General features: G+C 42.8%; 1 protein-coding gene across 1 annotated transcript; it reads left to right on the top strand.

Moving 5' to 3' along the window:
- The first annotated feature begins 32761 nt into the window (after positions 1-32761).
- SLITRK5 (SLIT and NTRK like family member 5) lies at positions 32762-35659 on the top strand. Its single transcript, XM_054974331.1, has one exon. The coding sequence runs from the start codon at positions 32762-32764 to the stop codon at positions 35657-35659; it is 2898 nt and encodes a 965-aa protein (XP_054830306.1).
- Positions 35660-72089: the final 36430 nt, after the last annotated feature.

The raw sequence follows: 72089 nt of genomic DNA, 5'->3' as shown, positions 1-72089 counted from the left end.
TTCCCCCCACCCCTGCTGCCACCGCTATGTTCTTGCTCCTTACCCAAATTGTTTTCCTTCTCTCTCCATCATGACTAATTTTTCATTTATTTTGCTTATGATATTTATAATCTCACTTTTTTTTCAGCATGAGCAACTAGAGTTACAATCAATAGGAAACAATAAAGCTACCTTCCACCACTCCAAACCAGAAGAGAGACAAAAATAAAAATACTGGGAGATCTGACCACAGACTTCTAGTTGTTCTGCATTTGGCTAATGGCAGAGGGGGGAACTAGATATGAGGATGTACATTTTTGGAAAAGTCTACACTCAGAATGACCATCTCCTGGCCAAAGAACACAAAGCAAACTGTGACAAATTAGTCCTTGAGCATTACTTTGGATTGGATTTTCATAGTAGCCAATGCCAATGAGACTATGAGGTTGACGTGTGGGTCTACATCAGCTAGAACGAAAATACATTTATCTGCCACAGAACCCAAGTCAAGGTTGGCTAAGAGTGCCCCAAGAAATGTATATCTTAGTTATGACAGACTAGAAACAAAGCCTGTTGTGGGAAAAAAATACAACGGGCTCTAGAAAGGGGAGGGTGGGCAGGCAGGCATTTGCTCCTCCTCCATCACTGATTCCATCTGGTGAAGGAGGGGGGTGGGCATTTCATCTGCTCCATGCCTGATCTGCCTGATCTCTGCCATGTGAAGGGGTGGTGGGCTTTGCTACCTGCTCCATGCCTGATACTTGCTGGGTAAAGGAGGGGCATTGTCTCCTGTTCTGCGCCTGACTACGTCTGGATGAAGGAGGGCAGGCATTGACTGTATGTTGTTGAGAAATTTATGTTATTGACGAATATTGTAGTGAACCATCTTCATGCCCCTGAGGAAGTCCGCAAGATGAAATCTGCATGCGTGGGCACAGTATCCAGATTTATATCTCTTCACCAAGTCAACTGGAGAAAGAAAAGAATGAAGGACAAACATTATTTAAGGAACTGATTATACTTACCTTGACTTGGTCCCGGAGTTCTCTCTGTGCGTTCATAGTCAGTATAAACCATTGTATATGAATTGTATGAAAATTATTCCTGTTGAATTTTTGATGTGAACACTGGACACTTTATGCACAAGTTATAATAGAAAGTTTTGTGTAGGATATATTGAGTCATAGTTTCCCAGGTGGGCTGATCCCACTTTTGTACTCTTTGAATTTACCAGGTTTAGCCTTGTTTGTTAGTTTTGACTGAGCCTGATCATAGCTGGGTGAAGAGGGGTGGGCATTGCCACCTGCTCCCCACTAGGTGAAGGGAAGAACAGGCATTGTCTCCTGCTCCGTACCTGATCCTGACAGGTGAAGATGGGTGGCAGGCTTTACTACCTGCTCTGCTCCTGATTCCGGCTGGCTGAAGAGAAGAAGTGCATTGCCTCCTGCCAGGGGTCATTTCGTAGAAAAAGAGCTTGAGGAACTCATTAGCATAACTCATTAGCATGTGCCATGCCTCATGCCATCACTGGACATGTGCCATTAGTATAACTGATTTGCATATGCCACACTTCCTGACATCACCTATTCTGGCTGTTTTGGACCCAATCCTGGCCATTCAGTGCCGAAATTGGGCCCAAAATGGCAAAAGGGGGCTGAAAATGGCTGAAAAGGGGCCCAAAATGGTCAGGATCGGGCCGCTGATGAGCGGGAGAGTGATCCACCACCCGTCAGAGGCCCAATCCTGGCCGTTTTGGCCCCAATCCAGGATGAAACAAGCCCAAAATGGCCGAGAGTCAGGTGGGCAGGGCCACCTGACATGTGACCTCTTTGAGGAACTGCATTCCTCTGCGTTCCCCCTCAAAATGAGCCCTGCCTCCTGCTCTGCACCTGATCCCAGCCAGGTGAAGATGCGAAGTGGGCATTGCCACCTGCTCCACTCCTGATCCCAAATGAGTGATGGTGGGGGTGGGCATTGCCATCTGCTTTGCTCCTAATACCAGGTGGGTTAAGGTGGGGGGGGGCATTGTCACCTGCTCCACTCCTGATCCCAGTCAAGTGAAGGAGGGCGGGCATCACCATCTGATGTGTTCCTGATCCCAGCTGGGTGAAGGGAGGTGATTATAGTCACCTGCTCTGCCCCTGATCCCAGCTAGGTTAAGGTGTGGGTGGGCATTGTCACCTGCTCCACTCCTAATACCTGCTGGGTTAAGGCAGTGGGTGGCAAAGCCACCTTCTCTGCTTCTGATTCCAGCAGGATGAAGGGGGATTGGCATTGCCACCTGCTCTGCTCCTAATACCAGCTGGGTTAAGGTGGGAGGGGAGTCTCCAAGCAGTGCATCACACACCCACCTGAGGATAACATCATCTTTTCTCACCACCGACATCTCCTTTCCATTCCTCCCCTGAGGGATTTTGCATCGGACTGCACAACATCAGCGGGTGTTCTCAGCATTGAGATTTGAAATACACTTACAAAGAACAATTGCAGAACTGGTATTCTGCTTGAGGACACGCACGCTTATCAGTCAAGGTTTACTCTGCTGTTGATATGAATTCTGTATGTAGCAGTTAGTTATGGTTTATGGCAGTAGTTATGAACTTACATGCACCCTTTGTAGTAAATAAATGTGTATATGATGTTGAATTTTTTTTTATAAACACTTGTATTATACAGTATATTGGTATTGCTCCTGATCTCAGCTGGGTTAAGTTAGGCAGTGGGTTTTGCCACCTGCTCTGCTCCTAATACCTGCTGTGTTAAGACAGTGGGTGGGCAAAGCCACCTGGTCTGCTTCTGATCCCAGCTGGGTGAAGGGGGGGTGGGCATTGCCAAGTGATCCGTTCCTAATACCAGCTGGGTTAAGGTTGGAGTGCCATGGCCACCTGGTCTGCCCTAATAAAAGCTGTGTTAAGGTGCGAGGGGAAATTCCACCAGCTCTGTTCCTAATTCCAGCTGGGTTAGGGTGGGCGATGGGCATTGTCACCTGCTCCACTCTTAATACCAGCTGGGTTAAGGTGGGGGTTGGCATTGCCATCTGTTCTGCTCCTAATACCTGCTGGATTAAGGCAGGGGGAGGGCATTGCCACCTGCTCTGCCACTAATACCAGCTGGGTTAAGGTGGGGGATCGGTATTGCCGTCTGCTCCGCTCCTAATTCCAGCTGGATTAAGGCAGGGGGCAGGCATTGCCTCCTGCTCTGCTCCTGATCCCAGCCAGCTGAAGGGGGTGGGCACTGCCACCTGCTCCGCTCCTAATACCAGCTGGGTTAAGATGAGGGAGTAGGCATTGCCATCCGCTCTGCTCCTATTACCAGCTGGGTTAAGGCGGGGGTGAGCATTGCCACCTGCTCCGCTCCCAATACCAGCTGGGTTAAGGCAGGGGGGAGTGTTGACAACTGCTTCACTCCTGATCTCAACTGGTTCAAAGGGAGGCAGGCATTGCCACCTGCTCTGCTGCTGATACCAGCTGCATTAAGTCGGGAAGAGGGCATTGCCTCCTGCTGCACTCCTAATACCAGCTGGGTTAAGGCGCGGTGGGGGGTGCATTCCACCTGCTCCACTTTTGATCCCAGCCAGGTGAAGGGAGGCCGGCATTGCCATCTGATCTGCTCCTCATCCCAGCTGGGTGAAGGGGGGTAGGTATTGTCACCTGCTTTGCTCCTGCTCTCTGCAAAATGAAAATATGGAAATATGAATTGTGAATTTTGATTGCTCTTGTCCTTTCACCAGTTGGCATTTGTATATTGTTATTTATCTCTATGTATGATTTGGTTCTTGATTGATGGTTGTTCTAACTGTATCGTATTACTTGGGTATTGAGAATTGCGTGACTTATATTTTGCACTTTGCACTTTAAAAAAATTGTTAAAGATTTTGGATATATACCTAAATTGTGTATATATTTTTGGTTCTACCTCCTTGATTTTGTAGTTGCCTTAGCTTGCTGTTTAAGGAGGTGCCCCGGTGTATCAGGTCTTGCTCCTGATCCTAGCTGGGTTAAGTTAGGCGGTGGGTTTTGCCACCTGCTCTGCTCCTAAAACCTGCTGTGTTAAGACAGTGGGTGGGCAAAGCCACCTGCTCTGCTTCTGATCCCAGCTAGGTGAAGGGCGGGGGGGGGCATTGCTAAGTCATCCGCTCATAATACCAGCTGGGTTAAGGCGGGGTGGGCATTGCCACCTGCTCCAATCTTAATATTAGCTGGGTGAAGGCAGGAGGTGGGCATTACCACCTGCTCCCATCCTGCTCCCGATCTGGGCTTCCCACCATGGTACTTTTTATGGAGGGACATGGTGCCTTGCCTAGGCGTCCCTGCATGGCAGCGTCCTCTGGTGGTGCACCAGTGTATAAAGTGAGTCATCTGAAATACACTTACTCAATTATATAGTAAGATAGGAGAGGAAAAAAATAGGGAGGAAGGTCCTCCACTTCTGGGTCCCCACAAGGATAAAGGTGCTCAGCAACAGGATTTTGGTTGTATCTACCCATTATTCTAAGCGGACAAAAGGTAATATTGGAAAGGAAAGAGGCTCTGTTATGATCGCTTTGATCAATCCGACCTATGGAGAATGTGGATGGATCAGACACCTGCCAAAAGCAGCAAGAGTGAAAGCTCAGTCACAACACTGGGAACTGTATGGGGAGGCAATTTTTGGCAGAGTCATATGCGTTTTAAAATGTCTAGTGCTGGTATGTATATGACAGGGAGAAAGTAAATTGCTCATCATAGGAAGAAGTATCAATATTGATATGATTTTGAGATCATGATGTTCTCTGACCTAGTAGGTATAAAAGGATTCTAAACCCCATGGCAGACTGCTAAATATGCTCTTTCTGATGGAAGAGTGTGCATTAACTAAACATACATCATATTTGGTGAGCTACAAATATTACCCAGGAAGTCCAAGTAAATTGCAGCTCTAGGTAATAAATCATAGGTCCTACAGAAGTTGTCGATATTCTAGAAGAACTGCAGCTGTACTTTTGAATCCCACCAACAGTTAACTTCTGACAGCTGTGAATGGCTCTTTGTGAGTTTCACTCTGATTCAAAGCTGAGCTGCTGGAAAAATTCCAAAAAGAAGCATCTCATCCTCTGACTGCAACATTCTCCAAGTATATGTTAAGACAGACTAGGGCATTTCTAAAAACAAATTCCTACAAAGGCATGTTTGGCTTCTCCCCATATTGATGGAAGCCTTCTAATTGGCATTCCTGTGAATACGAAAGTATGCATTCACACGTATACAGTTGTGTGCACATATGCACAAGATGAATACTTGCCCAGTTCTTAATCTGTCCCCCTTTAAGATACCTGACAGATTTTTAGATTGGCTTTAGTTTTATTTAATGGATCATTAGTAAGTTGCATATATTTATGTTATGCTATGTTTACTGATTTATTTACAAATGGGGGAGGGTCCTTATTTATTGACCACATTATTATACCAAAGCAAATACTGAAAAGAATGACATTAAGCATGTCAATCTCTGTCTTATTCTGGCACCTGCCTGTCTGACTTAGAGTTCAAAAGCATCAGAGGGGAAAGGAGGTAAGTGCAAGAGATACGTAATGTAACTGAGCTTGGAAGATTTCTAAATAATAAAGTAACACGTATCTTTCCACACATGATAATTTTGCTAATACATCTTTATTTCTACAACTTTTCTTCTTAGGGATGTATGAATTGATTATGGATTTTATTTTTGTCTTGCCTATTTTTGACACATTTTCAGTTTTTGTTTGTTTTATTACCTTTCACATCACTTATACGTTATAAACCATTTTATGGCATTTATAATGCATTGATATGCAACTGATGAAATAACAGGCATTCATTTTAGTAGAAATATTTCTATTAGATTTTATTAGATGTCAGTTCTGTCCCAAATGAGAAGTAACTATGCAATATATGTGAACTTTTGGATTAAATCATGAAATAGTTACAACCCTAGTAAGAATGCAGAAGAATTTCATTGGTTGGGTTTGTACATTAGTGCTTCTTTTGAGTTCTTTTAACTTATGGGTTAAAATACAGGTGCCAAACATTTATATCTACTTGCTTGCTTGTTTTAAAATACTTTTACTTCACCTTTTCCAAAAAATGGGAATCAAAGTAGCTCACAATAAAAATCACTATAAACATATATAACACCACAGTAGAACACCACTAAAAAATTTCACAGGATGCGACTCAAATGGAACATTTTCCCCAAGGCAGAAGTTCTTTCAGGACATTCCTCAAAATGGGACAGGGATTAAAAGCTGGCCGCATTCAACCCTGACTGGAGATCTCTGTCCTCTAGAACATGTCTGACTGACTGACTGAAATACTACAGAAAAATTAGACATCTTCATTAATGCCCACCTTTCAAAGTTTGGAGACTGACCTAGCCCGCCCCCCCCCCCCGGCGCCACTACCACCTGTGGCAATGCTGGCTGTACAATCCTTTGTTATGTCAGTGACACAGTATGTCAGCTAATGTTTCCTCAATGGTTTTAAGTCTTCTGGACATAATAGTTTGGTAAAATGAGTTTATTTGTTTAAAATGTTTAAGATGCCTTTCCATCCAAATAAGGTCCCCAACGCAGCGGACATCAGACATAAAAACATTTAATATATTAAAATAACATTTAAGATGTATATATAAATACAATAAGAACATACAAACAAAAGCATGCATATTACCAGGGAGGAGGGTCAATAAGAGTTTACTGAGGGTACACCAAATGTTAAAAAAGTCTTCATTCACTGGCAGAAGACAACATCAGCGGGAGACAGGCAAATCTCCCTGGGGAGGGAGTTGACACAAATTGCACACTAAGACATGATAGAAATCAGCTGAAAAAGCACTAAATGCTAAAAATGACAAGCTTGAAATGTTCAATTAAAGTTCAGCAAAATAGCCATATCTGAAAGAAGAATAAAATCCAGGTACATGCTATGAACACAGGTATAACTTAAGAGAACTGAAATTGTACAGGTGTAAACATCTCTGATCCCTAAATTCAATTGTTCACATCATTGGATCAGTGACATGGGGAACTTTTTTTCCTGGATTGTAACGAATCAAGTTTCTTTTTAGTTTGTGCTAGTATTGTTCTTGTAGCAACTAGCTATGGATAGCTTCTGTTTGGTGTGTCGTTACAGGTACTGATTATTTTTGTGTGAGGAAGTGGTTTGCTGTAGTGGGTGATTGTCTGCCCTGCCTTCTGAGTTGTACAGATGTTGTCTCTGTTTATTGAGTTTCCCATGGGCTACCTCTACACATTCTGTTACAGGACTGCTGCATATATGGGGCACCCACATGTTACTTCTTCCTGCTCTGTGACACTGTCCACTTTGTCTGTCTGGGGTCACCCAGAGCTAGCTGTCCCTGTTTTTAAAAACACTTTTAAAAAATATCCCAGGCCTTGTCTTGTAAGCAGCCTATGTGAAAAACAAGGAGATAGGTGGATTTACAATGGTACCAGTGCCAGGTTACATCTTTGACTTTCTGGAATAAAGCGAACAGTCGAAGCATTCCACTGAAAAACAAAACCCATCAGCTGATCAATTTGCTCTCTGTTACAAAGAGTTCTAGAGAACGTAAAAATTTGTGCATTGTTTTATGTCATTTTGCTTGGTTCTATTTTTAAAAAGTATTACATTAAATGTTTTTGTTTTAAAAAATGTTTGAGCTTCACTGTCAGGCTTCACTCAAGTCCTAAAATTATTTATTTCAAGTACAGGCAACCTTCTGCATCTACTAACCTTGTTGAGCTTGTGAGCATGTTTGAATGATTGAGAACAGTTAGTGGGTGACAACAGAAAATGGCTGCCCTCCACACAATGGCTTCCATGTGGACAGGGGTAGACATGGACACGAACAGAAAAGAACCTGAACATGGTGTTCGTTGTTCATTGCCATCCATGAACAACAAACACTGACGAACATGATCCTGTCACGGACATGTTTGTTGTTCATTGTTCGTGGGGGCCAGCAGGCTCTCTTCTAGCCATCAAGATCCCTACTGCACCACTCCCAGAAACCCTACCTGAGCAGGCAGCAGGAAATGTACCAATAATAAATAATAGCTTGGCCCCAGAGCCTGGCAGCAGCCCTGGAACTTGAAGGGGTAGATCCCTACCGCACCACTCCCAGAAACCCTACCTGAGCAGGCAGCAGGAAAGGTACCAAGAATGAATAATAGCTTGGGCCCAAAGCCTGGCAGCCGCCCTGGAACCTGAAGGGATACATGCCTATCCCAACAAACACAAAGAAAATTCAAGCTCCAATGCACTCACCCTGTCTCTCTAACAGCAGCTGTCTCTCCCTGAAAGTCAGAGCTGGGAGCCCCCTTCCCCCCTGGTCTTTTCCTCTTGTAACAAATTTGGAGCTCCAGTCCACACTTGGAAGGAAGACCTGCCTATCAAGCTAAATTGGGCTTAGATTGGGGTTTCCAGGGCAACAGCAGGAGTTCACACAGAGTTCAGACAATTCCTGCCTGAGTTGCCATGGGAATTGATTGCAGGTGCCAGACTGTCTGGCTTGACAAACAGCAACAAACAGCAAAGAATAAGGTTTGGTTTAGAATGGGGCCTCATGAACAGCTTGTTCGCAAACAGCTGAACAGGCTGTTGATGGGCTTTTTTGTGTTCGTAATGCCGTTCGTGCTCATCTCTAGACAGGGGTCAGTCACAAAATGATGAGAGATTCCAAGCCAAGCATTGATCATTGATGGAGGCAGCCAAACAGCTGAACAGGTGCTCCTGAAAACCCAAAGGTAATGTTTCCTGTGCTCTTCTGAAGAGCCTCTTGCTGCAATGAGGTGGAGGAAAACCAGAACTGGTGTTTTGCTTTCCAGAAGCCATGCTTTGAGGAAGAAGGAAGTGGGCATCAGAAAACATATTAGAAGGCACCATGACACCCATGGTGCCATATTGGGGGTCATCACCACCTTCTTTTTAGTATATTGGTCTCAGTTGCTACTTCATGGCTGCACCAGAAATGCCACTCTCTAACCTAAAACGATTTCTCATTCCACTTGCTCCTGAGCAGATTTAATACATTTCAGATCAGCTGCCCAATTCCAGATTTAGAATGGTCTGTTTAGGATCAACTTCAATCTGAGCTGTTCCCCTCCCTCCCCACAACAAGGCCTATGAATCATTTATAATAATGTGGCCAGAAGAAGCAAAAAGACAGAATGAAGGTTTCTGAATGATTTCACCGAGAACTGGGTCAAAATGTACCTTTGAAACTACATGTTGTTTATGTCAAAACCACCTAGCAAGGTTTTGTGATGATAAGGGGAAGTATGAAATTGAATGTTTAGCTGATTATAACGATTTGGCCCCTACGGTGTTGGCTGTTATTAGTTTCCCAGCAATACCACAGGAATGTGAATAGAGCTTTTTGAAGTCCATGAGTAATATTTGCAAGTTTGAACCCTTTGACAAATCAATTTCCTTGATTTGTTTCCTATGGAGACATTTTGTTGGTCTTGAGGTCATTTTATTCAGTTGGTCTGCATGGAATTTTTGCAAGAAAGCTCACACAAATTCAGGGAACTGCCTACCATACCGGGTTTGAATGAGCTAAACTTGATGCATAACTGTCTGCACATTCACCTGAAGTGAAGAAAAAGAGCATTCATTATTTTGTTATTGCTGAGCAGCTAAGAAGGCAAGAAATGGAAAGAGGGAATTAAACTCATTATTCACCCTGCATGGTTTGGGAAATCCTTATACTCTTCAGTTAGTTCACGAAGTCTTAAAACTGGAAACCTAGCATGGTATATGACAGGCATAGATACACACACAATGTGCTTGAATGCACCTTGTTCTGGGTTTCCATGATAATTTGTTTTGGTGGGAGGGTTACGGGAATCTAGATAAATTAAGATAGGAGTCACACATAATTGGATGCGCTATTGTAAACTATGGTTGCTTTCACTCGGGGATTTCCTCCCTCATGTACTACCCCCCTAGTGCATCCAATTATGTGTAGGAGAAATTGAGGTTTATATTTTCTCCAAGGAAAAATGAAATAAGTGAAAAAATTGTGCCCATGTCCATACAATATTATATTCTATCTGTGCACAATTTTTTCACTTATTTCATTTTTCCTTGGAGAAAATATAAACCTCAATTTCTCCTATGTAAAAGAGAAACGGTAGCATGGCTGCAGGTGGATGCTCTCAAATAGCTATCACAAGGAGAATGAGGGTATAGCTAAACTCTGCCCCCCTGCCATTTCAACCCTTTAAGTGGTTCCCCCCTTCTCCATGTCAGGGTGCTCTGTAGCTTTACAGTATGGTTCAGTAGCGGAAAAGACAGTAAGAGGAAGGGGTAGGGTTGCCAGCCAAACACTGGCAACCAGCCATAGGTAAGTAGAGTGAGGACATGCAAATACATGGCATTCTAATGCTACAACTTCATTCCCTGTATCCATTTCCCACACCCAGAACTAGTATCATTGCATTGGTGCAATGATCTAGGATTCCCCCCAAACTTTATGGTTTTACTATAGAGTTTGGGGGTGGGGGGAGAGTTCTCAAGCACCACACCAACATGAAGATTTCACTTCTGTTGTCGTGTTGGAAGTGATATTGTGGCATCAAAACTTTATGTATCCCTGTTTCCCCCTGCCACGCTACCGAGCAATGGTTGGCAACCTGGGTGGCTCGTGGAAGATCTCCTGCCATAGCAAAAGACCTGGAAGCTCAGGATGAGCGTATGTGTGGATACTTGGAAACAAATTTAAAACCACACTAACTAAAACCCTGGTTGAATGAATTCCTCAGGTTAGGAAATCGAAAATAGTTCCTGCATGGTTAACAATCCAAGTCAAGGAAGCCATAAGAGGCAAAAAGGCTTATTTTAAAAAGTGGAAGGTGTTCCCCAATGAAGTGAACAGATGGAAGAATAAGGTCTGGCAAAAGAAATGTAAGTTATTAATTAGATATGAGGAAAAAAATAGAAGAGTGAACTGCTAAAAGCATCAAGACAAATAAAAAAAGCATTTCTTTAAATACATCTGCAGTATAAAACTGGTGAGAAAGACTGTGGGACCGGGTGACCAACAGTATAATCCTAAAAAGTGTTACTCCCATCTATTTTCAGTCTGATTTCAATGGGTTTAGACTGGAGTAACTCTTCTTAGGATTGCACTGCAAAGAAAAAAAATGCTGAAGGAAAATGGGGAGATGGCAGAGAAGCTCATTGAATTCTTTGCCTCCGTGTTTACTGTGAGAAGTGTAGGACATGAACCCAAGCGAGAGCCACTGTTTTCAAGAAGGGAGTCTGAAAAACAAGAGTCAGATTGCGGTGACGAGAGATGATGTTGGGAAAATAAAGTTGGGGCCAAGCTACACATGACGACTGACACTTGAACAGCAAGTGGATTGAGTGGAGGGCAAGTGAACAGGGAGAAATACACTTGCTGTTCAAGTGTCATTCGTCATGTGTAGCTTGGCCCTTGGGCCTACTGGGGAAATTAAAAACCAGGAGGTCTCTGGGGCCTGATGGCATAAACCCAAGGGTTCTTAGGAAACTCAAATATGAAATGGTTGATCTACTAACCAGTATGAGTAACTTGTCACTAAAATCAGTCCCTGTAACATAGGGTTGCCAGGTTCCCCTACCCTCCTGGTGGTGGTGGTGGGGACCTAGCAGTCCCCTTGTTTCACTCCTCACATGTGTGCAGAGCTCCTGGCGTAGCGTGATGATGTCACTTCCAGGAGTGATGTCATTGCACAAGGGTCGAAAGTTTGCTTTGCACTGGTCTGTTTGGGGCCCAAATCGGCCCAGTACAAAGTGCAGAAGTGCCCTCAGCCCCTGAGTGATAACATCACTCCTGGGAGTGATGTTGTTGCCCTGTGCTGGGAGCACACCTGGGAGGCAGTTTCCACCACTACCAGAAAGAGTGAACAAAGATAACTTCTCCTTCTTTTCTCAAAATACTTGAGGGCATCCAATGAAGATGATGGGCAATAGGTTCGGGACAGACAAAAGGAAATAATTCCTTAAACAATGGATGATTAAGATGTAGAATTCACTGCCAGAGACTATAGTGACACCCACAGGCACAGACAGCTTTAAAGAGGTATTAGACAGATTCATGGAGGACCGGTCTATCGGTGGCTACTAGCCGTGGTGACTACATTCAAAGACAAGAAACCTCTGAATCTCAGTGCCATGAAGTAACATCAGGGGAAGGTCTTGGCCCCATGCTCTGTTGTTGACTTTCAAGTGTAACTGGCTGGCCATTGTGTGAGACAGGATGCTGAACTAGATGAACCACCGGTTTGATCCAGCTGGGATCATCTTATGTTCTGAAAGTGTATTTTTATCCATTAGCTTGTAAAACCTGCCCCTGAGTATGAAATGGCCCATTGTCTTTTTTGATGCTGACCTTGAAATATCCCATAAATAGAAGAGATGGGCATGCACGTTGCTTACTGGCATTGTCTTACAGGGAAAACAACAGGCTTGGCTTCTGAAAGGTCCTGAACCCTTTAGGTTTCCACCTCTCCAATTATTATCAGTGTTTCAAATTCATGGTTCTAAGGAGCACAGGAGACAGAAGCTTTCAATGGATTAGTTGCTCAGAAAACACACAACCTTTTTGGAGTCCTTGAAAATAACAGCATATCCTGTGGTCTGCTAAAGCTGAGCGTAGCCTTCAGTTGAGCTGAGGTCAGTTGAGTTCACATTCAGAGTTCACTGTCTAAAATCCTTTGAAAAGAAACGATGCAATGGCACATGGGGAGTACTTTTTGCACATTTAGTCAGATTGCTATCCTTTTGTGTTCCTTGAAACAAGAGGAAAATGTAAGATAGTTTTGCCATGGGCTTGTTGTTGATATTTTTGGATGGTAGCGTGGCTTATCACTCAACAGTTGGTTGTCTTCTTGCCGGATTTTGCAGGCTACAAAAATTGAACTCCACTTTTCTCCCCAATAGGAGAAACAATTTACAACATGGTTCTTGCCCTCCTTAATTTTATCCCCACAACAACAATCCTGTCGGGTAGGCCATGCTGAGAGTGTATGATTGGCCCAAGGTTACCAAGCAAGTTTCAATGGAAGATTAGAGATTCAGACCTCAGTCTTCCAGATTCTAGTCTTACTCTCTAACCATTACCCCATGGTGTAAGAGAGTTAAGGATATATCACCTAGAGGAGCTTTAGAAGAAAACTCACAAAATCTCACCACAATCAGACTAAGTCATTGAATTATTAAAGCTTGCAATTATTCTCATTATATACACAGAAATAATTGAACACAGTACTGGCTGCAATTTAATAGAAATCAGAGTAATGGGACATAGGAATCAGATAGAGGCAAGGGCCTCCACTGATAATCAGCACACCATGGCTTCATCAGCTGCCCTGATCAGAATTTCAAATCTAGCATTTCTTGTGGAGAAGCAGGCTAGTTCAGACTTCATGGGTACCTTCTTGCTCTTTTAGTTTTTCAGAACAGTTTGATCTGTTGGCACGGCTGGCTGATACAAAAATTCTCACCAGAAGAATGTGTTATTTCAAAGGGGCTCACATGCTTTTTTCTATCTATCTATCTATCTATCTATCTATCTATCTATCTATCTATCTATCTATCTATCTATCTATCTATCTATCTATCTATCTATCTATCTATCTATCTATCTATCTATCTATCTATCATGTATCATATGTATTAACTCCGATAGACCAGAATTCAGCCAGAATATAGGGCTGACTTGGTTTGGTAATGATTCTACAGCTATAGCTATAGCTCCTCCACAGGCGGAGTCTAAATTAGTTATCAGCCAGTAATGAGATGCAGGAATCATGACGGCTTGTTCCCTGAAATGCTCTGCTCAATGTACTTAAGCAATTAAAAAGTCAAAAGTATTGGGGAAATAATTTTTAAAAAGGCAGGAAGTATGTCATATCTTTAATCTGCAGCTCATCCACACCTTGAGTCGACAATTCGGGTCAAAATGTTCTTTTTTAAATAGATCACTTGGAAAACAAAAGAAAGCCAACAAAATATCTGGAGTACACATATTAGAAAACAGATGGCTAAGGCAGGGGGTGACATCTTTATATAGAATCATGAATGTGGATAAATAGGGAACAGCTGTTTACCCTTTTTGCTCAGAACTACAGTTAGAAAATACCTGATGACTTTATTTTATAACTCTAGTTTTATGTTAAAGGGCAGTTGACAATGTGTTGCTTTTAAAAATCTAGATTCTTTTTTTCACACAGCATAATTTATTATGAATCATGTCTCTAGCTTGTTTAATCTGCAAACTGTTCTGAATTTTGAATCTCATTCACCCTATTATGTATGCATGTGCTGTTAAGTGGCAACCAACTTACGGTGATCCTGAACAAGGGACTTTGAAAGCAACTGAGGGCCAAGCTACACATGATGAATGACACTTGAACGGCAAGTGATTTCTCCCTGTTCACTTGCCCTCCACTCAATCCACTTGCCATTCAAGTGTCATTCGTCACTTGTAGCTTGGCCCTGAGAAGCAGAGGTAGTCAGCCATTGCTTTTCTCTGCACAATATTTCTTGGTGGTATCCCATCCAAGTATGACCCTGCTTAGCTTCCAAGATCTGATGACACCAGTCTATGCCATGCTGGTTCCACCACTCCATTCACCCTACGCAGGGCTTTTTTTCTGGGAAAAGAGGTGGTGGAACTCAGTGGGTTGCCAGCACAGGGGTCAACTCCTGGCAGGAGGTGGGCCCCTGGTACCAGATGCACACGTGCAAAGTGTGCACACGCTCCCAGGACCACACAATGATGTCACTTTGGATCAGCTGGAACAAGGGGGGAGTTTTTAAAAGTTTAAATTGACCTAGGTGAAAATGGTCACATGGCCGGTGACCAGCCCCCTGATCTCCAGACAGAGGGGAGTTTAGATTGCCCTCTGCACCACTCAGTGCGGAGGGCAATCTAAACTCCTCTCTGTCTGGAGATCAGGGGGTGGGGCCACCAGCCATGTGACCATTTTCAAGAGGTGCCAGAACTCTGTTCCACCGCATTCCAGCTGGAAAAAAGCCCTGCGTCCCTAAAAACATTAATATTCTCATTTCTCTACATTTCTTCCACATATTTCTAAGGTCTCAAAATGGACCAAAGACACTTAATTCTATCACTTGCCCTGAGCAAGTCCAGGAAACATAACAATTTATCTTGCTGCAGTGGGCCAAAGTCCATTACTAGTTCAGAATTCTGTTTCCTGAAGCGTCTGGGCAGACACTTTGGCAAGCAAGTAATGTTGTAGATAACAACAACAACAGAACATTTTATTTATATATTGCCCTTCAGGACAATTTAGCACCCACTCAGAGGGGTTTACAAAGTGTGCTATTATTAGCCCCACAACAATTACCCTGTGAGGTGGGTGGAACTGAGAGAGCTCTGGCAGGGCTGTGACTGACTCAAGGTCACCCAACTGGCTTAGAGCAGAGGAGTGGGGAATCAAACCCGGTTCTCCAGATTAGAGTCCCATTGCCCTTAACCACTACACCAAACTGGACGCACACCTTCTGTTTTCTGTTCTTAGCAGGGTTGCCAAGAGCCTCCAAGACCTCCCTCCCCAATACTCCTTGTGGACCTCCAACTCACACCACCCAGAAGCAACCCAAATTGTATGAAAACCAACTGCATGACTAGCCAAGCTCTGTGAGGTCCATGGCAAGCAATGCCCTATGCATTTTGTCTACCTAGGCCCCTCTTTTTGCAGCTATGGTCCCACCCCAGCTTCTTTCATTTGAAGAGACATGTATAGATTCCATTTAGCAACATGGCTGGTATTCATGGACCTCTATTCCATTAATTTATGTACTCTTCTAAAAAAAACTGATCTGAGGTAGTGGGCACCACAACCTCTTGTGGCAAGGTATTCTATTATGTTTTGTATGTACAATCACCTTCTTTTTCTGGCTGAGCTTTTATGTCTTTAAAATGGGGATGCTGCCCAATTTCTGCAGCATCTCAACTCAAAAATCCTTGTTTCAGTTTTGCTTCTCCCTTTTGCAAATGAAACCTCTGGGTGTTTTTGGTGTCATTTTCTGTTCTCTTGCACCAATGTCTCCACACCATTAAAGCTAATGTGTTTTCTTCTCAGTCATAAATATGAGGGATTAATGGCATCTAAGGGCCAAGCTACACATGACGAATGACATTTGAACGGCAAGTGTATTTCTCCCTGTTCACTTGCCCTCCACTCAAACCACTTGCCATTCAAGTGTCATTCGTCATGTGTAGCTTGGCCCTAATATGTACTTGGGCTAAGAATGACAGAACTTAGTGTGCAATGGCATACAGATAGCATAAAGTGGCAAAATGGAAAACTGGGAATACCAGGAATGAGAATGAACAGAATTAAAATGTTCAGTCCTGGTATATTTTAAAGAGGGGTGTTATTTGTACAACACACAGCAGAAACTGGAATGTTACAACTGCAGCTTTTTGTCGCATAGAGATGCAGGAAGGCCCATGATGGTGCTTGTTACACTCCTGTCATTCAAACTGCTTTTAAAGACAAAATAATTATGCCAGAATTAAAAAAAAAACACTAGAAATGTTAGTTATGCAACAAAATACTTTCAAGATTTTTTTATAATCTGTCTTGAACCTTCATCAAATTCATAGAGTGAACCAACATTCTGAGGGCCAAGCTACACATGACGAATGACACTTGAACGGCAAGTGTATTTCTCCCTGTTCACTTGCCCTCCACTCAATCCACTTGCCGTTCAAGTGTCATTCGTCATATGTAGCTTGGCCCTCAGAGAGTAAGAAAAATAGTCGTCATGTAATTGACGGTCCTCATACCATCCATAATTTTATGAAGCACTATCATGCTCCCTCTGGGTTACAATATTTCAGGACTAAAAATCCCTAAACGCTTTAGCCTCATCTCACAAGAAAGCTGTTCCGAGTCCTTCATAATCTGTAACCCTTTCCATATCTTTCCCAGGTCTGTGATCTCCTCCCTCCCCTCTTTTGAGATAGGGGAAATGCGAGAACAGAACACAGATGCAAACTGTCTGAGCGTGAAATGTTGTTTTTATTGTTTATTCTTGTTCTGCAAAGCCATATCTGACCCAGAAAGCCAGCACTTTCAAGGACTGCGTCAAATAAAGACGCTGGGACTTGTACGTCATTCGGAAGTATTCATATGGCCACATTCTAAGCTTTTCTTAAAGACTAATTTAACTGAAGGTAAGGCCAAATAGGCTTATTTGTTGTAAAAATAAAGTTTCTACTCATCCTCTGTAATTTGTAGTTTGTTGTCAAGTGTCTTAATTTCCCCCTCACAAACAGACACAGGCAGACCTTTGAAGCAGTTGGCTGCACAGGTGAATATAGGGACACCTAGTGGTGGTAACTCAGGATAATTTCCTTTCCACAAGAATGGAAGAATCTTTACACCTTCAAATTATATTTAACACAGCACAATGCACTGTGCTTTATCACACACAATATATATATACCCTGTTATTTTTTCTTTCAAAAAGCTCAGATATTACAAAGGCAGCTCCCCTCAAGGCACTGACCAGAGTAAGACCTCCACAGTTTTAACAATCCAACAACATATACCCTCAGACCACGTTCTGTGCTCCACATTTGCTATTACTCGCACCTGTCAAGCCATGTCAAGTTAGTTTATTGTCTAACCAAAAGGTCATAGCAATATAAAAATGTCAAACCAGTCCCCTAAACAAAAGAGAAGACCTAGTGTTTACAATCACCAGCATGCAAGGGAGACTTTCCCCTCAACTTCTAAATGGCTGCAACAAAATTTATTCACTTTATATGAGCAAATCTCTTTTAATCTGGCAAAAGGAGGGAGGTGTCAGTCCTCGGCAAGTAAATCCCCAAGTCCTCCACATCAATCACACAAGTGATTTGGTTGAAGCAAACTTTATTAGAGATCCATCAGGTTCAAGGTGCTCAGGCAGCGGAATTGGCAGAAGTGACGTGTATGGGAAAAGCATGGTCCCACCCCCAGGTTAGCAGCCCATTAAAATTCTGGCGCAAACACCAGAGACAAAAAGTATCAAAGTTTAGACTACGATAGGAAACAATAGCAAGTGAGGAATGAAATTATCCTTGTTCTCATGGCAGATACAATTCAGTCTAGCTGCATCTGGCTCCAAGGCCGTCGCCTACAGAAGTGAAAGTTTTTAGCTTCAAAGGAGAGAGAACACAGTGAACTTCTAAACAACAGGCATTGAAAGGCACTCAGAATGCTTCACAGTGTCAGGGGACTACTGGGCAGCATACAACACACCCATGGCACTTATTGCAGGCTGGCATACATGACAGGAGGAAATCTCCACAAACTGGATAAATGCATCAGCTTTCTCTTTTTGTGATTGTCCTGAGATAATTAATAAAAGTGCAAAATGAGAGCGTCCCAGTTCTTGTGTTTCCTGCTTTTCTTTTTAGCCTGAAGCATTTCTATACAATATATATTGCATATTGGAGCTTCGATCTTACATGGCACACCACAAAAGCCCTGAAAGATCCTAAAAGTACCATAGGCATTATGGCACCAAGTAACTTAGGGCCAAGCTACACATGACGAATGACACTTGAACAGCAAGTGTATTTCTCCCTGTTCACTTGCCCTCCACTAAATCCACTTGCCGTTCAAGTGTCATTCGTCATGTGTAGCTTGGCCCTAACTGAAGGATTCTATTTAGGAGCTGAAGACTTCAATCTTATGAAAGCTAGAATAGTATAGTGTCTACCAGTGATATTCTACACAGTGTGACATCTTTCCAAGCCCACTGACTTCTGTGGGTTTACCAGTGTAACTCTTCCTGGCATGGTTCTGGGAGTAACTGAACTATTAACCAGAAAGTTGAAATTTCATCTTTAAATAATCGAATACTGGCCTCAGGTAAGTCTTCAGCCATTAGCAATATTGGGGTAATAACAGTGATCTATGTTACAGAAGCATAAGGATTATTGAGATAATACAAACAGAATGGCTTGAAAACTCTAAAGGTAAATACATTCTGTTTTGGGTAGACAGTATTGCAAGCCTCTTCCTATAAGATACCTGCAGCTGTTTGGGGATTTCCTGGCTATTTGGCTGATCGGGGGAACAGCTTTCTTATTGCATGAAATGGAGATAATATCATGTTTTGTTCCCAAGTTTTGCTTCCAGAATATTTGGAAGAACTCCTGTAGCTGCTGTTAAGAAAGGTCCTAGATGGACTGTCGTCAACTACTTACTACACATGACTTATTTCCAAAGCTGGGCTTGGTATTCATTTGCTGATCTCAGTCTTTCAGTGCTACTTTCATATGTAATCTCTATCATAGTTGTGGATTTATTTATTTACTTACTAACCGTATAGCCCGCCTTTCTTTCTGAGACTAAGGCAGATTATAAAACTTAAAAGCAATGCTATAGAGAAAGTCAGCATTTCCATAAACACTGTGAGAACCTGATTATCAAAGTTAGAAAACAGTGCAGTACAAACTAGACAATACAAACAACTAACAGTGCAAAAAAAAACAGAATCCTTGTGAAAAATACCCTCCTGAACAATTCCATTTAGTTTGATTTGGTTATTGTTGTTTGCCAAATTGATATGTGGTATAACCCTAAAGTTTTATGAGCGAACAGGTTTATCCCCAAACTAGATATCAAGAACCTGCAAAAAGAATCATTTCCAAAATGATTTCCCCAGCCCAGAGATGTACAAATGTGTCACGTGTAGTTTTTTTAAAAAATCAGTATTATTTTATCAATGAATCTGTGTCTTTTAGTGTTCAATAATGATGTGGCGCTTCATTCAATCCCCCCCCCCCCCCGTTTTCTTTCCTTTGGTGAGGAGGTTGGAATTCGATGCACATTATGATGTTAGCTATACATATCTTGGACCAAAGTATGTGGCTAATAGCAAGAAATCATTATGCAGTACTTAAAAACCATTCAAAGATGTGTGTTCCCGGGTGGAAAATATTTGAAGCAAATGACTAGGAAGTGGGAGAAAAACATACCCATATCCATCATGTTCATTCCACTTTGGTACAATGTGGGAACAGAAAGAGGTAGGTGTTCCGTCTCGAATCTCAGTTAATGAGGGTTTCAAAAGCATTCGTGGCTGTTTCTGCTTATCCAGATGGCAGTAAATGATTTTTTGCAAACTTGTGTCTGACAAGATGTTCCATATTGAATGAGGAAAGGCAGCCAGCTATTACATGTGCTGTTGTTTTAGATATATCTTTGAACACGTGGAGTTCTCTCACACTGTCAGAATATTAGTCTATCCAATTCAGTAGGGTCTGTTCCGACTGGCAGCAGCTCTCCAGAGGTTCAGGCAGAACTAGGTGTTTCCTAATACCGGCTACCTCTTTTAAATGGAGACACTGGGAACTGAACCTGGGACCCTCTGCATGCCAACCACATGCTCTAAAGTGTCGTTACCTGCTTTGTTGAGGCTACGTGTCTTAGGGCCAAGCTACACATGACGAATGACACTTGAACGGCAAGTGGATTGAGTGGAGGGCAAGTGAACAGGGAGAAATACACTTGCTGTTCAAGTGTCATTTGTCACTTGTAGCTTGGCCCTATGTATCAATTACGCAATCTTGAATAGTTGTGATAAAACCTATTGGGGCCAACAGCATGAGACTTTGGAGATCCATGATTGGATCTCGACTCCGTATTCCTGACAGGGGAGGGGTAGATCAAGACCACAGTGCTATGGAGGTGGACTAATTCAATCTTCTGCCATTGTTTTTCAACTTGAGTTGCACCTCTCCATAAAGGGCTACTATTTGCCCTTTATTTACCCAGCTGGAACGCCTTCACAAAGAGGATTTCCATAGAGAAAATGGCTTCAGAGAAAGGGTTGAATTCATTATCACTGCCCTGTCTCAGGGCCAAGCTACAAGTGACGAATGACACTTGAACGGCAAGTGTTTTTCTCCCTGTTCTCTTGCCCTCCACTCGATCCACTTGCTGTTCAAGTGTCATTCGTCACTTGTAGCTTGGCCCTCACTTAATGGTGCACATAGGTAACATGAGACTCTGAACATAAAAGTTCTTAGGAGTACCTCTTCTTTCATCATGAGATTCAACAGCACACAAAGAGATCATGCTATGCATAGGACCATTTTGTGTGAATAGGGCAATGCGCATATTTTCCAGCTTTAGTATGCACAATCTGAAACCCAGATTTTTTGAGGCATGCATGTGCATAATTATATTGAAAAACACACATTGTTCTGGTGTTGGTAGAAAGTCCCATCAAATCATAGCTGACTTATGGAGGCCCCTGCTGGGGTTTTCAAGGCGAGAGACTAACAGAGGTGGTTTGCCATTACCTGCCTCTGCATAGTAACCTTGGTCTTTTTTGGAGGTCGCTCATCCAATTTCTAACCAAGACCAACCCTGCTCAGCTTTTGAGATCTGATGAGATCAGGCTAGCCTGGGCTTTCTGGTTCAGGGCACACATTGCCTATTTACACAAAAGGGAGATTGCAGGTATTGTTCAAAGCCGGAGTGCCAAAACTGGACTGGTTGTTGTGGAGAGGGGAATTTCTTTTTTGAAACTCCTTTTTTTAAAAAAAAACATAGCCATTCTCTTTTAAAAGATGGAATTTTGCTTTCATTTCTCTGTGAAATCAGTGTGCCCTTTTGTAACTTCAGATCTGGCAGTTGCTTTATGTTACACATGCCACAGAATGTTGCTGTAGCAGGCAAGTGGGAATTTTGGGGAATCCATGGCCTGTCTCTGAGCATCTACAGAGTGAAATTCTGAACTTTTGGGAAAAAACCTCCGCTTCTGCTCCTCCTGTCTTTGAATTTCTCTTTGATCAAATGGGACTTGATTGGAAACTGACTCTAACAGTGTAACCCTAAACAGAATTACTATGCTTAGAATTGCACTGTGAATTCCTTTAAAAAGAAAAGGGATTGTTGGATCTCAGGGTGTAACGGGGTAAAGAGGAATTAGGAGAACTTCTCTTAACAACCCTAGACTGAACATAGCTACAGAGGAGAAACAAGTCAGCTCCTCAGACAAAAGGCGAGATAAAACTATAATAGACAGCAGCAAGTAAGCCAAGTGCTTCTGAGCGTGGAGACTGTTGAGACTGCACTGGGCAGGGGGTTGGACTAGATGGTCTGTATGGGCCCTGTATGGCCCCTTCCAACTCTATGATTCTATGATTGACAGACATTACCTGTGATCACAGGGCCGGAGTTACTAGCAATGCTGTCCTGAGAACTCCTGAGAACAGTCCATAGAAGTCAAAGGGTTTAGAAGGGCGTAACTCTGTTTAGGAATGCATTGTGAGTAACACAAGGTTTGAAGATTTGTACATGGAGAGAAGTACCGTGTGTCAGAAAAAGGCACTACTGTCAGCACAAATGCAGAGCATCCAACCCAATACCAGAGGAGTAGCAGAACTTAGTCTTCTGTGCTCTGGCCTGTTGTATTGTTCTGTGGCCAGTGTGGCAGAACCCTGCTTATGGGGAAGTATGATTCTCCATTCAGTCTTCACAAGGTTGCCAGCTAGGCACTTAAAACAACATCTCTCACAGTTCATCTGGCTAATTTTGATACGTTTTCCTGTATTGTTTCTTAAGGTTTTTCATGCTTCATTAATGAGGAATGGATTTCTCTCGTCTCCTCCCGCACTCGTTAATTGCCGTCAGCTAAAATACAATCGCAAGCGACAGAATAGCAGAATTACAGTATTTGTACTGTACACAGCTCATTCCCATTTGTACATAATTGTTCTTAAGCACCATTTGTTACAGAATGTTGAATTTGTCAATTGAATTCTTCAGCTAAGTGCTAGTTTCATGTGTAATTTATCCATTTGAGTTTGCTCCTGGAGCTGACCTGACTCTCTCTCTCTCTCTCTCTTTCAAGGCGTTGAACGACCATCTTTGCTTATGAAAAATGTATGTTTGCAATATATGCGCGATCCACATTCTATCATTTAAAAACTACCAGTGTAAAGTTGCAATTATAATAATAGGCAGTCTTCTCCTCCCTTAGTAATCCTTACAGACTACCTGTTCATATAAAAATGGTTATTAGAGGATTTTTGCTTTTAAATGGACTGATTTGAATCTTTTCCCTACTATTCAGTTACTATGTTACGTAATTTATTTTAAAAATTGCTCTACTTGAATTATTGATTTTAATATGCATGTTTTAATAGCGCAGCCAGTGTAGCATAGAGCTTAGCATCAGCCCAGAATCTCAGAGCTCCAGGTTCAAGTCCCCCCTCTGCTTCAAAGTTCAATTACTCTTATCTTAACCTTGCCTACCTCACAGGGTTACTGTGAAGGTATGGGAGAATCATGTATGCTGCTCTGAGCTGCTTAGAAGGAGGGAGGATTAAAAATGTCCTCAAAGCAAGGAAGATATGTTTATTGTAAACTGAACAGGAAGCGGAATATAAATTATCAAAATAAGTAAATAAAAATATAGTAAGGGTTGGGATATGTGTGCATTAGTATTCCTAATCACTTGATAGTGGAAGACTTTTAGCTGAAAGTATACGATAACTCTACTGAAGATCATTATTTCTGGTGTCATTGCTGGTGATATTGAGGACTGCATTTTACTGCACGATATGGGGATTCCTCCTCAGCCCAAATATCTGAGCTTCTGAGAGAAGGCCAGTCAGATTTGACAAGTCCATAATTCCTCCAGAAGGTTCTCCCAAACACACACACACCCCTGCTGCCACCAAACTGTTACCTAAAGCGAAATCCAAAGCAAACCCTGGTGAAAGCTTCTCAGAAAAATCAAACATTTTGAGAAATTTAGCAAAGTTTCTGCCAGGGATAGAGTTTCAATATCCATTCCTTAATCATATCTAATTGATACTGGATTTGCTTGCATTATTCCTTGGTGTCTTTTTCTCTCTTTATTGTCTTGTTAACACCTCTCTAATTGGCTAAATGAAGGCAAGGCAAACTTTTTTTTTTACCATATAATCTTGGTATATTCATCATCATTCTGGACAGCCAGTGTGGTGTAGCGATTCAAGCATCATCTTTGGATCGGGGAGGCGAAGTTTCAAATTCCCACTCTGCCGTGGAATCTAGCATGACCTTCGGCCAGTCATATGCTTTCAGACCAGGTTGTTGTGCGCATAAAATGGAGGGGAGGAGAATGGTATAAGCCAGTTTGGGTCCCCATTTGGAAGAAAGAAGGGGTATAAATGAAGAAAATGTTTGGCAATCATATTTGTTTGTAATAGGTCATTCTCACACATCTGATTATTTCTCGTATGTTTTCAGCGGGTCTTCCAATAATAAACAGATGATGCACAGTACACATATTCTACTAAAACTTGTTGGACTGTGATCTAAGCATAATAAGGCATACTTCCACGACAACGTTGCCTTAATGCCACATTCTAGAACTGCCTCATGGAGCACACTTGATCCAGGAAGATGAAATCTTCTCGTTCTACTCTGTGCAGCCCAATCCACCTGTACCCAGAAATAAGTCTCATTGAATTGAATGGACCTTAGTCCTGAGGAAGTATGTATGTGATTGCAGCCTCAAAGTCTGGTTATAAAACTGTATGCCGACTAGTAAACGTTTAGACTGGACAGATGAACCAGTACACTGTGCCTGGCATCATAAATCACATTGCTATGCCATGATGGAGGATATGGGGCAGGGTAAGAATCATCAGAGCTTGGAAGAAATGTCTGAGGTTGAAAAACATGGAGTCAAACACACGTCACATCGGGCCTTATACGGAGCCAGTTAATACCACAGGATCTACTTCCGTTTTGACCAGAGTATTAGGTAGCTCTGCCTTGTTTTCAGTTGATCTGAAGCCCTAATGTTGGGCCTGCTCTCTCTAACATGGTGGTCTTTATTTTATTTGATTTGTATCTCACCTTTCTCCCCAATGGGGACAAAGCGGTTTCCATCATTCCCTTCTCCTCCAAATTTCCCCTCACAACAACCCCGTGAGGTAAGTTAGGCTGAGAGTGTGTGACTGGCTCAAGACCACCCAGCAAGCTTCCATGGCAGAACGGGGAATTTAACCTGAGTCACCCAAGTCCTGGTCCACCACTCTAGTCTCTACACCAGACTGTCTCTCATATGGCCTCATTGGTCTTTAACCAACTTGGAAGTCTCAGGTGGGTCATAAAGTCCCATCTTCTGGGTTGCAGGCACCCATACAGACAACTGATTTTGGGAGTACATTTTGCTAGTGCACATGTGTAGTGATTAAATGTGCATGCCTCCTGCTTCTTTTAGAACAGGCACCTTCAGAGACTGCATTTCCTTCCCTCTGTGCAAATGCCATGTGACTGTGTCATGTGGCTAGTGAGTCCCATACAGCTTTCAGGGCCATAAAAGTTGGGTTCCAGGAGAAGAGAGGCTGAAGACCGCAGACGAGTTTTCACTGTAAGGTACAAGAAAAGATAGCAATGGGTAGGAACACAAGCGTGGCACAGGAGTGTTCCCTGGATTACCTCCTTCAATAGCCTTCTCTCCTGCAACAGTGGGGTAAATTACATTATTCAACTCCCCCTCCCTTTAACCCCCACGTCTTTCTCTTCCTTGTGGGAAACTCCTCCTAATATAGTTTACTCACCTGTTCTGCCTGGCTAGGCTTCTCTGCTCACCTGTTCCTGGTCATCTTGGACTCCGTTATGCTCTTCCTTTGTTATTTATTGTCATTTTACTGACATTTTAATGGATTCTAACAATGGTATCCTGGCGAAGCTGTCAACATTCAGTGCACCCATATGAATTACCTGGTGTACAAGGTTTTTGCTTAGGGCAGCAAAATAGGTGGCGCGGGCAGTGACCACGTGACCATTCTAACTTCGGCAAGCTGGTCCATACCACTCACCAGGCAACTCCTGAAAACTTGCACCCGTGTCGGTTTCATTTGACATCCGTGCATACAAGCATGAATATGTTGAACTGAATTCACGTATACACATGAATTATATGATGGATGTACATAATTAACTGAAGCAGGCTTCTTACTATGCCAGATCTAAGGTGTCATATATGTTTTATCCACTAACCATGGTGTTAGTTTCATTCTATGTTCAGTCTTGACCACTTTTCTATAGGCCTGCAAGGACTCCCCAAATATTAAATTCCGAGATGGGATTTTTCACCCTCTTCTCTTGCCTGCATTTATTATTCTCCAAGGTGAGACTAAAAACATAGGATGGTGTGTAAATACGATAATCCCCTAACCGGCAGCCATGAAAAAAAGCCAAGAACACATCTTGCATTGCCTTCTTTTTATTTTAATTTGTCTATCAGAGGCAGAAGCAATTTGCCTAGGCCAAGCAGCCCTGGAAGGCTGCAGTCCTAAACACAGTAACCAGAAAGTAAGTTCCTACTGAATGCAGTGTGATTTATTTCAGCATATATGTGCACAGGATTGCACTGTAAATTAAGCAACGCTAATGGAAACGAAGTATTACACAGTTAGGTTCAGAGATACCTCCATCTACCAGGGATAAGTGGCAATTTTGTTACATAAAGGAAAAAAAAACTAGTAGACAGCCTCTATCTCTCAGGACAGAGGGGCCCCCACTGTTTTTGTGTCTGGTCTTCATGACGTATTCAATCCCCACATCAGAAATCACTTGGAGGCTCTTTTCCCCCCGTAGGAAGGGGGGAGGGGATACAGCCAACAAGTTTCAAATTATATAACCTTCCTCTTAGATCAATACAGGTAGCCGTGTTAGTCTGTCTGCAGCAGTGGAAAAGAGCAAGAGTCCAGTAGCACCTGTGAGACTAACAAAATTTGTGGTAGGGTATGAGCTTTTGTGAGCCACAGCTCACTGCAGATACCTCCCTCTTAAAGTATCTTCAGATAACCTTCCTCTTAATATCACAGAAGCATATTTCATTATATTTGTAACTTATTTTATATTCCACCTCTCTCCCATAACTATAACAAATCAGACCTAAGTACATGTATATAATTAACTCTTTATCATGCCAGATCTAATGTATCGCACATGCTTTAACCACTCACATCCCCTAATCACTTTCCTGTTAATTTCACAGGTGTATACTTCATTCTATCTTCAACTTACTGTATATTCCACCTCTACCCTCAATGTCACAACCAGTGTATACAGAGCAATTATCAGCTTAAATCTTTATTTCTTAAGAATGGTTCATCACGCAATAGCAATGGCTTTGCTTGAGACTTGATTGCTGCCAAGTTTTTTCCATTCTCTTGCCAATAAATTATTTTTGCCCAGGGGTGTAGGATTTGTGATTGGAACTGCCTTCTCATCGATTTCAGACAGGGCTAAGACCCTGATCTGTCCCTTACCATGACTCTAGCAAAAGACTAGGAGGTTAGTCAGTTACCCACAGAACCAACCCAAGCATCTGGGTTTTACTAGGGTTTCCCGTAGGAGGGAAGTCTAGCAGGAACTAGACTATGGACAGTGACTAGGTGTCCATCTTCCATGTTTTATATATATATATATATATATATATATATATATATATGGTATCCATCTTCCATGTTAAAACCTCCAGTGGGCAAGAGAAGTAAGGTTTTTTCTGCTCTGGAGATTCTGAGAATATGAGAACACAGATTAGAGATTACACTTGCTTTGTGCTAACCATCATATGAAGAAAAATGTGTGCTTGACTCCTTGGATTCATTGTTCAGATGTGACATTACTGTTTGAATATTTTGTCTATGATTTGAAAGTTGTGGGGCCATTATTGTGCATTTTATTCTCTGCTGGTTCTACGAACACATTATCGAAAGAGACATATTGTATCGTATGTTACGATATTTAGTCTTATGCGGATTGAAGGGACTCTTATTCTGGGTTCTCCCCAAACAGACGATTTTTCATTTGAAACCTCTCGTACTTTTGTACCTTTTTGTGTGTTCTTGTGTGTACCTTGTATACTTTGAGGCCTCCAACGTGGCATGCCAGCAAGAAGACGATCAGGCATCTTGGAACAAGCATTCTAAGGTTAACAATACTGTGCCATTCTGCACATTCCTGAAGTAAATGACACATTCTCTACCCACCCCCCAGAATCAACATGTGGCTCTTTCCACCAAACATTTATGAAGGAGAACCTAGTTTTCTGGCCCCACCTTACATTTCAGGGCCAAACTAAATCAAATGCTGGGATTTTTGTGAACGGATTTCTCATTAAGTTTCTGTTTGGTTTTCATTCATAGCAGCCACGGGGGATAAACAGGGGTGGGCCTGCAGCACTAAGGAGGGAGGGGGCTATCTGTTTCCTGCCACCATTTCCTGATCTAATCACACACATGAAGCTGCTATTCGACTTACCAGAACAAACATCAAGAACTGAACCAGACAGCTTTCTTTGCTTAATCTCTCCCAATCCTCCAGTTTACCACAGCTCTCATACTATCAGGTATTTCTTCATGCATATCCCAGGGTCCCTGACAAAGCATTTTTTGGGTAGTCAAAGAGGACCCTCTCTGCAATTTGTCACCAGATTGGATCCAACCCAAAGGCATCCTATTTTTGTTTTAGAAAAACAAAACACCGGTCATTCAAAAGCAAAAAAATCCTGATTGTGGATCTCAAGAATCACCCAGTGTGGCTCTCTCTCCTTTTACACAGCAGTTACATCTGCCCATTAGAACCGAAAAAAACCCCCCTCGTGCCCGTTCTAAACACGGACTCCAAGCAAAAAAAAAAAAAAACTTAACTGCGGAATGTACTTATGTCAAGTTCGACGTTCAATTTCGAGAGACGCCGCATGTACCTAAAAGGCACCCGCAGATCTCGCCTCCTCCTGGCGACGTTCACTGCAGCCACGCTGAGTCTGAAGATGCCCCGTCCAAGAGTGCGCGTTCCTGTAGCTGTGCCAGCTGGCAAAGGCAGAGAAAAAAAAGGGGGGGTCAGGCGAGCCATGAAACCCGCGGCCTGAATTGCTGCTTCTGCAAGGGGAGCTCCTCTCGCCCGTTGCCGAAGCAGCAACTAAGCACGCCTGGCTGTGGAAAAGCGTCGCAGGGAGGCCGATCCCCGCGCCTGGGGACCATCAGCATCATCGCAACCCCCCACCCCCAAAGCGCCCGATGTGGGTTTTTTTCTTCTTCTCGGTGCTCCCGCGAAGCGAGCATCCCTGCAGAATGCCAATTCGGGGCCCGGCAGCGCCACCTACCGGCCGCGAGGCCTCCCCGCGCCCGGCGCCTGCCCTCCGCCCCCTCCCCTCGCCTCGCCTCCCATCCCGCAACTCGGAGTCGTCCGCGGCGGCTTTGCCAGAGCAGCAGCTCCGTCCGGGCTCGCTGGGAAGAGGGGCGCGCTCGCCGGGCCGCTGGAGCTGCACGCCCAAGCCGAGTCTCGGCGGGGCGGACCCGTCGCCCTCCCCGCGGGGGAAGCCATGCTCCCGCGTGCTCGCCTGGAGCCTCCGGGAGCCGCGCTGGGGGGCTGAAGCGGAGCTCCCTGCGAGTCAACAGGAGGGTGGCATGCCTCGGAGGGCGCCCCAGCCTCGCCGCCCGCAGGCGCAGCCCCGGCCGCAGGGGGCTCCACGGCGGGGAAGGGATCGCCGAGGAGAGCCGCCGCCGCCGCCGGGGAAGCCCGCTCCCCCGCGCCCCGCCGGCCAGCCCGACCATGTCCGGAGCGCGCTGCAGGAAGAAGAAGCGGCGGCTTGAAGGGGCGGCCCGCCCGGATCCTGCCTTGGCGGCCGGGGGAGCCGAGGAGTCCGGCGCCGCTCGCGAAGGGAGAAAGTTGACCCGGCCGATGGCAAGTGTGAGTACCGCCCGGGCGCGCATTGAGGGGCCGCGGGCTCGCAGGGACCTCCGCTTACCCTCTCCGGCGCCCCTTCCCCTTCGCCGGCCCGCCGGATCCCAAACCGCCCCCGATCCCCCACGCCGATCTTGCCTCCGCCCCCACCCAGCCCCTTCCCAGCCCGGAGCCCTCCACGTGCCCGCCCCGCCGCCGCCCCTTCCCAACCGCCGAGCTGCCCGGCTCCTTCCCTCGGCCCTGCCCCGCACCGCTACGGATCGGCGCCCCCCCCCCCGCCCGCGCGACCCGCCTCTCGGCTCCCTCCCCCCAGCCTGGCCCCTCCCCGCTCCCCCCGCCGCCGGAGGAGGGAGCCCCGGGCAGCGCCGCCGCGCTGGGGGAGCGCGGACGCGGCGGCGAGAGTGTGTGTGAGTGTGCGCGGCGGGCGCCCGCGTGTGCCCGGCTGCGCCGCGCGTCGCCCCGCTGCATCCGCGCGCCGCCTTCGCTCCTCGCCCTCCGCCTGGGCGGCTTGCAACAACGGCGCCGCGCCAGCTCCATGGCTCCCGACGAGGCGCGGGCCCGGCACGTTCCCGGCTCAGTGAGTAGCGGGGGGGGGGGGGGGCTCGATCCGCGTCTCTTGCTTGCTCCCCCCCCTCCCTCCAGCACCGCTCCCAATTCCCACCGTTGGAGCCGAGCAGGCTTCGCTGGCAGCCCAGGCGGTTGCTTCAGTGCGGTAATCTTAAGGGTGGAACTCGTTTTCCGGGGGGGGGGGGGGTGAAGAGATGGGCACCGAATAAAGAAAGGCGCCCCCTCCCTTCCCCCAGTTGCCCCATTCTGGGAGCTGCTCCTTTTCGCCTTCCTTCAGCGGCTGGATCGCCCATCTCGTCCCTCTTTGCCCCCATCCAACTTTATTTTTTTTCTCCCTCTTGCCCCCCCCAACCCTTCCCCCCTTCCTTTGGCGATGGGAGGGAGGAGAAGAGCGTGCCCGTAATCGGCGGCTGCTGATGCTGCTTCTCCTCGAAATAAAGCCGGATACGCACCAAAGGGGGAATAAAAGTCAGGAAGAAAAAAAAAGGATTTGAAATCAGAAATGCACAATGCTGCTAGTTCGTGGACGGGTAGCCTTGGCGGAGCTGGGAGTTGGGAGAAAGGAAGCGCCCCCCCCCCTTCATTGCTTGATGCAGTGAAAGAGAGAGAGAGAGAGAGAGTGCTGGAGAGAAATACGCCTTTTTGGCTTTCCCTTAGCCCTGGACGGTTCCATCGGACTGCCAAGGACTCTTACCCTGCCCTACTTCGTTTCTGCTGCAAAATGCTTGAACCCAGACAGACGCTTGGGAATGCGTGCCAAGGAATAGGACAGTAAGGGGGGGGGTGTCGAGGATTCTCCGAAATCTCACGGACCCCGAGAACCTTTGCAAACCCTGCTCTTTTATTTAAAACCCACACAAATACAGAGAGGAGTGGTTGATGTATCAGTCCAGCCCTTCGCCCTCTCCCGATGCCTTCCATGTTCAACATTACATTCCGACCAGTCAAGGGAATCTTTATGGGGAGCCAGAAAAGCAATGAAAGAGGAAATTGGGGAGGGGATTGCAATTGTGTTTTCTATCTGGAGACTCGATTCCAGACGTAGGTCAGAGGGAGGAACGGCCGGCTCGGTGTGAGTATGCGGGAGAGTGCATGCTAGGGGGGTATTCCCCCATCCACCTGTCTTGGATGTCTTCTCCTGGGAAGGCTGGAGGGTGCTGTGCTGACAGCCACCATGGCAGCTGAGATACAGCAACTCTGCCGCTCTTGGACTCGGGGACTAGCTGCCTCGGGGAGACCCGCGTAGCCTGCTCCATTGCAATTAGGCGAGTTTCTTTCTCCCCCCCCCCTTTAAAAAAAAGCATGGGGAATAATCGGTCTATCAGAGATGGCCGAGACTGCGGGGACAATCCTCAGGTCTCGCACGGCTGCCAAATCTGGGGCGAGCGGCTCAGGAAGGCTGCTTTTTGCTACTGGGGACCTCGGTGCGTGCCTGTGTCCCCTTGCTGCCTTTCGGCCAATGCCTCTACAGACATTACTCCTTTGCCCGCAGATCAATCAAAGCAAGCCGCAACGACTTCTTTAAAAAAAAGCTGCCTGTAAGAAGAATTCATAAATATTCCAGCCATGGCTAGTGCTGCCATTTATTTATTTGCTTTTTGAAGCTGGCAAGATGATGAGGGGGCGTATATTAAATTACTCTGCTGGAGAATTCCATCACTTCTGTTATAACCCCCTCCCTCGTTGATTAAGAAATAACGTGGGTTTTTTGTTGTTGTTGTTGTGGTTGTTTTTTGCACAGGCTTTAGGAAATCAGCTATTTCGGAAAATTCACCCTTTTTTGGACTGTTTTTTTTTAAAAAATCAAAATATTCCCGTCATGCAGCCACTCCTATAAAGCCGTGTCGTTTTATTTCAAGCAGTGGTTTAAATGGCAACAAAAAGTGTGTGTTTGTGTTTGTGTGAGAGAGGGGGAAGAGACATCAAGAAAGCAGCATGCCTAGGCAAAAATGGGGGAAGACCTTCCTTGCGGGTCGCTGTTCATTCCGGAGGTTCTGAAAGAGAAGAAAAAAAGGGAGGGGGGAGAGTTGGGGTGAGTGTTTAGCAGGTGAGGTTGAAAACCCTCCTCAAATGGTGTTTCTGTTCTTTGAAATTAGAACCGAGTAACTAAACTGACAGCCATTTTATGTATATTTATGGACAGGATCTCTGTGTCTGCGGAGGGTGGGAAGAAGCAAGCTGTAAAAATAAAAGCAAGAGATTGAAATGTTCTCTCAGGATCAGGAGCCGAAGGCATGGCCGTTGTGTGACCTTCTCTTTGGAAATTCGGCAAAGCTGTGATTTCGTTTTTAAAATATTTAATAGCAATCCCATGGGCATTAAAAAAAAACTCTTGACAATCAGAAGCAAAATCTCCCCCCTCCCCTGCTATTTTTTTTTTTAAATTCTCTTCAACTTTGTCATGCATGGGTCCCTGCACTTGTATCACGTTGGCGTTTGTTTTCTCTTTCTTCTTCCACAGGAGATAACATGCACGCTTGCTGCTCTACAGTGACTTTGGAGCAGGATCTCAACAAGAAAATGCATATCTGGATGGTGCAAACCATCGCTTTTGCTTTAACGTCTCTGGTCCTGGCGTGGGCAGAGAGCATCGAGTATTATGGAGAGATCTGTGACAACGGGTGTCCTTGCGAGGAGAAGGACGGCATCTTGACAGTGAGCTGTGAGAACCGAGGGATCATCAGCCTCTTCGAGATCAGCCCTCCCAAGTTCCCAGTTTACCATCTCCTCCTGTCTGGGAATTTGCTCAACAGGCTCTACCCGAACCAGTTGGTCAATTACAGCGGGGCTTCAATTTTGCACCTGGGCAGCAACGACATCCAGGACATCGAAACGGGCGCCTTTCACGGGCTGAGGGGCTTGAGGCGGCTCCACCTGAACAACAACAAACTGGAAATATTGCGGGATGATACTTTTGTGGGGCTGGAGAGCTTGGAGTATCTCCAGGTCGACTACAATTACATCAGTACCATTGAACCCAACGCTTTCAGCAAACTGCACTTGCTGCAGGTGCTGATTCTGAACGACAACCTGCTCTCCTCGCTGCCCAACAACCTGTTCCGCTTTGTACCGTTGACTCACCTCGATTTAAGGGGCAACCGGCTGAAGCTGCTTCCCTACTTAGGTCTCCTGCAGCATATGGATAAGGTGGTGGAATTGCAGCTGGAGGAGAATCCGTGGAATTGCTCCTGTGAACTGATCGCCCTGAAGGATTGGCTGGACAGCATCTCCTATTCGGCCCTGGTGGGGGATGTGGTTTGCGAAACGCCTTTCCGTTTACATGGTAGAGATCTGGATGAGGTCTCCAAGCAGGAGCTTTGCCCAAGGAGACTCATCTCCGATTACGAAATGCCACCCCAGACTCCGCTTAGCACCACAGGGTATTTCCACACCACGCCTGCCTCTGTGAACTCTGTGGCTACTTCTTCCTCGGCTGTTTACAAATCTCACTTGAAGCCCCCCAAAGGGACTCGCCAGCCCAACAAGTCCCGAGTGCGCCCCACCCCTCGCCTGCCCTCCAAGGACCTGGGATACAGTAACTATGGGCCCAGCATCGCCTACCAGACCAAATCTCCGGTGCCTTTGGAGTGCCCTACAGCTTGCACTTGCAACCTGCAGATCTCCGATTTGGGCCTCAACGTCAACTGCCAGGAGAGGAAGATCGAGAACATCTCAGAGTTACAACCCAAGCCCTACAACCCCAAGAAGATGTATTTAACTGAGAACTACATTACGCAGGTGCACAGGTCAGATTTCCTGGATGCTACTGGATTGGATTTGCTCCACCTGGGCAACAATCGCATCTCATCCATTCAGGATCGGGCCTTTGGGGATCTAACTAACTTGCGGCGGCTTTACCTGAATGGGAACCGGATTGAGAAACTGAGCCCGGAGCTTTTCTACGGGCTTCAAAGTTTGCAGTACCTCTTCCTGCAATATAATGTGATCCGGGAAATTGAGGCAGGTACTTTTGACCCTGTGCCCAATTTACAGCTCCTGTTTCTCAACAACAACTTGCTGAGATCTTTACCTGGGGGCGTTTTTTCTGGCTTAACTCTCTACAGGTTGAGCCTGAGGAGCAATCATTTCTCCTACCTGCCTGTTAGCGGGGTGCTTGACCAGCTGAAATCCTTGCTGCAGATTGATCTCCACGAGAACCCGTGGGATTGTACATGTGATGTGGTGGGCATGAAGCTGTGGCTCGAGCAACTCAACACAGGCGTCCTTGTGGATCAGGTAATCTGTGAGTCCCCTAAGAAATTTGCCCAGCATGACATGCGGAGCATCAAAGCAGAGCTGCTGTGCCCGGACTACTCTGACATCATTGTTTCCACACCCACTCCATCATCCATGCAGGGACCAGTCAGGACCACCCCTTTTTCCAACTCTGGGCAATTCAATAGCACCTCAGAGGAGGACGATGCAGCGTTACCTTCTGGTGGTTCCTCCTCCTCCTCCTCTTCCACGGTGCCTTTGTCGGTGCTGATCCTTAGCCTGCTGCTGGTCTTCATTATGTCTGTGTTTGTGGCTGCGGGTCTCTTTGTGTTGGTCATGAAGCGCCGGAAGAAGGTACAGGGTGACCACGCCAGCACCAACAACTCGGATGTGAGCTCCTTCAACATGCAGTACAGCGTGTACACAGGAGGGGGAGCCCCCCATTCTCATGGCCATGCCCATCACCAGCAACATCCACAGCATCTTCACCGTGGAGGTGGAGGAGGAGGAGGAGGTGGTCCGGCTTTGCCCAAGGTGAAAACCCCTGCGGGACACGTCTATGAATACATCCCTCACCCCTTAGGCCACATGTGCAAGAACCCAATCTATCGCTCCAGGGAGGGCAACACGGGTGAGGATTACAAAGATCTCCATGAGCTCAAGGTGACCTACAGCAACCATCACCTCCAACCCCAACCCCCACCACCCTCACAGGCCTTGGGGCAGCCCCCGGCAGCTCCCGGGGGCCAAGAGGAGCCCCTTCGGAGCCCCACATACAGTGTGAGCACTATTGAGCCTCGGGACGAATTGCTATCCCCTGTGCAGGATGCCGACCGTTTTTACAGGGGCATTTTGGAGCCCGATAAACGTCCTTCTTCCACCTTGGGGGGCAGTAACCTTCCTGAGTACCCTAAGTTCCCCCCAACTGCCTACACTTACTCCCCTAATTATGACCTTAGGCGTCCCCCTCATCCTTACTTGCATCCCGGCCCGGGGGACAGCAGGCTCCGGGAGACAGTGCTCTACACCCCCCCAAGTACTGTTTATGTAGAGCCAAACAGGAACGAATACCTGGAGCTAAAAGCAAAACTAAATGCAGAGCCGGACTACCTCGAAGTGTTGGAAAAACAGACCACATTCAGTCAGTTCTGAGACCTCTCCTGTCCCCTAGAGCATTTGTATTTAACAACCACACACAAGGAAACACAATGTTTATCTTCACATCCCGCTCCTCTTCCTCCCCCCCCCCCCCAAACCTCCTTGCTTCATTTTGTTGGAAGGTGAAGTGCCTCTGCACAGGAATTTCCAGCTTCGGGAAAAGCTATCAAAAGGGTGTGCTGATACCATAGCTATCGTTCTCTTTCTCCGTTTTGTTGGTTCGTTTGTTTTTACAGCCACTAAGAACCAGTCTGCTGGGTGAACTTGGGTGCAGAATTTGTTCTTTCACTCCTTTCTGTAGTATGTTATGTTAAAGGAGGCATGGGATGTGTTAAGAAAAGGTATTGTGTGGCTGGATGTTAAAGAGGTCATAGAAACCACATTTGCTTTTCATTTTATGTCAGTTATGCATTGGTGTGACAATTTGGGTTCCTCTTTAATTGAAAAGTACAGGGCACTGGATTCCCTCTTATAGCCATGAACAGGTCTGAATGGCTTTTTTGTTTTTTGGATAAGGGTAGCACACCCAGACTTTAATACAAGGTTGTTTTCTCCGCCCCCCTCCCCAGTCCCTTTTTTAAGAGAGAAGAAAAGGATGTATTTGTATGTTTCTGGACTTTTGAATTAAAAACAATATTACAGTCTTTAAAAAGATCACCATAGATGTGGTCAAATCAATAAAGAGTTCAGAGATATATGATCCATAACTGGTTAGTAAAAATAACTTATTGATGAAATATATACAAAAATATTTTATTGTAGCACCTATTTTTATATATGCGGTAGCATTTCCTTCATTATTTGAGGGTCCAGTCATCCCGAATGCTTACTGTTTGCACATGGTTTAACTTCCCTTTGGAACATACAGTAGGGCCCCTTCACACATTACATTTTTTAAAAAAAATAAAAAACAACAAAATGTAAAGTGTGACTGTGAGAAATGGATGTTCGAAAACACATAGATCGGAAGGGTACTCCTGGCAGGGAGCTGAGATGGGCTGCAGGTCTTTATCCAGTGAATGCTCGGTAGGAATCAAGATTTGTTGCTGTGTAACATGTGAAATGTTCCTATGGTGTTGAATGTGTAGGAAGCAGAAGGGTCGCCCTGTCTGCTGAGCTTGATCTGCAAAGCTGCAGCAGTCTCTCGAGACTGTCAGAAATCACTATAAAATTAGCATAAGTAATCATGCCCCAAACCTAACAGACAATCCAAGGTAAACAATCGGGTCAGGAAAAAAAAGAAAAACAGAAATATATGTACGATATATTTTATTGTTGCTGTTGTTCATGAATTATTACTCTTGGAACCTCCCTGCTAAGATGACTAATTGGGCTAATTAGTGAGGAACAGATAGAAATTGTTCATTTTAGCAGGGGTAGCAGTGATGGTTTCTTCTCATAATTCAGCCAAAATCTCTTAATTTGATGATTGCTGTAGCCAGTTTTGGGTGGTTCGAGTCAAATGCAAATGCCCTTGTACAGCTCCAGATGTTTATTGGCACCTGGAAAGACCAAATGATGGACTGTACAAATCTATTTATCGAATATTGATACTTATCCCTTGGGGCAGCAGGCCGTGACAATGATCTCCGTAAACTCAGCATCACTGTACGATGGGACAAGTTGTGGTCTCATATGTATCCCAGCACATGTAATTTTTTAATAGTTTATGAATAAACACTTGATAACAATTTCAAATGGAAGAAAATGAAATAGTCTTTGGATGAAGTTCAGTGATTTATTTCCAGTGCCATATGTTGTACTTGCAGAAATCATGTTGGATTTAATGGTATCCGATACATATCAATGCGATCTTTAGGATGGTTTCCAAAGTCACTATATTTAACCATTCCCAAGGTACATTACCAGCACTAAAATGGCTGTGGTTCAGAATTGCATGCTACTGCAGTTTCACCTTTATATTTCGTCTCTTTTCTAGTTTCCGTTTTACATTTGTGAAATTGGGTAAGTGACATTTCATGGGGATTCTGAGCTTTGTGTTATATCCCAGGGTTTTGTTTTGGAAAAAGTTGGACGATTGTTGTGTTGATCAGTAACTATGCTTTTTTTAACAGGAGAAATGATGTGATTTTTTTTAAAACATCGTGTACAATCAGAGTTTATGTATTTTCCCTTCCATCAAGCAGTTTGGCTTTCCAAACCCTGCCACCTTTTCACACAAACAAGAAAGGAGCATACCATTCTGAGGAATTACATTTCTAAGTGTACATCTGAACATGAGTTTAAAATATGATTATGAACATGTTTCTACTTGATCTTTAAAGAAAGTTAGCAGAGGATAACATTCTATTTCAATGAAATTCAACAAAACACAAAAAACCCAAACATGTTTTGGAATTTTGTCATGAATTGTTACCAAATCCAGTTAAAAATCCTACAAATCATTTCTTGGATTTATAATTGATGGCAGAACCTTGAGCAAAGGATATATCATATATGTTATGAGTATGCATCATATATGTATGTGTCACGTGGGGATGTATCAAAAATGTATCATATATGTTGTCATGGGTCAAATATCATTTTGGAGGTGACGAATAGTTTTTATTTGAACTTTGATGGGTTTCCTGATCTGATCATATTCATCGTTGAAAATTTATCCTCAGAATTGACTGGGATAAGTCTAAGGCAGGTTATTTTTAAGTGCTTTGTTTATGATTTATGTAGCAGGCAGTGCATGGTGTGTGTTCGAATTCTGATCAAGAGAAGAATATGAGTGGATTTAGATAGCCACTCTATCTAAATAGATAGTGCTGGTTGCAATTATTGCTAGGATTGCTGCCTTTTTTTCTGGCAGGACTCTGAATAACAGCTGCGGTCCCCCCCCCCCCACTGCTTGTCGTGCAGTTGTTAGTGTAATGGCTATTAAGAAAAAAGTATCAATCGTCACTATTATAGGTATTGCGTGGGCTGTCATACAGGGAATCATTGGCTCTTGTTGCACCATCATTATTGGTATTTTCCCTTCCTAAAAGCAGTGAAAAGAAAGGTTACAAATGATGTAATCAATTCCATGTCATGGTGAATTGATCCAGATCTCTTGCCAAAGTCACGTACATATGATGGAAGTGCCCCTCTTTTAAAGTTTTGGGGGAGACGAGCTTTAATGAAATACTGCGTCAGGATATGTGCTTTTAGCTCCTGCTAAGTGGACCCACTTGAGTAATCTGATGTATGCTGTATTTGCTGTGTGGGTGTTGGAATCTCAGTTGCAAGTTCTCTGCACACAAGCACACATACCGCAGCATAATGTATATGAACACCCACCAGGTGATGATAGCATTTCCTGCTAATGCCATCGATGAAGACCTATCATTTGTCATGCTTTTGTTTGTGTGTGGAGGACACCGCAGTGTGTGATGTTGGAAAGCTGTTTTCTTTATTCCAGCAGGGAGATCTTTTATATAGTAGTCTACTGTGAGGAGTTTCTTCTGTATGTGTGCAGTCACATAAAAATGAGCAATAGACCTATATAAACAATGGATTTATTTAGAACCACTTTGCATTGTTTGTGCTAGGTGGTGCAGTGATCTTCAGATTCTGTACATATGCCATAGCTGCAGGCTTTGGTTGCAGAAACTAGTTAAAGTGGAGTCTCAAGATAAATATAAGGCAAGTATCATTTCCCCGCATGTAGATTGAGAACTATAGGCTGTTTGATGCAGGAGAATCCCAAACATTTGGAATGCCTTTTGCACAACTTCCATTGGAGTGAATAAGACTTTTGAAAGAACTTGGCTTTGAAAGGCATGGCTATTGTTGGTCTAAATTGGTCAGAAGTGAATTCTAAGGCAGTATTCCCAACAGTCCTTGTGTGAAAATAAAAACGAGTGGTATCCTACTCCCATTAACAACTAGGGTTGCCAGCCTCCAGGTAGTTGCTATACTTCCAAGACCGAAGACCCAACAAGGAACTGGTCATTGATAACACTTATTTCCAAACTGCATCAGGGGTCAACAGCCCTTCTCCCCATGTATCTCCAAATGCTACACTGCTGCTTACAGTCTTTCAGGCGGCAGGACAACGCACCCCTATCGTTTTGGCCGTGCGCAAAGATCAGTTCACCTGGAGAAAATGGCTACTTTGGGGGGTGGACTCTATGGAATTCTGCCATGCCAAGGTCCTTTCCCTCCCCAAACTCCACTTTCTCCAGTTTTCTCCAGGTTTTACCCCCTAGATCTCCAGGAATTTCCCAACTTGGAGCTGGCAACCCTATTAACAACTGAAAACACAGAACACAAAATGACATTTCCCTATCACATTTACTGATGGAACAATTCCAGTAGAGTAACGTGATGAAGCTGAGTGTGACTTAAAGGCCACCACCGCTTGCATCTAGAGCATTATAAAGCCAGGTCCAAACACATCCACATTGGTCTATCTATTACATGATGCCGGATTCAAAAAACACTATGCAGCGTAAACAGGGTTTTTTTCCTGGCCTTTCAGGGGTCAGTCCCTAGAGAAGAGAAACAAATGATAGGGGGTTTTGCTGTTAAAAATGGAGGAAAATGTTACATTTTTAGGGGAAGCTTTTTATTGGTTCTAATTTGTTGACAAATCAACTCAAGTTTATTGGATTGAGTGTTGGCAGCTACTTTTAATAGTGAGTGCAGATCTTTACTGAAGAGACTGCGAGTCAGAGATATTTTTAAGGCTACATTGGTTCAGTGTTGCTAAGGCAATAGGGAATGAAAAAGAAAATCAGGGTTAGTTTTGTTACTTAACATGGAAGTTCTCATCTTCAGCATTTTGAAAAAAAAGTTTCCTCTATTAACGTCTTGGCATGGTAAGGGTTGGGTCCTAACAGCTTCTCTGCTTGTCTAATGTGTTCTGATTCCCTCCTCAGTGTAGCTCCCCCGGCTTTGTCCACATGGGTCTTACAACCCCCAGCGTAACCTTTTTGGGTGGTCTAAAGGGTACTCTCCCTCTTTTTTAATTAATGGAAAAGCTACTAGGATACAGTCCTGAAAGTTTTAAGTGTCATTGATAACCTGTTTTAAAAGGTAGATGAGTAATTAAATTAACTCCTTTAATTGGTGGACAGCGCATGCTTGCATTTGTGAGATAAGATGCTGAGTTAGTCTTAATCAAAGCAAAACTGAACATTGGTCTTTTTTTTTAAACTTAAATCGGTTTTGAGTATCTTTTGGTTGGGCCTTATTTTATTTGAACTTTTGAGTCTCCTTTCTTCCCCAGTCACCCCTTAAGCCTTCTGTTCTTGACAAAAGGGCCTTGAGTTTGGGGGAAACGAAAGCACCATCTACCCGTCTGTTTCGAGAATTTGACCCCAAAAGATCTATAAGGGGAGTGAAGACAGATGGAGCAAGGTTGTTTGATGGCTGGAAAACATAGGTTTGATTGCCATGTTCACTTTTGAGGTAGTAATCTCAAGATAATTTTACCTTGTCAGGTTCACAAGAGGGAATAATCCACAGGAATGTGCTCTGGTATGGTGACAGCCGGTATTTACAAAATCAGGGGGAAAGCTTGCAAGCTGACGTGGTAAATACCAGCTGTCACCACGTGGGGGTGCATTCATAAGAAATATTTTCCGTGTTAAACTGACAAGGTAAACAGAGTCTCAGCACCACTTGACTACATCACATGTGAATGTGGGAATCAGGCCATTGATCAAAGAAAATGTCTTTTCTCATTGTGCTACCAGTTCCTAAAAAACAAACAAACCTGTTCTAGCTCTGAAATCAACATGTGGGAAAGGATTATTTCATGGCAAGTGCTTATCATTGACATAGTCTTGGATTCTCAGTATACCATTGTGATTCCCTTGACAGCTCCCATAAGGGTTATATATATATTTAAAGTGACCGTACATATCTGTAACTTGCATGTAATTTAAGACAACCTCCCCTCTTTTTTTTTGACAGCATGCTAGAAAAAAATCCTCCTTTCAAGTGAACGAAGTTGTTTCTTTTCAAATTCCTTTGTTCTGATTTTAAACATGGAAGCAACTTCGGGCAGCACATCTGCAGCTTAAAATCGTGGTAGACTTGAATTTTATGTGAGCATGGATGACTTTTAAACCATAACAGAACAGTTTTATTCCTAGGCCTTCACTGAAATATGGGATGGTGGGACTGTGGTATTATAAAGCCAGTTCAGATACTGAGGCTTCCATACAAGCCCTTAAAAAAAAAAAACACCCTCTATAGGAAAACTAATTTTTTAAAACAATTCGTAACTTGGTCGGGACTAGGTGCAAGAGTTATATATAACAGTACAATGGTCATTCATCTTCCCATATACTTTTTGAGTAAACTATGTGTGTGGTACCTTTTTACCTCTGCTTTCCCTTGACAGATCAGATCAGTTGTGTATGGTTCTTCTTTCCTCGCTGCGTTCTCACAACAGCCCTGTGAAGTAGGCTAGATAGAGTGTGTCTGGCCAGCCCAAGGTCAGCCATTGAGCTTCATGGCAGTATGAGCATTTGAACCCTGGACTGCCAGATTGTTCTTCTACCCAGGAAAATAATTCAGTGCACTGTCTATCCAACCCAAACAACCCGTTTAAATGCATATCAATATAAAGTGAGATCTTGATATTTCTCTCATTTTAAGGGCTTTCCTAGAGTTCGCAGCATCTCTGTTGGGTTTTCTTTCGTCTCCTCCTGTATCGTTTAGCATAACTCAGCATCTGAACTTATCTCTTACATTTCCCTGCTAGCAGTTGCCACTGATGTGTAGCAAGAACATGGAATTTCACCACAGGATGGTAAAACTTGATGGAAGATTTCATTTCAATCCTGCTCTATTTGTGACCTACCTGATTCATTTCACTAGCCATACATAGCAGCCCTACAAGAGACTCGGGCAGACTTCTTGATGCCTGCATAAGGGGTATGAGAGTGATTATCAAGTGCCATGCAAAACGTAGTTGAGAGATTTTTGTGTCTTGATGGGTCAAAGTCAGTTATCAGAACCTTGTGCTAAACAAAGGAGGGGGTAACATTTCCAGGGCACGTTGGCCCTCTGGTACCTTTAGATAAATTATATTATCCATCTAATTGTAGTTTCTCAGGGAACATTTGATATGTGATGGCAGTTGTGCTTAGCTGGGTGTTTATCCCGTGCTGCTTGTCTGATGTTTAAAGCAGGGATCTCGTTCCCCCGTAGGGTTACTAGCCTCCAGGTAGTGGCTGGACATCTCCCAGATTTACAACTGGTCTCTAGGCCACAGAGATCAGTTCATCTGGAAAAAAATGCCATTTTGGGGGTGGACTCTATGGAATTATGCCATGCCAAGGTCCTTTCCCTCCCCAAGCCCCACTTTCTCCAGGTTTCACCCCCCTCCCCCCAATCTCCAGGAATTTCCCAACTTGAAGCTGGCAACCATCGTCCCCTGGTGGGGGATCCCCTGCTTTCACCCTCCACCCCCAGTCTCCACTTACCTGGTTGGCGGGGGAGGAAGGCACAGGAATGCCCCCCCCCGAGTGCTGTCCCGGGATAGCATGATGTCACTGATGTCACCGTGCCACTTCAAGAGCACTCCTGTGCTTTGCCGCAGGCCAATTTGGACCTCAAAGGGGCCCTATTGGTCCGGGCCCAAATCGGCCTGCTGAGAAGTGCAAGAACACTCCTGCACCTGCACGGTGACGGCACCGGAAATGACATCATCACACAGGTGCGGGACTGCGTGCACACAACATGTACAAGAAATACTTTCAGAGGGGAAGAAGGTGACAGCCAGGTCTCCCCCTCTCCCACCAAGAGAGTAAGGGGACCTGGCAACCGTAGTTTAAAGGCATGGGTCCCTGGTTTGATGTTGAAAGACTTGTCAGTTAGGGGTCCCGTTAGGGGTCCCGTTCTATAGGTTCTTTCAACCTGGTCATCATACTGGTTTCAGCTCAGCTACCTAATGATTATCAATGCTGTACTTGCACAACAGGCCCTGCCTATGTTATGCTGGGCTTTGAACTATTGCAGGAGCATTGCAGCATAAAACTATGACTAAGAGAACTCTAATCAGAACCCTCAGTGTGTGTGCTGTGTACTACTTCTGATTTATGTCGTCCCTATGAGTTAATGACTTCCAAAATGCCCTATGATTGATGCATCTGACAAAGAGAGCTTTGATTCTCGAAAGCTTATGCTACAATAAAGTTGGTTAGTCTTAAAGGTGCTACTGGACTCTTTACTATAATGCCCTATCGTTAACAGCCTTACTCAAGTCTTGCAAACTGAAGGCTGTGGCTTCCTTTATTGAGTTAATCCATCTCTTTTCTTACTGACTTCTATTTTTCCTAGCATTATTGTCTTTCCTGGTGAGTCTTACCTTCTCACGAAGTGATTAAAGTACAGTAGCCTCAGTTTCATCATATTAGCTTCTAACTCAGAATCCTACTTGGATTTATTCCTGGGAGGAAAAAAATTCTTGTGGCTTGCACTGTAAATAACATCTGCAGAACTGCCAGAAGGGTACCTCAGTGTGCCGTTTAATAATCTGAGAAATAATTCCTTTTAATCAAGGGAAAATCATTAGTTAGACATTTCAGTCTATCCCTAATTCTCTGTTCCTTCAAGAGAAGAACTTACGATCACATCCAGAAGTGTGTTTTTGAGGTATATTGGAAGCTTGTGAATGGTGTCATGGAAGATGAAGCTTTTGATGGGAGAAGAGCCTTTGGGTTGGTTCCTTTTGTTGAGAGGGAGGGTCAGGGTTTTTGTTTTTTGAAACAGCAGTACTTCTTGCTAGAAAGATTTAGGGGAACTTTGTGAGGTAGTTGACTGGATGGCCAGCTGGTTGACGGGGAAGCCATCTTTGCAAACCAGGAATGTAGAGTGGACCTACATGACCATTTTTGTCTATTGTCAGCATGTTTCCTTGTACTGTGGCCGATTCAATATGATCCTATGAGATTTCAACTGAGAAACGACAGCTCTGAACTGTAATGCTGGTTAAACAGATACGGGCTTATGTCCTGTATCAGTGGGGAGCCATTCAGAAGTTGACTAGAGTCAACATCACTTTCATGAAGTTATTGCTAAAGGATTACTTCCTGATGGAAGAAAAAAAATGTGAATTCACCCTATGACTTCTGTGTTTGATTAGCTTCTAGAATGTTTAACTATATAAATAATTTAAAAATAATAGAGAGACCAAATCTTCCTAGGGAGAGCTGGGGGCAGAGACATGGGGATGGGGGTGGGGGGGGGTCAGCAACATTGCTACATCACTTCCTCATAAAACTTGCTCATGACCAAGGGTAAACCCATAGAGTTTCTGGTGATTCCTAGACCTACCTTTGTCACTGCTGGGTTGTACTTGGAAGTGACGTAGCAACATCGCCGCTGTCAGTGTTTCCCCCCCTCCTGCCACCACTCTGATGAGCAGCAGGCAATGGAGTTGGACACTGGGAGGCAGTCCTGTCTCTGCCCAAATGTACTAATAAAGTAGCTCTGGTCTTCAGGGTTAGAGGTTATTAAATATTTCTCCATTTAGTGAGAAGTGCTTCTGTTCAGGCTTTCTCTGTGGCCATTCCTGTTTTATGAGCTTTTCCGGTGTGCCTTGGGTGGCTTCTGATTGGATGTCAGTTACGATGATGGGGGAAATGACTCCCTTCTTGTTCCTTGTATTGTATTTTGGTAAAATGAGATTATAGCTGGTTTTAATGATGGAAGCTGCTTTGAGTCTTGCTGGTCAGGAGTCAAGCAGGGTATAAACATTTGAAACAGATAAAAAAGAAAGAAAAGCATGAATCCATCAACGTGGTTCTATTACATGCAGCTAAGACACAGTGGTGTAAGAATCCCAAATTATTAATCTCTTAGTTGTCAATTGCTAGAGTAATCACTGGACAAGAGTTTATAGGGTTATACAGTAAAGTGACACCTTGTTAAAAAAACATTACTGGCTGTGCTTACGTTTACCCTAAGTTCTATTTTGGGAAAATCTTGGAGATTCGGGGGTAGAGTTTAGGTAGGGCAGGGTTTGGGGAGGGGAGAGACCTCAGCAGACTATAATAGCATAGCATTTACCTTCTCCAAAGCTGCCATTTCCTCCAGGAGAACTGATCCGTGTAATTCGGAGGTCTCTCAAAATTCCAGATCTCCAGGTCTCACCTGGAGGTTGGCAACCATACCACATATGTTACAGAAATTAATTGAGTGCAATTTTTCCTACCACTTACGTCTGTGGAGTTAAAAATTCCACCTGCTACATTTCTGTGTGTCAGGTAGTTGTTAATACCATAGGGACACTGAACATAAAGTGACAGCCTTAATAGATATGTGTATTATATAGCATGGGCTTTGTGCATGAAGATGCCACATCTAAAGGTGACTGGAGATGAATACATTTAGGATTATAGGCTGTGTTCTTTTGTCCTCTTAAGTACTTCTGTACTCAGATCATACAGTCTTGGTATTACTGTCTTTGAAGTTTCCTTCTAAACTTAGCATTGTTGTGTATATTCAAGTGTGTGTGTATAATACTCGAGAGAGGGAGAAATCAAGTACACATCTTATATACCTAGCAATTTTTATTATAATACAGTCACTTTTTTCATGATTCATATGAATCTCATAAGAATAACTATTTAAGCAGTAATGCTGCAAAGGCATTGAAAAGAGCTGGCCTGGATTCTATTTATAGCAAGGTCTCTTTCCTATCCCTCCAGGCAGTGGAAAGGTAAATTACATTTACAACACCTGAAGGTCTCCTTGCGCTCCCAGATAAGTGGAGAGGGAGTTCAGTAGAAAAAGAGATGGCCCATATGCTTTTTAAAAAAAGATAGCTTTTTCCCCCAGAATTGCTGATCGGAAATAGTAGTGAAAGGAAAGCCATGCATAGAGAAAGAGGTGCATTCAAATGCTAGAAACCAGACTCATTTAATTAATTGGATTTTAGAGGAAATAAAATGAAGTGAAGGTAGTAGTTAAATTGTTATCAAATTAACTAATTGCTTTACAATTAATAGGCCAGATACTTACGGAGGAGTAAATCTAGAGTAATTTCAGAAGGAGGATGCTGCAGTTATGCCAGTATAATTGGATGCAGATTTCATGGAGTCATTTTAAGCACATCATTGTGTTAAGGAAAATATGTTCCCATGCTTCCAGTTTTCCGGTGATTAAAAAGTATGATGTCTAAAATGCATTCTCAGCAAGTTAAAGTACGCTATGGGTGCCTTCTCTCTCACACACGCACACACACACAAACTCACAATTGCGCACAAATGTTGCCAGGAAGGTCAATAGTCAGAACGTTAATTGAAATCATTTGAAGATGCCATTTTAATTTTTATAGTTCAATGGTAATGCTTAGCATGTCCAAGGTCCCAGGTTCAATCTGTGGCATTTGGGAAAGAGAGCATTGCCGAAACGAGTTGGCAATCCTGAATTAAGCGGCTGAATGGTCTGACAAGATAAGACCGCTTGATATAAAAAATCCCAGATTCCATCCTTAATTTAGAATAGAATATGTAGGGAATCTTGTTTGAAATAGAGAACCAGATGTGGATCTTCAGTCATTGATTATATAACATGTTATGAGACAGTTGCTATTTAATGTTGTTATCTTCACACCTGCCATTCCAACATGGCAGAAACTGGAAGTTACGGTTACAAGATTTTTTAAAAAAATAGGATGACGAGGAACAACCCCGCAGTGACACTTATGCAGTGACAGATCTTATTCCTCCCTGCAGTAGCAGAAAGTAATCATACATCTAACAAAGCCCCAAATGTTGCCTAAAGAATTTCTTGCAGCCATTCCCTACCATCTCTGTGGCTTGGTGTCACATAGCCTTACTAGCTTTCTGGCTTTATTTTTCGGTTTCATGCTATGGTCAATCTGTTTGCTTTTGAGGTCCTACATTAGAGTGCTTTGGATACAAAATGCTGCTGACCAGATTAAATAGAGTTTTTATCATTTGAGAAGAAGTGATAGTACGGTTTAAAACTTGTTTTAGATAGTTTGTGAAAACGTTTCATGGGGCCAGTCTGTCTGGTAAAGATCATACCACTCAAAATGTGTAGGTATTGGTTACTGGAAAGTAAATTCTTCTAATGCCTACAGCATTTGAGAAAATTTCTTGAGTTAGGAATTATAACAACATTTGTACAGCACTGTCCTAGAGCACCTCATGCATAGCAATTCAGTGACTCTTACGACGGGTCTGTAAGGTCTGTCACCATTATTACTAGGAATGTGGTCCCTTCCCAGCCTGCTGGCAGCAAAGGCAGGAAGCCTCTTCCCGGCCATCTGGGCCTTTGAGCCGGGGGTGGAGCCAGATGCCTTAAAAGGCGGCTCCACCCCTTGAATTCCTGCAGTTGCCTCACAGCTGCAAATTATGCAAAGTTATAAAGCATAACTCTACTAATATAGTACATAATAGTATATAATCCCTTTTATATAAAGTTTAGAAGTACATAAACAAAGGAATATGGTTTACAGAATCAACACAGAATTGTAGCCACAGATAAGTGTCAGGTATGAGCAAAGTTTCATGGGAGTCCAGAATTATTCATGTTTTGATATGACCTTCTTCTTCAGACATTTTCATAAGGTTCCGAAGCAGAGGTCCCCGCATAGTATTGAACCTGTGGGCACTTTTGGAATTTTTTTTTTTAAATTATTGGATGGGTTCACATACATTTCAAAAACATTTTATAACAATATACCCCTTTTCTTAATATATGTTATCCCACCCCCTCCCCTTTCCCCTTACTGACTCCCAACAGCACTCTGACCCCTTTTCCCCTAATAACTAACTCTAGTCTAAGTTGCTTTTCCTCTATTGTTTAAGGCAAAGTTTTATCTTATATTTCTAAATCTCTCAGTAGTTATCAAGAGACCACAACTGATCTTTCACGTCCCATTTCTTTTCAAAATGTTTTTTAAGATTACCCCAATCTTCCACAAATTCCCTTGGATTTCGTTCTTTCAATTTCCTTGTTAATTTGTCCATTTCCGCCATGTGCAACAATTTCTGAATCCAATCTTGAATTTCTGGTAGCTCCTCCTGTCTCCAGTGTTGAGCATACAGTAGTCTTGCAGCCACCGTCATGTAATAAACCAGGACTCTGTCCTTAACATTAACATTTTCCATATTTAACCCCAATAACAACAGTTCTGGGCTTTTTGCTATATTACTTGGCACTTTTGGAATTTTGAGAAAAGAAAGCCGGCAATTGTAGAATGGATAACATGCAGACTGGATTTGATTTAAATCGAATTGATTTAATTCATGATTTAAATCACGATTTAAATCTCTAGTTAGTAAAACTAGATTTAAATCGTGGTTTTCTACGTAAAGACTTATTCTTTTCTACATAAAGACTTCTCATGCTTAGCTTCTTGTGCAGGTCTATTCTACTCCCAACAATCTTCTATCCATTGAATTTTCTGAAACTTAGCACTTAAGAGGTAAGGGGTTGGTTCTGTGTACAAAGATTTGCAAAAGAACAATGGGATTAAGGTCTTTTTCTCATGTTTATTTTATAACCTTTTTGCTGTGAAGAAGAGACCTTTTTGCAGTGAAGAAGAGACATGATGTCTGCAGACACAAATTCATGGTTTCGAGAACTGTAAAACCAAGCATCTGTGATAATATCTTCTAGATAGAAAAACTGCCGAAAAATCTTACAGAAACCTCTGGAAGAGCCTGGCATTATGAATGGATTAATGGAATTCATTTACCAAAAAATTTAAACATTGCATGAATATACAGGCTCATGCTACATAATTAAAAATGAATCCTTATTTCATGATGATCACCTTTGGACTACAATGTATTGTAAATAGAAAGATTTTTCCTCAAAAAACATTTGATTTAAAAAAATCTGATCTAAATTAAAAACATCTGATTTAAATTTTAAAAAATCTAATTTAAAAATCCATTTTTTAAAATCATTGATTTTTAACTACCGTGGTAACATGGGGTACAGGGACCAATCACAAGCCAAGCATCCTCCTACAATGGAGGCAGCTGCTTCTGAAGCATCTCCTGCTCCAATGAGGTGAAGGAAAGCCAGAAGTGGGTGTTGGCTTTGGGAAAGAAACAAATGAATGCCAGGGAACTTATTAATGGGTGCCACATTGGGGATCACTGCTCCAAAAATACCACGAGATGTAGTTAATTTCTGCAGCTAAACAAATGTAGCCACAAGAGCCAGCCAGGATCTCTTCTGTTTGTATCACAACTCTGGTTCCCTGCTGTTAATCTTCCTGTTTTATATATTAAAAAATGATTTATACTACATTAGTTGTCCTTTTTAGCATTTGTGGTTCCATCAAGTGAGCATTACAAGCTGATGAATGGCAAGACTTGAGCAGCATGCTAATCATTGCCAATGTGAGGCTGAGATAGGGTATTTGGTGCAAGGTCACTAGTGAATTTACGGCAGACATGGGATTTGAACTGGAAATCTTACGGTTTCCGGTCTTTGAGCTGATGTATGCCTTCAGCTGAAGCCAAAGAATCAAAAGCAGAACTCAACCTGCAAAATGAATCTTTCCTACTTCCCTCTTCTCACTGAAGTTTCTTGTCCTCCATAAAAATTGGGGGGGGGCAGGCTTGAGGACCCTTCAGAATAATCAGGGCATGATGTGGAGGAGAGGTTGCAGTGGATAAATTATTTCCATCTCTTTCCTTGCATTAATAGAAAATCCTTCCGTTTATGAAAGAGGGACTATGCCCCATAGGAACTGGAGATGATAAACAACATTTGCAGGTTGTGAATCATACTGAGAGGCTGTTGAGCCCTGTTGAGAGTACACTAATATATGAAATAGCTGTTGGCTATTATACTATTACATTAGGTCTCTTTGTGTGTGGCAGTGTGTGACCCTATGGTTGTGTTATTCTGTATATGCACTGATGATATTTGTTCATGAAATATGGTTCAGTGCCAGTTAGGCAGCAGTATGGTACCAATACATGTATTGAGGATCATAATGGTACTGAGTAGCACTAAATGTTCCATTTTTTTATTGTAAGGATTCGTGTAAAAATGCTAATGAGTTCAAAGACCCCTTAGGAGTTTGATCACAGTGGTATCTGAGCAAGGCCTTTGGACATGAAATGAGTAAGACTGGTAGCTAACCATATCAGAGTATTCTTTGTGGTGGCCCCTATGGGGTAGAATAACCTACCTGACAAGTAGAGTTGCCAACCCTGGTTTGGAAAATCCTAGAGATTTGGGGTGGTGCCTGGGGAGGGCAGAGTTTGGGAGGGGGGAGCTCAGCCGTGATGTGATGCTATAGATCTGCCCTCCAAAGCTCCCATTTCCTCCAGAGGAACTCATGTCTATAGTCTGGAGATCGGTTGTAATTCCAGGAGAATTCCTGGCCCCAGCTTGAGTCAGGCAACCCTATTCATAAGTCAGGAAGGCTCCCATACTAGCATAATTCCCCAGAAAGTGCAGAAGAGAACTTTTTAGGAGGGGATTTTTTAAATGAAAGGGACACTGCTTAATAATGCTTTTGATGATATTCATTGGTGATTTTTGTAATTTGCCTTTAGTCTACACAAATAATGGACTAGAAGTGAAAATACTTGTCTAACACACACCCCACTATACCAAAGATGTGACCCAGATTGGGCGTACAATGCTATCCACCACCATCACCCACCATTCATTCATACATGCATGCATGCATTCAGTCATTTGATGTCAACATATAGTCAAGTTCACAATGCAGCAAAGGGCAGGTAGGAAAGCTTATTCCAGAATTTTGTGGAGTGAACTTAGAACGTCAGTTCATAATGTAGTCATGTAATTGATTTGGATCTTCATTAATGTTGATTTTTGCTTTACTTTTGTGAGTCATTAAATCATTCTGGATACCAATAGAAACGCAACCAGCAATTTTGGTCACCCAGTAAACTGTTTTGCTACCCATAGAACCGCACACATACACGCACACACAAAAAATGGGTCCCAATACTTTTTAAACACTAAGAACTGTTCAACAGGGCAACATGAATTCTTCTGAGCAACATGAATCTTTGTAAGTCTCCCTTCATGTTCTCCCCAAAGAGCTGCATAAGAGATTATCTCCTGAGAGAAGTTCCTTTCAAGACATGTATCTTTTTAAGCTAAGCTCCTCTTGAAGAACATGAAGGCAGACTCTTGAAGTCCATATGCCTTGTAAAAAGAGCTGTTTGCAGTTATAGCACAGTGGGTCCTGTCATACACTTTTCAAGGAAATGGTTTCACATAGCCATTCAAATTATTTTTTCAGGAATTTGGATTTGTGATGCCGTCCCTCTTTGCGTGTGACTTTCCTACCATCACATAAACCCCACCTGTAGATTTTCAGTGCTGTAGTAGGTAAGGGGGTGATTAATGTCTCTAACTTGTTTCATTTCCATGGGGATCCAGACATGGCAAACACTCAGGGGGTAGATAACAGACTATGTGGATTGATTCTTTGAAGTGCTTTGCCTGCCTTCATTGACTCACAAATGGTACTGGCAAGTGAAGTGGGGCCATGAATGAAGAAAACCTTTCAGATTGGAGGTTAAATTTTTTCAAGTTTGTTGGGGACCAAATGAGCACTCCATTAGTGTTATACTTTGTGTGTGTGTGTGCTCTAAGTAGATACTCCCGCTGCTTCTAAATTATGAACTGTTAAGTGGCATGAGCCTGGTTGAATTCTGAGTTAAATGGCATGGATTAAAATATGGATCCATGAATAACGCTGTCTGTAACACAGTAATGCATAATTGAGGTCCGAACTAGTTATTATAGGAGCTGTGTGCCTGCAGCTGAGAGCCGCAACTCTGCATCACTTTCTATCTAGTTTTTTTTTTTAATCCCACCCTTCTTACAATGAACTCAGCGCAATATTAATGGTTCTCCTTTTCTCATTTTATTCTCTGAGATACAAAAGAAGAGCCGTGATGGATCAGATCAGTGGCCCATCTAGCCCAGCATCTTGTTTCTCACAAGAGCCAACCCTACTGGCCAAAGCCTTCCCCCTGATGTTCCATCCTAGGACTAGTATTCAAAGGTTTATTGCCTCTGAATGGGGAACTTCCCTTTAGCCACCGTGGCAGGAACCATTAAAAAGCCTCTCCTCCATGAATCTGTGTACACGAGTCACCTTTTAAAACCATCACTATATCCCACCAGCAGTGAATTAGACAACAGTGTAAGTGGGAGAGATGTAAATTAGACAGAAACAGATTAGATGCAAAGTACGATTGGCCCGAGATCACCCAGCGAGTTCCATAGTAGAATGGGAATTTGAATCCAGGTTTGAGAGATTCTAGTTTGGTGTAGTGGTTAAGAGCGGCAGGAATCGAATCTGGAGAACCAGGTCTGATTCCCCACTGCTCTACTTGGAGCCAGCTGGGTGAGCTTGGGTCAGTCACAGCTCTTCGGAGCTCTCTCAGCCCCACCCACCTCACAGGGTGATTATTGTGAGGATGATAATAACACAATTTGTAATCCACCCTGAAGGGGTGTTAAGTTGTCCTAAAACTGAATGGTCATCATTAATCCAACACTAACCATTATACAACACTGTGTTCTCCATAGCATCTAGTTCTGCAAATTATATTCTGTAACATCACATCACCATACTTCAAGCCTCTGATCCATTTAATGGATATGTTAGCATCAGGTCACATGTCTTCAAGTTATAGATGCATCTACTGTGTGGTGTGAAAAAGAGGAGGTACGGGGCAGTTGCTTTAGATGGCAGTCTGGTGTCTTCCACACAGACAGGATTTTGTGGTTTCTTCATTGCTGGTGAAGCTGCAGATAAAGCACAGCAGCAATGGGGCTATATGGCAACTTTTCCTACTGTTTCCTTGTTCCGATCCCCAGAAATGGCCACCCCATTCCCCTTGACCACCAGGGCTTTTACATTTTTTTTTAATCGACACTAGAATATCATATCTATATACCGTTGTACTGGTATGTGTAGCTGATTCTCTGAATTCCCAGCTTTCATTTCTTAAAAAAGTTCGCCTCTAGCCTGCTCCTTTGTAGAGATATGCCTTTCCCCTTCAATCTGCACAAGAGGAGAGGCTAGAAACTTGCTTTTTTTAAAAAAAATGTAAGGTGGGGCTCCAGAGAAACTGCTTTATTTATTTATTTATTTATTTCAAATTTCTATTCTGTCCATTCCCGCGAGCAGGCTCAGGGCGGATAACAACATATTAAAATACAATAAAAATTCATCCACATTAAAACAACAGTGTATTAATACACATTTAAAAACAGGATGGTGGACAGCCTTCACAGGGAGGGTTAAGATTTTATACACCCCTTTTTTCAGGCCGGCGGAGGCCTATTGGTACAATGGTATATATGTACAACAATATTCTATGCTGAGTTTTTTTTTTTAAATGGTGAGGAGGAGGGGAACTGGTTGATGCAAGGTGAGGGAAAATGACTCTCAAGTAGGCCAGAAAATCCAAATTTTCCTTCCCACCCAGCAGCCATACAGGCATTACCACTTTCTTTCTCAAAACTTTGAAGCAAAGCAGGTTTGAGAGAGATTAGAGAAAAGCCAGGGAAACCCCTGGAGGTGCACAAATGTACCACGATCCTGTGGGGAAACGGTGAGAAAAAACACTTCCCCAAAGCATTGAATTTGGGCCAGATAACCCATGTGGAAGATGCCTCTGTTTATGGCACAGAACTTCAAGTTTACCATTTGAAAGCAAACCTCATGCTCTACAATGCATTAGAGTGGAGGAAATCAATCCAGCTTTTGCCCTGAATCTCATTTGTTTCTCCAAAGGCACCGTGTGACACATCATGTTCATAATTTTTTGCTCCAAGGAAATAAATACTTTAGATCACTGTCCACTGATTGTTTGGCCTCTACTGGAAATGATCAAGCAGAATTGGGGAATGTAAAGGACCCAACTGCTTGCTCGAGTGAGTATGTGTGGTATATGCAGGGTGGGTAACCAGAGACTTGAAGGCAGTGGTAAATATAGGGCCAGCTTTCAACGATTTTTTTTTAAAAAAACTATTTAGTTAGCTTGAGATCTTTTGCTGTTTGGAATCGATACTTGATATTATCTTTCTTTGACAACTGTGTGTATGTGAGTGTGTGTTGGTAAGAGGGCTTTCTTCAGTTTCATTAAGTAAGTTATTTCAATTATTAGGTCAGAAGCAGAGCTGGAATGATTTTTTTTTCTTCAAAATTTGAGGATTTAACTATTGAAATTTGGCTTCCAAATTCACCACTTGCCTTTCAGAGTGGCTTGCAAATTAACCTGCTTGGATTGGTTAAATGAAGAGAGAGAAGATGAAATTTGCTACATTTTATTGCAACTCATCTAGCAGATTCTGTCAAATGTCGACTGCTACTGCATCTCAGTTGTTAAATCTTGGCATATATTCACTCCTACATGTGACATACTGTCAAATATGAATTCCGCTCTCTGCCAAAACCATGTTGAGAAGAACTGAGTGGTTTCACCCATTCCTGAGAGGAAGTGGAGGAGGAAAGCAAGCAAATGGACCGCTGGGGGAGTCCGACATGAGGTTTCTTTTCTCTTTAACTCACATCAGATATAGCCTGAGCAGGCAACAGTCAGCCTATGAGAGCGGGACAGGGAATAAATAGAATGCATGTGGCTTTCTGAAAGGGCACAGTTTCTGTTCCCTCTTGAACCAAATTGTTTTGAGGTGAGCCATGACTTTACACAACTGGGTTGCAAAGTAAATTCAGAATGATTTTTGCTATGTAGAGAAATGACTCCAGGATTTTGTGAGCCCCGGACAAGTCCTGTAGTAGATCTTTTTCTTGATCATGTGTGCAAACATTCACTTTCTCCTATGTTCTAGGCTTGCTATTTGCCCGGCCATGGTAGGCACTCCCTCCAACACCCTTGGGGCCAAGCTACAAGTGACGAATGACACTTGAACAGCAAGTGGATTGAGTGGAGAGCAAGTAGAGGGCAAGTGAACAGGGAGGAATACACTTGCCATTCAAGTGTCATTCGTCACTTGTAGTTTGGCCCTTGGTCTCAATCTCCCACCGTCAAGAAACTGAGGAATAGGACCAAAAAATGGGTGGAACATAGCCTGCATAGTGACACTCTAGGAATTTTCCTATTTTTCTGTGGTCTTTACCATAGAGATGGGCTGATTTGTGTCCCCTGGGGAATGGGATCCCTATGTGGATCTAGTTTAGAAGAATGCAGTTTGGAAGCACTGGAGCATTAGACAGCTAAATCATATTTTCTAGACATTTCAAAGCACTTGAATGGGTTGTTGAAAAGAAATAGAGAAGGTGGGCCATTGTAGGTCCAGAATTTCTATGCAGTTATTTAGACAGTCAGACAATCATATAGTTGTTACTCTCTTGGACTCCAGAATTATTAGAGCACTATTAGTCAAAGTACCCAAAGGTTAGATCTGTGGGCCAAGCTACAAGTGACGAATGACACTTGAACAGCAAGTGTATTTCTCCCTGTTCACTTGCCCTCCACTCAATCCACTTGCTGTTCAAGTGTCATTCGTCACTTGTAGCTTGGCCCTGAGTCAGTAGAATGGAAGTTTCCTGCCTCTCCTTTCCCATTGGAGCCCTCTAACATCCACAAAATTCTGCTCCTGGGGGAGAGGGAACCGTGTAGTAAGTGGCAGGTTTGTAGTAAGTAGCGGAAAACTGGTGAAAATTGCTGATTTGGTCCATGGTTTTCTTTACTCTGCACCCTCCCCTTTAGTATGAGTTCAGCACATCTTGAACTTTTAACAGTACAGTTTTTGAATGTTCATCTGTCAGAGTTTTTTTCCTAACAATGTGTCACAAGCCATGACATGTATACCAAATGGCTGTTTTCTAACCACATGCCTTATGCCAAATCCGACCCCGAGTCCATCAAGGACAGTCTTGTCTTCTCAGCCTGGCCGCAGCTCTCCAAGGTCTCAGGTTGAAGTCTTACACATCACCTACTTACCTTATCCTTTCAACTGACGATGCTGGGGATTGAACCGGGGACCTTTTGTATGCAAAGCAGATGCTTCACCTCTGAGCTACAGCCCCTTCTAGCCTTTGAAAAGTAACGCCAGAATCCTTTTGAGATTATAATTTGTGCCTCTGTTCTGAGAGAACAATCTGTCAATGTTACCCTTTCAGGTATTCCTAACTGTTGTGATGTCTTGAATTACATATGCACCAAATTTCATCTTCCAGGCTCATGTATGAGTAATTTTCTTGGCCAGTATTGTGTGTGTGTGTATGAAATGTTCCATTTTCTTTTCTAGTAACTGGGTATGTGTGTTTCAAATTTCATAATACTGGCAAATACCCTAATTTCAAATATCTGAAAAAGTGAGTCTCAAGCATGCGTGTGCATGCATCTATATATCTATTCATAGGCACAATCTGACATAGAATTAGATGTGTTTACACCCACCAACTTTAATGTATAATTACTATATTGTTATTCAACCCTTCCTCCAAGTAAAGAAGACAGTATGCATAGTTTTATCCATCACCACCCCTCTAGTTTTTATCCTTGCAACCACCCCATGCAGTCAGGTTAAGATATCCATCCACTCCACTAAGAGCCAAGCTACAAGTGATGCCTTACACAGGTTGGACACTTGTCAGCTTCCCTCAAGTTTTGATGGGAAATGTAGGCGTCCTGGTTTTACAGCTTGGCTCTCCATTACAGCTGCAAGACCAGGATGCCTACATTTCCCATCAAAACTTGAGGGAAGCTGACAAGTGTCCAACCTGTGTCAGGCGTCACTTGTAGCTTGGCTCTAAGGCTTCCACCAACGTGAGTGGCTCTTCCTTTAATGAAAGAACTGCTTAAGTTGGAGGAAGCCTCATTGCCCAATGACTACCCCGAAGTCATTCCTTAACTTCATGGCAGAGTGAGAATTTTAACCAGATCCCCCTGGCCCTAGTTCAAGACTTTAATCACTGCACTCACTGACTTTAAATATGTCTAACAGGGCCAAACAAAACTTCACGACAACCTCTTGGTTGACAGAAGGACACTGATTTTAAAATGCCATGAGGGCCCAATCCCCATTAAGTGATTTTAAGTGATTTTAAAATGCCACAAGGGCCCAATCCCGATTGATCAAACTGCGAGCTTAAAATACATAGAGAAACATCACACGATGGCTTAAGATACATAACTCATAAATGTGTACATTTTTTAAAAGCAGAGTGTACGGTTCCTTTGGTTGGTACATCTAATATTAATAGGATATATGCAGGTGTATCAAAGAGAAAAAACGTACCCATAGTGCTTGAGACTAAACTGTTTGTAGATTGCACAAGACAGTTTGAAGTGGATCTGTCTCCTTTTTGTTTGTGTCGCTGTCATCTGGATTCCATTTGGAATTCACAGAGCAGGAGAGGAAAAACTGCAAAGCTCGAGAATATATGTGAATATATCATAGGTACTTGTTTCCTTGTTAACTCTTTCTGAGTGAATAGAATAAGCAACAGCTTTAGGAGGAGGGCTTGGAGTCAGTTTAGACTCATACCTGGTGGCAGACCCTCAGAACGGGTCTGCTACCAGGTATGTGGTGGGAGGAGAAGGTGAAGGGCAGGAAAGGTTTGCAGACTCCTCCCCTCAGATCTCCATCCCCAACTTCCAGTTAGCATTCCAGATGCATCCAGGCAAAGTAGCTGGATAAAGAAGGTTGCAGAAGTAAAACTTCCTTCGCCCAGCTGTTATTTCTTTGCTGCAAATCACTTCCTCACCGTACTGCTTTGTGATTGTTGGTCAGAGACCCAGATGGTCAAAGGGGCCTACCACCAAGTGACCTCACTTCTCTTTCTTCCATAAGTTACACAATGGCCTTAGTTGCCACACAGAGGAGAGTGGACCCTGCTCTTCACTTTTGCTGGGGAGACTAAGGGGTGGGAGAAGGGCCTCTATTCCTAGGGATCTCTGGGGATCCATTGGGTCTTAGGAAGTTCTAGAATGTGTCTTTTCCCTTTCTATAGCTCTCATCATTCCAAGATATCAGCACAACAAAAGAATGATCCAGCTGGCAGAAATGCAGGCTAGTAAGACACTTTTTTAAATTAGCAGCTTGCTTTCTGTTCAAAGAATTCTAAAAGGACTGTAAAGCCAGAATTCCCTCTTATCACATATGGAAATGTAACTATAATGTGAGTTAGGAGAGGAAACTGAGGTAGCAAAGTCTGCAAATGACAAGCAATTATTTACACAATAGGAAATCACCCAACATTTGCAGAGTGAATGAATGAATCACTTCTTTTTCCTGTAGCCGCAAACTTACTCAACTCGCCAGTATAACAGAAGCATGATCAGTCAGCTAAGGTGCAGGTTAGGGAAAAAAATTCTTTACCCCCAAACACCTTTTCCCCTATTGTTCAATATGTAAATTAAACCTATGCAAGTCCGTTTTGACTGTCAGTTTAAAATAACCAACTCAAACCAGCAAACTAAGAGCTTGCTCATAAGCATTGGCCTCCAGCCCTTACCTTCAGTTGTGAGGAGGGTGGCAACCAGAGACAGGGCTTTTTCAGCGGTGGCTCCTTGCCTGCAGAATATCTTCCCTTGAAGCCTACCTGCACATACTTTACTGTTTTGTGCGCTAGGCCAAAACTTTGTTTTTACCCAGGATTTTAATTAAGGGTGTGATCTTTTATGATCGTTTTAATAGTCTACTTGTAATCTGTACTGTTTTGAGGCTGTTCAGTGTTTTATGTTTTTATACCATACCTGAGTTTTAATTGAGCTTTTAAAAATTTTCAACACCTTTTATGGCTTTTGTTTTTATTATGTTTTAGTTCGCAAGTTGTCTTGAGCAGGTTCTCAAGACCATTTAACTTGAACATGGAAAAATTATTCTGCATTGCCCTGTGTTGCCCTAATGGAGTAAATGAATATATATAATAAATATCAATATACAAAAATGGTACCTGTATGTCCAAATTCAACATACGATAATTTTACAAAAAGATATTACAAACAACGGCCCTCCTGTATATAGTAACAATTACAGCCGACAATTTACAGTGCAGATGTAACCACTAAAGAGCTTCATGGTGATCTACTTTACGTGAGTTGTTTTTAGGTGTGATTGTTGGGCGACTGCTGGGGAAGTTTTGATGAGACAGGATGTTAGCTGACTCCTTGTTGAGTCGCGGGGTCCTTGTACCCCTACTACAGCACCTGTGGAAAGAAAAGAGAGTACAAAGAACATTGAAGACTTATCATTCTCACTTTCATGGATATTTACTTTGACTGTTGAAGCACTGACATCTTTTCCTTTTGCTTCTGATTTACACCAGCACCTGCATTGGAAATAGAAAATAGACTGTTACTATATACCGGAGGGCCGTTGTTTGTAATATCTTTTTGTAAAATTATTGTATATTGAATTTGGACATACAGGTGCCATTTTGTATATTGATATTCATCATATATATTCATATAGCACCACTCTGTATTTTTGCTTTTGTGGTCTGTCTGTTAGAGGGTTGCTCTGTTTTTTAGGTAACTAATGGAGTCAATGGCTGCCATCAGGAATATCATGGGTGTGAGGGGTACAGACCAGGTGCATCAGTGCTTGGAGTACAGACAGTTCTTCTACAGAAAGTCTCACTGTTTGGAGTACTGAACATTATACAAGAGAATGTAGGGGGATGTCTCAGCCTCTCTGTCCAAAGTCTCTGGAAATCCCAATGTCTGAGGTCTTTCCCCCTCATCTGGATCCCAAACTACAGCAGGTTTACTTTGCCCCATAAGGGGGACAACTTTGAAGACTGTGATCTGTTTCTTGTCATGCACATAGCAGGACACCAGATGTCCTTAATTGCTCGAGAAAGGGATAGACATACAGGAAATACAAGTGATTCGTCATCCTGTCCCATACTCTTCTTTGAGATGTGAGAAGAACCATTACATCTCTCTTCAGTGAGACAGGCAGATGTTTGTGCCAGTGTGGTGTACTATTTGAAGTGCCAGAGTAGGATCGAGGAGACCTAGGTTTGAATCCCCACTCTGCCATGGAAGCTTGCCCGGTGACCTTTGGCCATTCACTCCCTCTCTGCCTAACCTACCTCACAATGTTGTGAAGAGAAGATTGATTATAGAAGAAAGGTGGAAGCCTCTATTGGTCCCCCAGTGAGGAATAAAGCTGTGTATCTATATATCTAAATTAAATATGTATAAAATAAATGGTCCTAATGTGAGGGTAGCCCAAGAATCTTTTTGTGGGAGAAGATGCACGAGGGGCATTTTGCATGTTGCGTAAAGTCTCAGGAAACAGAGCTCATAAGTGAACTTAAATTCAACTGCTGTTGAATTATTTTTGGTCGATTCCACAAATCCATAGGAAATGGAATGTATTCAAACTGATTTTCGCCTAAAGCCTTCTGAAATTTACAAACAGTGTAGCAATTGCAGCCTAAAGGATATAAGCAGTCAAGGTCGATATAACTGGTATTATCATGTCCCAAACCTCTTCTTTTTTTTTTGCTGTAAGAGACTAACAAGGCTATTCCTCTAGAATGTATGGCCCCCAATGGGGGCTCCTGAAAGAGAAAAATAATTGGGGAAGGAAAGAAGAATTGGGGGTGCACTAAGCTATGCCATGTGGCTAGATTCCATGCTAATGCATCTTTGTACATTTCCTCCGGAATTAGAAATGAAATAAGAAAAATGCTAAATTCCTGCTTGCTCCAAACCTTATAGAGTAGCTAACACAATATTTCTAAATTAGCCATTTTTATTGCTTTTGTTTCCCATGACAAATCATTTCTCAGATATCTAATATGTTTGGTGCTGAATGCTTCCTACTGTATTTGTTATAAATACCTCTCAGGATGTCTTTGAATGTATATTGTATTTATCAGGTGGGGGTTTTTTAGATCAAGAGATACAGTTTTGAAAAAATTGTTTTTGTCTCTTCATCAAGTGTAGTAAGAGAACTTACAGTTTGAAATGTAAGGAATAGAAAGCCATTTCATACAAGCAAGCTATATGGCAGGGAAAGTACAAAATTCATTAAATGGCATCATTTGTATTTGTTGCAATCTCAAAGAGCCTTTATAAATGTTCTCATAAACTCATAGATGCTCTAGTGCTTATTCAGTCACCTAAATGTGATTGTTGTGTGCATGCAATTGTGCTTATCCAAAATGTAAAATCTGTTTCCAGACATTCCCAGAATTTATCTGAGATTGTCATCAAATTTTGAGTGTACGATTTAACATCATACTGCTGTCAAAGGTTGAATATTTGACAATAGTAATCATTCTTAAGATTGTGGGTTAGATCCAGCCTGCTTTTTCACTCTCTTCCAGTTTACTTCCTTATTACAATCCCCATCCCTTACAGTTTTTGCAGGTCTCAGGATTCCCTAAGGTTAATGGGAGATGTCAAAAATGTTAATGACTTGCAGGTTTCCTCCAGTGTCATGGAAAATACTGTTCAACAATGGCCACAAGAGTGACATTTGGATATTCAGGCACTCAAGTTGTTCTATATTTCACTGGTAAATTTTCTGACATTTCCTTTTGGATTTCTTAAAATCTAAGAATTTGAACATTAAATAGGTATCTGACATTGCATCGTAGTTATATTCAGGGCTCCCCCCCCCCCAGTTCTTTTAACCTTTTTATGGAGAACTGATCTCTCTTGGGCATTTGGAATTTGGACTGAGAGGGGACAGCATCATGAGTACTAGCACTTATATTTTTAAGAAAAAAACCACTGGTTATATTGAACTGGATCCAGCTGTGCACAGACATATTAACCAGAGGTAACCACATTGAGCCCAATTAGAACAGCAGCAGTCTTATTGATCTGGTTGCCTGGACAGCAAGAGTAGGAGAGGAAATGGGAGATACCATTGGTAATGGAGTGATGTCACTTCCAGAGAAAACCATCGAGTTTCCTGCAATACCTAGAAAGAAATGTAATGTCACTTGCAGGTTTATTCCAGAAGATCCAGGTGATTTTGGTTGTTTGTTTGTTTGTTTTTCTCCCACTGCAACTTGGAACAGTTTGCTGGTAACAGGTCTCCTGCCATAGCAGGAGATCTGGCCCGAGCTAGCCTGCCACTGATTTTCTAACAAAGTCTGCAGGAGTAGCCCCAGCAGGGGGCTCACAAAACTGGTGTTTACTTGCAACTGCGGATACATGCATCTGGCCATTAGTTAATTCAGGGAGAATAAGATTACCTAATTTCTTATTTTAGTGTGCACATGTGTGCACCTGTATCACTTTGTTTATTATTTGAAGCTTCAGGAATTAACTGCTTCCATTGATAATCATCATTAACAAACTGTCAGTGTTTCCAATTTATCTTCAGACTGACACTGTCTAATTTTAGTTTGCTGTTACCTGATGAAGTGCTTCATCTTCTTCCATTTTGTTTTACATTTTTAGCAGCTCTTATCTCCCTAGCCTTTGTGTCAGTGTAACAGCCTTCCTGCAGTCCTCTTAATTAATCATGATGGTTCATTTTGTTCTGAACTGTAATAGTCTGGGAATTTTTCATTGCGACAGAGACAAAAATTCCAGCCTCAAGCCTATAAATACTTAGACATGAGAGTGGGTTCCCTTATACAGATAACCTAATAGAACAGAAAGTGGCTTTTTCAGTTACTTGGATGTCAAGTTTCCTGAAAATGAACAGACATGGCATAACTTTTATATCTGTACTGAGTTCTATGAAATTGAAGTTTCCAACAGCCACTCCAAAGTGGAATCAGACTATCAGAAAGACATCTTTTACACGATCCTTCTAAATGCAAATGTGTTCTATTATTACTCTTTTATACATCACTAAGAAGTTGGTCATTTGTGACATGATTCAGCACTCTACTGGTTAAAAAATGGAGCATAAGAGACAGTAAGGAATCTTCTTGAAATCAAACTGTAGAAAGGTCAAGATGGTAATGTGCCGTTAAACCTGCCTAATACATGCAGACCTGCCTAATATGTTTATATTATGTATATGTATATCTAGAACAGAAATGTGTGATAGAGTGGATGGACTGTCAGATTAAGGAAAGAGTGGCTTCTAATAATGTTTCAGAAGAGGAAATGTTGGTATTTTCCATGCTTAGCAAGTGGAGCGCAAGTGAATAGGGAGGAATACATGTGAGTGTTCACTTGCCATTCAAATGTCATTCGTCACTTGTAACTTGGTCCTGAGAGGAGTGGCTTACCCAAGGTCACTGAGCTCATGGCAGTAGTAGTAGGATTCAAGTCAGTAGAGTGCTGATTCGCAGCTGAACCACTTAACCACTGTGCAACTCTCAAGGTCACTGTTGTGTATTTCTGACTGGCACCCGTTCTCTAGGATTTTGGAGGTAGGTCCTTTCCAATTGCTCCCGACTCTTTTACCTGGATCATGAAACTTCTTCATGCAAAGCAGGTTCTCCATCACTGAGCCCCTATGTTAGTCCTTGATAACTTGATAACTATGATTGCCAAACTCCAAGTGGAGCTTGGAGATCTCCTGGAATTACAGCTCCAAATTACAGAGATCAGTTCCCGTGGAGAACATGTCTGCTTTGGAGGATAGAGCATTATAACCTGCTGAGGTTTCTCTCCCCCCCAGGATCTCCCCCCAAATCTCTAGGAATTTCTCTAACTGGATTTGACAACCCTATATTGACAACTCTTCTGCATTTCTCCCACCGATGCTTGTATCTTGCCCTTCTTTGATTGTGGACTGGATAGGGTGATGTCAACTCTGACTGTATGCTTTTCAGAAGTCTACTTTGTTTGGTTTTTCTTATCCAGGCAAGTGAGCCATTGAAAACAATGCCTGCTGAGCAGGGAACTAAAAAAAATAAATTCCATGTCACTTTAGACACTATGCACAAATTAACCTGGAAGTACATCCCATTCAACATAGTGGAACTCCTGAGCAGAGACACTTTCTAATTTGTCATTTGTTGCGATTCAGGCTGAAACAACTCTTTCTTTTAGTTCCTGTATTGCACCACTGTGGAACCAACAGGATAAATATGTCCTCCCTTCACAGACACGCTTTGTATTCACTTGTTTAGAGTATTTTCTATCAGTAAATATGCATCTTTATTTTATTTTTTATATATATTGCAAGCATTTCTTAGTGTTAAATAGAAAGCCAGTGTGGCATGGATCTAGAAGAGTTAGCCGTGTTAGCTGCAAGATCGTAAAGAGTCCAGTAGCACCTTTAAGACTATCCACAGCTCTCTTCGGCAGATGTGGCATGGTCGTTCGAATGTCAGACTAGAATCTGCGAAATCCAGGTTCAGATCTCCCACTGCTATGAAGATCTTGAGCCATCATACTCTCTCAATGCAGGCTTCTACACAGGGATGTTGTACGGGTACAATAAGAAAGGGGAATCACGTACACTGCCCTGAGGTCCTTGGAGTTTATTTAGTCCGCCCTTCCTGCAAAAAGGCTCAGTGCAGGTTACAACCAAAACAAACGATACACAATAAATATCAGATAAATATCAGATAAAGACACTATAAAAGAAAAAAAAGAACATGAGCAAAGCACCACACAGTAAGCAAGCAAAGGGAAACGCAAATGATGATAAACGAATACACTGATAATGGAATGGAATTAAACATGGCATGCTTGTCCGTTCCACCTTTCTGAAATCAGACACAATTATTTTACAAATATACTTTTAAAACAGCAAAAATATAAACACCTAAAGTTACAAGCTTAGAAGATATATATCTTTGGCTCAGTCTTAGGAGTGAAACTTTGGTTAGGCAGGGTGTTTGAAATGCAGACTGCAAAGCCATGGCTGACCAGCCCTTAAGGGCTAGAGATATGATGCAATACAACATTGGGATGCTTTGGTGGGGAAATGCCTGTGGAACTGTGCACTGTTATACTGAACCTGGAGTTCATGCACGTATCTTTCCTCTTATGCATTTCAAATATTATGAAAAGTAGATACTGTTTTTCTGCTGAAAGCATTAATAGAAGACTCAAGATGCGCTCTGCCTAGCAAATCTACAGTACTGCAGTTTAAATACTATTAACGAATGTCATTTCTTGGTAAATATGGAATTTATCATTTTGATTTTCCCCTTCCTTCATACATAGATTCCTCACAACCATCTTGCGAAGCAGGTGAGCTGAGAGACCATTACCTGGGGAAATTCACAGGTCACCTGGTGGGATTCACAACAAAGAAGGAATTTGAACCCAGGCATATCCAGTTAAATTTGAGCACTCTGGAAGAGTAAGAGATAAATAATTAGTCCACTACAAGCATTCACACCTCTCCGTTTTTGTTTAGAATAACTTTAGTAAATCCTAGATTTAAAATTATCACTTCCTTCTTACAAACAATTTTGCTTTGGGAGATGGTAATGTTCTCAGCACGTTTATTTCTGGCTATCTGATTTTGCCTAAGGAATGATATTTTAAGGACGGAAGCGTACTCCACCAGAGCTAATTCATAGATGTATGTCCGTCACTTGTTACTTGTGTATTGACAGTTTGCTGTGTGAACTGACTCCATTGCAAATCATTGAGACTGAGATACTGTGATGTTAAAAAAAAATGTCTGTGATGTGCAATTGGTGATGTCAGTTTGTACGTGTAAATCCTCACTCCATCTTTCAGTGAACAAAATGACAAACCTGCATCGTGTGAATTAGCTCTCAATTACCAATTAGTTTGCTTCTTCACCTTTAGGGCAGTGGCTTTTGTTTTATAACTGGTTAGGAAAGCTTTGCTGAGCATTGTGAGTATAGACAGTGGGAGTTACTTGCTTCTCCTATCATGTCAAACCTCAACAGATAAAATGTATATGTTGATTCCCTGCCCCTCCTCCGCCTCACTTCTCTATCCATTCACAGACTAGAAGTGAAACTGGCAAATTGACAAAATTGGTACCTTACTGTTTAGGTCTAGGTTTTTCACTCAGCACTGATGGAAATGTAGATAAATCCGTCTGTATTTGTGATCCAGGAAATGAGACTCACAAAGTTGACTGTTACACGTGGAGGGGCAGTGTATTCACGCGTGGAGCATGCCCACCAGTGCTTGGTAACTCACAGCTGAATGTATGGGGTGACTTGGTTGAAACCAAGGTTTTGAGGGGACAGTACAGGCTGGTTGTGACTTCACCTCTTTCATGACTTTTGCAACTGATTTGCATCTACACGGCCCTCACTCCCTGTACCCTCTCCCCCCTCCTCTTGCCACCTATACATCTCTGGCCACTTTCTTCTTACCTTCCATGCATCTTAAGAAGAGAGCTGTGGTTCTTGAAAGCTTATGCCTCAATAAAGTTGGTTAGTCTTAAAGGTACTACTCGACTTTTTACTGTCTTGCAACTACAGACTAACACGGCTAACTCCTCTGGATCTACGCACCTTCAAGTAAGTCTGGGAAGCAAGAACGTATTTCTTAGGGCAGCGAAATACAAATTTATCTCTTTTCTTTTTCCTAATCAGCTTCCAGTTGTAGCCTAAAATTGAAGCTAGAATTTGTCACACTCATCCCCAAGCTGCATTTTGCGTAGGGTGTAACGGTGTCAGTGCAAACTTGAAACTGCATGATGGAATTTTTCATGCTTCACCTGTCAATTGCAAGAGAGCCTTGTGTTGTAGACTCTGTTTCTTCCATACAGTTGTCAAATTGCAGCTTCAGAAATGGCAAGATTACCTGCAAAAGCCAAAAAGAAATGGGTGTCAGTTCCAATGCGATTTTTCTTGCATGCCATATACAAAATATCCAAAGGAATTTTTTGTTGCTGCAGCTTCTTTGCTTTAAAACAAAATTTGCTTGGTGGTTTGCATCTGGACTGCAACAGAGAATTATAGACGATTCGATTGCCTGAAATATTCCAGGAAGGATTTAATCATTGTCACCTACCTATAGAAACAACACTGGTTCCGTTTTAAATACTTTTAACCCCCTTCCTTCAACTTTCTCACAAAAATTAAAATTAATTTAATTTAATTTATTACATTTGTATTCCGCCCTCCCCGCTTTCGCAGGCTCAGGGCGGATAACAGAAATACAAACATCACATACCATTTAAAACATTTAAAAACACTACATCTAATCAATTAACTTACAACTATGCAAAAATAAAAATATATATTTACATATAAATAATTAAAAGCAACACATAATATAAATTTGATATTCCACACAGCGGTTCTTCCAGAGCAAATACATGTAGTAGTGCGGAGTAGGTGTGGGCAACAGCATCTGAATTCGCATAGGGGCAACGGATTAACCCCCCCTCTACGGGGGGGGGGGGCAGAATGCACCGCCCAGCGTCAGCCATATGCTCCGTCTTACAGGCCCGGCGAAATTCCCATAAGGTAATTACAGATCCACAACCCAGTCAAAGTTAAACACTTTCATATCTCGTTGATTTCAAGGGATTATCGTTGAGAATGGGCTTCAATCCTTCAAATTGTATTTTAAAAGATTTTTAAAAGCTTAGCAGTAGCTGGACCATGCTCCAAAAAGATAATCAGTGTTTTAAAAAATCAGGGGGAGTGAAGGTTCATTGCACTTGCGAGAGCACACTTGGAATTTTGAAATCATGTATTGCTACAAAATGGCTATCATTGGATCTGGGTCCATTCAGAATTTCAGAGGTGCCAAGGCAAGTAATGTTAAGAGAAATTCTCCTAATTCCTCTTTACTCAGTTTTTCCCTGGAACCCTACATCCATTTCTCTTTCTTTTTTTAGAAATTTAGAGCTGGCTTGAATTTGTTCAAAAAAGCAAAATACATTGTTCAAAAAAGCAAAAAAATATTTGTTCAAAAGCAACATCCAAATTCTAAGTATGTAGCAGAATTTCACTGCAGATGTTCATAGGCAATATCTTTCCGAAACCTCCTGTCCTCCTGTTTTAGCACCACCTTGTGGTGTGTAACTTTTTGAGGAAAAAAAAAACACTTCATGGGCAGGTGTAACAGAAAACTACAAAAATAAATGAAAGAGATATTGAAAGGAAATTCTTCTTTTGAAAGGGGATAAGAAGAATCAATGGCTATATCTTAAAAAGTGAATTTCAGAAAAAGAAATTCCAATCCCTATAAAGGCAAGATCCTCCTACCATGAATGCAGCTGTTTCCAAATAGGCACTCCCTGCAGACACAAATGGGATGTCTCCTGGGCTCTTCTGAAGCACAGAGTTTGTGTTTTGTTATACAATGAATATAATACTTTTTAAAAAAAATCCCGCTTATCCTGGTCTTTATTGCAGCAGACATTTAACTGGAAATGTAACTGTTAAAATATAAAATGGAGCATCTCTGAAGTGGTGACTCAGAGATGCTCAGTTTTATATTTCAACAGTCCAATTGTGATGTGCTGTGAGGACTACTGAGTCTTCTCTTTGTGTTCCCGGTTAGATCTTGCTTATACATAGAATTCCAAAAAGGAATCTAGATCCAGGTCTTACAAAACATCATCTGTATTGTGGCTGCTCCCCTAGGGTTCAGTTCCTATGTTTTCTAGTAATTTATGAAGTTCAGAAACCACACCAGTTCCCAGGATCATTTGGAAGAAATATATGCTGTAATCTGCCTTCTGATCCTAGCATGGTTCCTCTCTCAATCTTTATATTTCTGAGGTGGCTTAGGGTGGAGCTACTGAACATGGCAACCATCATATTCCCATAACAGAAGCATTGGACCATCAACATAGAGAACAGTAGTAAAACATTGGATTAGAGGTAAATACTAAGATGTGATGTGATGTGATGTGAGCACTACCAAGTCTTATTTTTTATTTCCTATTAGATGCTATTTATACCAAGAACTCCCAAGGAAATTCGGGGGGGGGGGGTGTTGCTTGTATAAACATAGCATCCAACTGTTACTCTGTATTCACATATCTGCTGTCCACTAAAGATGCTGTAATAATCTAACTTATCCAGAGGCCATTCTTCCATGACTGTTTCACGTGTCATTTCAGTGTGGTAGTTCTATGCCTTCTGTGAGGTAATATGTGAATTCATGTTAGGTCAGTATATGCAGTACAAATATTTTATCAAGGACAGATTCACCCCTTGGCATCTTTCATTGTTTGATTACTTAGCAAAGGATGGCATTCCGCCATATATTGGAATATTTCCATTACAAATTGTTCCGTTAGAATTAACTTTACGACAGGTAAGTGTAGCATCCCCAAACAATAAACATTCTTACACACTCGTCCTTATCCTAATCATTTGTTCCTGTCTTGGGGCCCAAAACACTGGCAGGTTCTATACAGTGGGGTGCTTTAGGGTTCTTTGTGACAGGCCCCACCTCCTGATTTTATTGTGCATGAAAGTAATGTGACCTAGGCATTATTACAAAGGCTGTGGTGTGAGTGTACGTTGCTGTGAGGAGTGTCGTAGTATTTATAACTTTGACTGAGGTACAGGTCTTAGTAGGACAAAGGAAACCAATTTGTTATTTCCGTAATAACCTTGAACTTGCATGTTTCAAAGGGCCGGTGGTTGAATGGCACTGTAGCAACAGAGCTTCACTGCGTTCCGCTGAGGCACATGTTTTCTTTCTCAGAGAAATGCTCTTACAGAAAGGCTTATATACCATGAAACCAAATCCTTCCAGAGCTCACAGCCACCTCCAACTCTGACAGACAGCATTTTCAATTAAACCCCATATGACAGAAGCGACTCCAAAAGTTGATCAAATCAACCAGACATTCCAGTTATAGCAATACCTGGATAAATAGTCTAATTCTCCTTGAAGATAAGCTCTCAGTTTCAGATCACATTCCTTTAGCAATCTGAAACAATTAACTAGTCTGCTCTCCCCTAGACTCCCAGGCCCACTAATCCTTTTAGCAGTTACACCTTTCCCCCTGGTGACAGGGGAGTGGTACATCACTGAAAGAAGGACAGGACAGCCATCTGTCAGTCACAGCCTGGAAAAGTATTTATAGTAATATAGTTCAACCACTTCAGTTGTAACACAGTCTTCCTGGTGCCAAATGCCTAGTATGCAGACTCCTATTATCACTGTGCTTGCATTAGGTAAAGGTAATGCAAGAACTGAGTCATACTGACCCATGGGGGGACATCACAACTTTTTCTTTGGAGACTTTTGTTATGGGGTGGTTTGCCATTGCCTTTCCCAGTCATCTACACCTTTCCCCCCAGGAAACTAGGTACTCATTTTACTGACCTCGGAAGGATGGAAGGCTGAGTCAACCTTGAGCCGGCTACCTGAACCCAGCTTCTGCCAGGTTCAAACTCAGGTCGCAAGCAGAGCTTGGGCTGCAGTGCTGCAGCTTACCACTCTGCACCACGTGGCATTATGTTGTTGGTAAAAGACAAATAAGTGGATTCTAGATCAAATCAAGCTTGAATTCTCCCTAGAAGGTAAAATGACAAAACCAAAGCTATCGTACTTTGGTCACATCATGAGAAGACAAGGTTCTCTGGAAAAGTCAATGCTAGGAAAAGTGGAAAGCAGTAGCAAAAGAGGAAGATCTAAAATGAGGTGGCTTGACTCAATAAAAGAAACCACGTCCTCCAGTTTGCAGGATCTGAGCAAGTCTGTTAATGATAGGACATTTTGGAGGTCTTTCCTTCATAGGGTCACCATAAGTTGAAGGTGGCTTGATGACACATAATACACGTAAGGTCTGAAATGGAGTATGCTTTAAAAAAAAAAACAATGAGATCAAAGCAGCTGACAAGTAGTTAACTAGCAAACCTTGCACGCTATAGAACTTCCTTCCCTTGTAGAGGACTTCTCCTCAATCTGCTCACTCATAGAATTTAGAGTTCTTAGTCCTGTTATCTCACACAATTTGTTGGAAAATATGGACCTTCAGTAACTTAGGCATGAGCTATCTTCAAACTGACTACTCTAGCTTCAATGCCCTCTTCAGGCACGAAAGTAATAGTACTGTACAATAACAATCCATGCAACTGATAAATAGAAACTTCTGGATTGGCTAGGTATGGTATAAATACAAGAAGCCAGGTCGTCCACTTCTGCCTGTTCAGGTAAGCAGTACATTCTGTAGATTCCAGTTGATGGTCTTAACCTTAGGGGACAGGATTTTGGTGTGGCCACCCAAGCCAGTAACCTGGCCGTCACTGTGTGGCTCCCGTGGTGTGTACCTTCCTAGCATATGATTGTGTTCTCATCTCTCCAGATTTGGTTTCAATATAAGGGGGAAAATATAACCCGGAAGTACATTTCATACATTTCATTTCTGTGGCTCAGAAAAGTGTTGCAGGTTGAAAATGAACCGTCTTTAAACTGGGTAAGTAATGTTTTGTTAAAAACCCTCTCAGCTTTTGGATCACAATATTGCATGAGATAACGGTTTGCTTTCTTTGAATGCTCCTGTCTTCAACACAGCATCAGTCTGCTGAACTTCTTGTCTTGACCTACTTTCTCTCTTTCTAAACTCTCTTGTGTATGTATGACTCAAGCCTGCCCTTCATCTTTGCTAGTGTTTGTTTTGTTTAATAGGAGCCAGCCTGAGAGCCCAA

This window comes from Eublepharis macularius, chromosome 3 (genome assembly GCF_028583425.1).
Source record: "Eublepharis macularius isolate TG4126 chromosome 3, MPM_Emac_v1.0, whole genome shotgun sequence".
Taxonomy (NCBI): Eukaryota; Metazoa; Chordata; class Lepidosauria; order Squamata; family Eublepharidae; genus Eublepharis; species Eublepharis macularius.
Note: the sequence above shows the minus strand (reverse complement) of the source record. Positions and strands in the feature narration are given on the sequence as shown.

Coding starts and splice junctions, on each gene's coding strand:
- SLITRK5 (XM_054974331.1), top strand. CDS start 32,762: ATGCACGCTTGCTGCTCTACAGTGACTTTGGAGCAGGATCTCAACAAG.